This window comes from Oncorhynchus kisutch, unplaced genomic scaffold (assembly GCF_002021735.2).
Source record: "Oncorhynchus kisutch isolate 150728-3 unplaced genomic scaffold, Okis_V2 scaffold4050, whole genome shotgun sequence".
Classification (NCBI taxonomy): Eukaryota; Metazoa; Chordata; class Actinopteri; order Salmoniformes; family Salmonidae; genus Oncorhynchus; species Oncorhynchus kisutch.
The window spans coordinates 1-66,005 of NW_022265995.1; the positions used below are offsets into that span (position 1 = coordinate 1).

Genomic DNA, 66,005 nt, shown 5'->3' on the forward strand with positions numbered 1-66,005 from the left:
GGAGAACAACTATTTGATAACTGCAAAATCAGCAGTGTTTCCCACTTACAAAGCATGTAGAGGTCTAATTTTTATCATAGGTACACTTCAACTGTGAGAGATGGAATCTAAAACAAAAATCCAGAAAATCACATTGTATGATTTTTTAAGTAATTAATTTGCATTTTATTGCATGACATAAGTATTTGATACATCAGAAAATCAGAACTTGTTTCCTGTAGTTTTTGACCAGGTTTGCACACACTGGCAGCAGGGATTTTGGCCCACTCCTCCATACAGACCTTCTCCAGATCCTTCAAGTTTCAGGGCTGTCCGCCGGGCAATACGGACTTTCAACTCCCTCCAAAGATTTCTATTTGGTTCAGGACTGGAGACTGGCTAGGCCACTCCAGACCTTGAGATGCTTCTTACGGGGCTACTCCTTAGTTGCCCTGGCTGTGTGTTCCGGGTCATTGTCATGCTTGAAGACCCAGCCACGACCCATCTTCAATGCTCTTACTGAGGGAAGGAGGTTGTTGGCCAAGACCCAAACTGTTGCATATACCCTGACTCTGCGTGCAATGAATGCAAGAGAAATGACACAATTTCACCTAGTTAATATTGCCTGTTAACCTGGATTTCTTTAGCTAAATATGCAGGTTTAAAAATATATACTTCTGTGTATTGATTTTTAAAAAGGCATTGATGTTTATGGTTAGGTAGTCGTCCAACGATTGTGCTTTTTTCGCAAATGCGCTTTTGCTAAATCATCCCATGTGTAGTTAACTAGTGATTAGATTAGATATTACTAGATAATATGTTTGTCGTTATATCTAGTGATTATGATTGATAGTTTTTTTTATAAGATAAGTTTAATGCTAGCTAGCAACTTACCTTGGCTTCTACTGCATTCGCGTAACAGGCAGTCTCCTTGTGGAGTGCAATGTAATCTGGTGGTTAGAACTGGACTAGTTGGTGGTTGGTGGTGGTTGGACTAGTTAACTTTAAGGTTGCAAGATTGGCTCCCCCAAGCTGACAAGGTGAAAATCTGTCGTTCTGCCCCTGAACAAGGCAGTTAACCCACCATTTCTAGGCCGTCATTGAAAAAGATAATGTGTTCTTAACTGACTTGGTGAGTTAAATAAAGGTATACAATTATTGTTTTTAAATCGGCTCCCAAAAAATATCTATTTCCGATTGTTATGAAAACTTGAAATCGGCCCTAATTAATCGGCCATTCCGATTAATCGGTCGACATCTACTACTGACACTTGTATGGTTTGACACCAGTATTGCCAGCATTTGTTTTATTAACTGGGCTGCTTGGAGTGATCAGAGAGGAGACTAAAGAAGTGAAGTAGACAAACTGCCAGTGTTTTAAAGTTCTATGAAATTAGTCTGTAGTTACCAACCCTTGTGATAGTGAGAGGATGATATAGCTCATCATTTTCTTGACTTATGAGATACTTTTTAGAATAGTTTTATTCCCATTTTGTATTGCACAGCCTACTGATATGAATACGTACAGGTAGCCTAATGGTTAGAGCATTGGGCCAGTTACCGAAAGGTTGTTGGATCGAATCCCTGAGCTGACAAGGTAAAAAATAAATAATAATAATTCTGCCCCAGAGCATAGCAGTTAACAGACTGATCCTCGGGCGCCAGAGACGTGGATGTCGATTATGGCAGCGCCCCGCACCTCTCTGATTCAGAAGTTGGGTTAAATGTGGAAGACATGTTTCAGTTGAATGCATTTATTTGTACAACTGACTAGGTATCCCCTCTCCCATTCAGGAAGTATTTAGACCGTTACAGCCTTATTCTAATGTATTAAATAAAAAATGTTCCTCCTCAATCTACACACAATACCCCATAATGACAAAACAAACAGGTTTTGGAAATGTTTTCACATTTTATTATAATAAAAAAAACAGAAATACCTTATTTACATAAGTATTCAGACCCTTTGCAATGAGACTCAACATTGAGCTCAGGTGTATCCTGTTTCCATTGGTCATCCTTGAGATGTTTCTACAACTTGATTGTTGTCAACCTGTGGTAAATTTAATTGATTGGACATGACTTGGAAAGCACACACTTGTGTAGATAAGGTCACAGATTTGATAGTGCATGTCAGAGCAAAAACCAAGCCATGAGGTCGACGGGATTGTCTGTAGATCTCCATGAAAGGAAAAAATTCTCAAGCTGGTAAAATGGCTGCGCCCACTCGGTCTGTGTCAACAGACTACAGTGCAGGCAATGTGGATGCATCAGAGGGAGACCATTTGTACGGTTGCACTACTGATTGGAAGCTAAATGTTATGATTATCGGTTTTCTACATGTGTAATAATATTCAGACACAATTGTCCGTAGAACTCCATGAAAGGATTATGTTGAGGCACAGATCTGGGGGAGGGTACCAAAACACTTCTGCAGTGTTTATTTAATTTAACTGGGCAAGTCGGTTAAGAACAATTTTTTTTTTTTTACAATGACTGGGAAGGCCCCAGCCAAACCCTAACCTGAATACGCTTTGGCCAATTGTGCGCAGCCCTATGGGACTCCCAATCACGTCTGGTTGTGATATAGCCTGGAATCGAACCAGAGTCTGTAGTGACGTATCTAGCATTGATGCAGTGCCTTAGGCCGTTGCGCCACTCGGGAGCCCCTTGAAGTGTTGAAGATCCCCAAGAACACAGTGGCCTCCATCAATCATTCTTTTTATATATTTTTTATTTATTTATTTATTAGTTCCAAGTAGAACAATTACAGAAACACAATTTATTTTCTTTTTTTCACCCCCCCCCCCCCCCCAACACGAGGATTGACAAACATAACAACCAAACAAATAAATAAAAAGTATAATATACAGTTGTAGATGATGTAGATTACGCTTCGACTAGAGCCAATATTCACATACATTCTTTTGAATATACAGATTTGCAGTTCCAATGCTTCTACAATATCACCAGTTTGCAAAAAACTAACAAAACGGATCCCAAATATATAACTCTGGGGCTTTCTTTTTCACTATATAAGTACATTTTTCAAGAACCAGGCTTGATGTTAATTATTTTAATCAATGACCAAGTGAGGGGGAACTGCCATACTTCCAGTGGAGCGCAATTGAACGTCTAGCTTGTAATAGACAGGTAAAAAAAAAAAAATCTCTCCTATGTAAAGAAGTATTCTCTGGGTAAAGATTTTGGAGGCATAGTTTAGGGATTAGTGGTATTGGGGTAAAGGCCATTTCAGAGATATAGCGCAGTACTGAGCTCCAAAACGTTTGTAAATCAAATTGATTTATAAAGCCCTTCTTACATCAGCTGATATCTCAAAGTGCTGTACAGAAACCCAGCCTAAAACCCCAAACAGCAAGCAATGCAGGTGTAGAAGCACAGTGGCTAGAAAAAACTCGCAAAAAGGACAGACCCTAGGAAGAAACCTTGAGAGGAACCAGGCTATGAGGGGTGGCCAGTCCTCTTCTGGCTGTGCCTGGTGGAGATTATAACAGAACATGGCCAAGATGTTCAAATGTTCATAGATGACCAGCAGGGTCAAATAATAATAATCACAGTGGTTGTCGAGGGTGCAACATGTCAGCACCTTAGGAGTAAATGTCAGTTGGCTTTTCATAGCCGATCATTGAGAGTATCTCTACCGCTCCTGCTGTCTCTAGAGAGTTGATATCAGCAGGTCTGGGACTGGTAGCCTGTCCGGTGAACAGGTCAGGGTTCCATAGCTGCAGGCAGAACAGTTGAAACTGGAGCAGCAGCATGGCCAGGTGGACTGGGGACAGCAAGGAATCATCAGGCCAAGTAGTCCTGAGGCATGGTCCTAGGGCTCAGTTCCTCTGAGAAAGAAAGAGAGAGAGCATATTTAAATTCACACAGGACACCAGACAAGACGGGAGAAGTACTCCAGATATAACAGACTTACCCTAGCCCCCGACACATACACTACTGCAGCATAAATACTGGAGGCTGAGACAGGAGTGGTCGGGAGACACTGTGGCCCCACCCGACGATACCCCCCCGACAGGGCCAAACAGGCAGGATATAACCCCATCCACTTTGCCAAAGCACAGCCCCCACACCACTAGAGGGATATCTTCAACCACCAACTTACCATTCTGAGACAAGGCTGAGTATAGCCCACAAAGGTCTCCGCCACAGCACAACCCAAAGGGGGGCACCAACCCAGACAGGAAGATCATGTCAGTGACACACCCCTCCTAGGGACGGCATGGAAGAGCACCAGAAAGGCAGAGAATCCCAGTGGAGAGAGGGGAACCGGCCAGGCAGAGACCGCAAGGGCGGTTCATTGCTCCAGAGCCATTCCGTTCACCTTCACACTCCTGGGCCAGACTACACTCAATCATAGGACCTACTGAAGAGATGAGTCTTCAATAAAGACTTAAAAGTTGAGACCGAGTCTGCGTCTCTCACATGGGTAGGCAGACCATTCCATAAAAATGGAGCTCTATAGGAGAAAGCCCTGCCTCCAGCTGTTTGCTTAGAAATTCTAGGGGCAGTAAGGAGGCCTGCGTCTTGTGACCGTAGCGTACATGTAGGTATGTACGGCAGGACCAAATCAGAAAGATGGGTAGGAGCAAGCCCATGTAATGCTTTGTAGGTTTGCAGTAAAACCTTGAAATCAGCCCTTGCCTTAACAGGAAGCCAGTGTATCTCAGCACATTCCCACAGGCAATGATACAAGGTGCCTAAATGTGTGTTACATGTAACAAACAGGTCTGGGGTATTAGGGTCAAATTTGTGGAGCTTAACAAGGGTGATATACGCTCTCATTACCCAATTGTATTGCAACAATCCCAGGCGGGTGTTTATTGTCTGTATCTGAGCTCTACAGCATATCATACCACCATACACTACGTATCCAGAAGTGGACCTAGAAGTTTGTCCTTAAATATCTTCTAAATATCTATTGGGAGCCCATCTGGACCTCTTTACCTCCCTTCCTACTGAAAATAGCATCAGATTTCTACAGGATCCATTGATAATTGTCCTTGTTAATTATGAATTGCATTAATGGCTCGGTCTGAATTTAACCTCTTAATGCGCCAGGCCAGCAATTTATCCGGTTTTTCACCATGATCATAGGACTGTCATGGATCAGGACTGTACAGCAAATCTCCTATGTGGACGAGGTGAAGAGAGTTATAGAGACAAGAGGCCACTGTTCTATAGAAGATATGGTGGTGGATGCACCTCCAACTAGTTGCAAATGTTGTACATCAATCAAGTGATCTGGATACACTTATTGTGAAGGTGGATGTTCTTAGTATTTATAGCCACAGTTATTAATTGTACTGCACATGAAGTCCAAAAAGCTGGACATCATTATATCTGCAGCGGAGAAGTTTTTGGGCCTCCAAGACTACAAGGACTACTGTCACCAGATAATGTTCTGCTCTTACAGGATCCTTCTCAGCCTGTGTAGGGACCTGGTTAGAACAGAATAGCAGGCTGATTTAGTTTAATAAAAATGGTGTTATTGACAGTTTGTATCATCCCGTTAACGGGATCGATATGACAACAGCTAGTGAAAGTGCAGGGTGCCAAATTCAAACAACAAAAATCTCATAATTAAAATTCCTCAAGCATACAAGTATTTTACACCATTTTAAAGATAAAATTCTTGTTAGTCCAGCCACAGTGTCTGATTTCAAAAAGGCTTTACAGCGAAAGCACCACAAACGATTATGTTAGGTCACCACCAAGCCACAGAAAAACACAGCCATTTTTTTCCAGCCAAAGATAGGACTCACAAAAAGCACAAATAGATAAAATGAATCACTAACCTTTGATGATCTTCATCAGATGACACTCATGGGACTTCATGTTACACAATACATGTATGTTTTGTTTGAAAAAGTTCATATTTATATTTTTTTAAATCTACATTTACATTGGCGCGTTACTACGTTCAGTAGTTCCAAAAACATCCAGTGATTTTGCATAGCCACATCAATTTACAGAAATACTCATCATTAAATGTTGATGAAAATACAAGTGTTAAGCATGGAATTATAGATATACTTCTCCTTAATGCAACCGCTGTGTATCAGATTTTAAAAAAGCTTTACGGAAAAAGCAAACCATGCTATAATCTGAGAATGGCGCTCAGAAAACAAATAAATATATCAGCCATGTTGGAGTCAACAGAAATCAGAAATAACATTATAAATATTCACTTACCTTTGATGATCTTCATCAGAATGCACTCCCAGGAATCCTAGTTCCACAATAAATGTTTGATTTGTTCGATAATGTTCATCATTTATGTCCAAATAGCTACTTTTGTTAGGTCGTTTATTACACAAATCTAAACGCGCGTGCAGGTCCAGCCGAACGTCGGACAAAAAGTTCAAAAAGTTATATTACAGGTCTTAGAAACATTTCAAACTAAGTATCGAATCAATCTTTAGGATGTTTTTATCATAAATCTTCAATAACGTTACAACCGGAGAATTCCTATGTCTGTAGAAAAGCAATGGAACGCAGGTCGCTCTCATGTGAAATGCGCGTGGCTCTCTGCCAGATCACTGACTCATTCCCCTCTCTTTCGGCCTCACTTCACAGTAGAAGCCTGAAACAAGTTTCTAAAGACGGTTGACATCTAGTGGAAGCCTTAGGAAGTTGACCGATAGGGGCTGAGTTGAAAATCACCCAACCTCAGATTTCCCACTTCCTGTTTGGATTTTTTCTCAGGTTTTTGCCTGCCATATGAGTTATGTTATACTCACAGACATCATTCAAACAGTTTTAGAAACTTCAGAGTGTTTTCTATCCAAATGTACATATATTAGCAACTGGGACTGAGGAGCTGGCCGTTCACTCTGGGCACATCTGGGCACCTTATTCATCCAAGCTACTCAATACTGCCCCCAGCCTAAGAAGTTAAACAGCATGATCATCATTATTACACAGGTCCACCTTGTGCTGGGGACAAGAGTAGCTGAATACGTACCTTGGCAGCAGCTAATGGGGATCCCTGATGTCAACGTTGTGAACAGAGTTCCCCTTGGTGGCGATGGGGTTATGGTATGGGCAGGCATAAGCTACAGACAAGTGAAATTTATTGATGGCAATTTGAATGCACAGAGATACCATGACACGATCCTGAGGCCCATTGTCCTGTCATTCATCCGAGGCCATCACCTCATGTTTCAGCATGACAATGCGCAGCCCCATGTCGCAAGATTCTGTACACAATTGAAAATGCTGAAAATGTCCCAATTCCGTGGCCTGCAATACTCAGACATGTCACCCTTTGAGCATGTTCGAGATGGTCTGGTACGACGTGTACGACAGCTTGTTCCAGTTCCCTCTTATATCCAGGAATTTCGCACAGACATTGAAGAGTGGGTCAACATTCCAGATGCCACAATCAACAGCCTGATGAACTCTATGTAAAGGAGACGTGTCCCAGAGGAGGCAGTAGCAGCTACCCACCTCTCCAGTGCTTAATGTGTAAATTGGGAGGTGCTGGAACCAAAACTGAGCCCGAGAGCATTGATCTGGGGGTCTCTGAGGTACCAGAACACATTAAATAAAATACCTTTATAATATTGCATGCATTATCATGGCTTTTGCGAACTGGCATATTATAATTTTTTTATTTAATTTAACTAGGCAAGTCAGTTAAGAACCAATTCTTATTTACAGTGACGGCCTACCCGTACCAAACTCGGACAATGCTGGACCAATTGTGCGCCGCCCTATTGGAATGCCAATCACGGCCAGATGTGATACAGACAAGCTCTCTCTTGCTTTACTTTGTAAAACTGTGCTGTTTGCTCAATAGGCCTATTTGGAAGTTGATAACTTGGTAACACACAAACAGACTAGTATTTTATTTTCAGCAGGATCCATTTGCTTTACAACCTGTGTTTTCCAGTGATTGTATTAGAAATATTGCTAAAGGCCTGTTTTGCCTACATGCTGTTCACTAACAGATTTGCCACATGTTCCTGACTGTAGAAATGCCTTGTGATTTGGCTACACACAATCCACGGCTGGGCTATTTTAAATTAGCTATTGATCCTCTGTAGCTAAATACTCCTGGTGTTGTATTGGGAATGATTTAATTTCTTTCTGAACAGACTGCAGAGTCCTGCAGCACCTCAACACACTTCCCACAGCTATTATTCTATTAGGAAATAAATGAAGAAGTGCAATGCTGGAGAGATGAGTTTCCTGCTCATGTCTATAACAGCACAGAGAGGGAGAGAGATCATAGAAAGTGAATCTCATTTTAGTTTTAGCTCATTTAGCTCTGATTGCTTTTATCAGGATTTTTACATTGCAAACAGGATCAATTATTTTTCACGCCACAAGAGGTAGGCTACCTGATCCTGCCAAATGGGTTCCCGGAACGAAAGACTACAAAACTGAGAGGTGCCGGAAGATCTGGCTCAAATTAAGCGCCGCCCTTCTCGTATAATGGGGTAGGGATATCCCAAGAATCCATGAGTGCATGGATGGTTGCACCGAATATGTTTTTTATAATTAAACCAAGATAGACCACAGCCTGGTGAGTCATAGTGGGCAGAGCCAAGCACGAGCTAGCAAGATCCTATTGGCCCGTCTAGCACACAATTTCTGGTAGGGAATGCCTCCTCTGTGAAGCGCTCGTGTGCAATAACTCAATTCGCCTTTGCGTAATTTTTTTAAATATATATTTTTTAAACATTTGCAAAGGGTAAAGTCTACAAATCTTAGTCTACTCTGTTCATAACAGATTTTAGTTTTGGGAACAGAACTGGGATCAGATGTTTCATTGATTAGAACATTTGCAGAATGTCGGCCAATATCCATCTCGTTCCATCTTCTCCCACTGCCTGCCAGTGAGCTTCCTCTCACTATACATCCTGTGAAATATCTGTCTCATTGTTCTATATGTGGCTGCACTGTGGTAGTGGGGGAACAGGAAGTTCCGGGCAGGCACGCACCATTCTTCAGTATAAAGAAAACGCCAGAACGGTTATGTGAAGAAGATAATCTTTGTGTCGGTTTCTATGTAATACCAAAGGTATGTAATAGCAGGTTTAAACGTCCTATTATCGGAAGAACATATCATACCATGCTAGGTAACATCCGTTAAGGTATTAACACGTTTGATTTGTTATTTTTGTGTCAAACCAAGTGAACGTGAAACTATTTTTAAGTCACACAGGTAGAAACTTTGGGTTTGTCTGAATGGATGTACATGATTGCTTCATGGTAATTTAATAAAAAATATATTTATTTTACATTTCTGAGTTTGTTTAGCATGTTATTGGTTTTGTATAAAATTCACGAGTTGGTAAAATGGCGGTGCCCACTCGGTCTGTGTTAACAGACTTCAGTGCAGGTACAGAGACACAATTTCACAGTTGCGCTACTGTTTTGAAGCTAAATGTAATGATTCTCAGTTTTCTACATGTGTACTAATATTCAGACACATTCAGTTGTTTCAATCTTATCTATAAATGTTACTATGGTGTGAACGGAAACACTATTTGATTTTTATGTAAAATAATACAGTGAAGACAAGGTTATTCAGGAAAATAGTACATAGTGCTGCCTGAAACATACTGCAACCTTGTACTGAATGTATTTGTCATTTCAGCATTTATGTGAATTTGGGAAATTTACTATAGATCAAGTTCACTTACATTGTGTAGACTAATTTTAAAGCGTGTACTTTTTAATTAATTAATGTTTTGCTATCAATGCTTAGCTACCAGATCTATTGAAATAAGATCAGTGCTTGACTTGGACAGGAGCTCACCAGAGCTGAGTACCAGCACCTCAAATTTCTACTGGTTGAGCTCATGTTCCTCTTATAGAATATTAGCTCAACAGTATTGTGGAGCTCCTGCACCTAAATATAAACCATATTTTTAGAGAATAAAGAAAGAAAGTGCCAGAACTGTCAAGACAATAACTTTTGAAAAAACAGTACCGGCACCTATTTCAGTCCAAGTCAAGCACTGAATTAGATAATTGAACAAGAAGAAAAATATTTAATAGAGAGTAAAGAAAGTGCCGGAACTGTCAAGACAACTTTGTGTATGTTTGTCATTGTTACTACAGGACGACTAGATTTATGTCTGAGGCCGGTAACATCAACAGTGACGACAAACCCAGCCTGCCTCTCTCATTCCACACTGAGTCCAAACCTACAGTCACTGGGTCCTGATTGTGACAGTGGAGCCCAGTTTGCACTGCAGGATCCAGAGATGGCATCAGTGAAGCTGGAAGACTGCAGTCAAACACTGGAGCTGAATGTCAACATTAAAGATGAAGAAGAGGAGGAGAAGATTGGGAAATCTGTTAATCATGGTAAGAGCAGGTTCTATCTTACTAAGTTTGTTGTTCGTTCCAACTTCCCACTGTGCATGAAAGGTTGCAGTAGAACTGTTTCAATGAAAAGGTAGCTGTTATTTCATGCTAATGACACTTGCATGATTTGACACCAGTATTGTCAGCATTTGTTTTATTCACTGGGTTATCAGGAGTGTTCAGTGTAGAATAAAGAAGTGAAGTTGACAAACTGCCAGTGTTTTAAAGTTCTATGAAATGAGTGTGTGTAGTTACTAACCCTTGTGATAGTGATTGGAGGATGATATGAAATGAGTGTGTAGTTACTAACTCTTGTGATAGTGAGTGGAGGATGATATGAAATGAGTGTGTGTAGTTACTAACCCTTGTGATAGTGAGTGGAGGATGACAAGTTCCTTTTTAGCTTTCATCTCTTACCCACTTTTAGAATAGTTTTATTCCCCTTTTGTGTTGTACAGCCTACTGATATGAATACATATGTCACCCGGTACAGACAGAAGAGGACTGGCCACCCCTTTGGGCCTGGTTCCTCTCTAACTTTCTTCCAAGGTTCCTGCTTTCTGGGGAGTTTTTCCTGGCCGCTGCTTCTACATCTGCATTGCTTGCTCTTTTGGGATTTTTGGCTGGGTTTCTGTGAAGTACTTTCTGACAACTGCAGATGTAAAAAGGGCTTCATAATATATACTTTTGATTGACATGTATATCACACCAACTGACTGGTTCCTCTGATGTTGTTCACACAGGAGACCATGTTGAGACATTCTCTACATCCAGAGAGCAACAGCAGGAAGATCCCAGAGCTAAGAGGTCTCATCACTGCCCACATTGTGAGGAGATTTTCCCAATTCTATCAAAGCTAAAAATACACTTGAAAATACACACAGGAGTGAAGCCTTACTCCTGCTCTGACTGTGGAGAATGCTTCACAACGTCAAATGAGCTAAAAGTTCATCAGAGAACACACACGGGAGAAAAGCCTTACTCCTGCACTGACTGTGGAGAATGCTTCACAACGTCAAATGAGCTAAAAGTTCATCAGAGAACACACACGGGAGAAAAGCCTTACTCCTGCTCTGATTGTGGGGTGAATTTCTCTCGACTGGGCCACTTAAAAAGACATGAACATATACATACAGGAGAGAAGCCTTGCTTCTGCTCTGACTGTGGGAAGAGTTTTTCTCGACTGGACCTCTTAAAAAAGCATGAACTTATACATACAGGAGAGAAGCTTTACTCCTGCCCCGACTGTGGAAGGAGTTTTTCTCGACTGAGCCACTTAAAAAAACATGAACTTATACATACAGTAGTGAAGCCTTACCCCTGCTCTGACTGTGTAAAATGCTTCACAACATCAGCTCAGCTAAAAGTTCATCAGAGAACACACACAGGAGAGAAGCCTTACTCCTGCTCTGACTGTGGAAAGATTTTCTCTCAACTGGGCCACTTAAAAAGACATGAACATATACACACAGGAGTGAATACTTATGCCTGCTCTAACTGTGTGAAATGCTTCATTACATCAACTGATCTAAAAGTTCATCAGAGAACACACACAGGAGAGAAGCCTTACTCCTGCTCTGACTGTGGAAAGAGTTTCTCTCTACTGGGCAACTTAAAAAGACATGAACGTATACATACCGGAGTGAAGCCTTACTCCTGCTCTGATTGTGGAAAGAGTTTCTCGCAAATGGGCCAGTTGAAAAGACACCAAGCTAAACATAAAGGAGAGAAGACTTACCACTTGTAATGTGGCAAGAGTAACTCAAGTGAAAGTCACCAAGTAAAATACTACTTGTGTAAAAAGCTGAAATTATTTGGTTGTAAATATATTTATGTATCAAAAGTAGAAGTATGAATCATTTCAAATTCCTTAAATTAACCTCTGGGTGTCCCTAAACCGGGACGGTTGTTGCTAACGTGCGCTAATGTGACTAGAATGACGTTGAATCCAACAGCCAACTTTCCGGGACATAGACATGTCTTATATGGGCAGAAAGCTTAAATTCTTGTTAATCTAACTGCGGTCACCAATTTAACAGTAGCTGTTACAGTGAAAAAAATACCATGCTATTGTTTGAGGAGAGTGCACGACAATAAAATAACATATCACGGCAACTGGTTTGATATATTCACCTCTGAAGGTAAATAATGTACTTACATTCAGTAATCTTGCTCTGATACAGTGCCTTGCGAAAGTATTCGGCCCCCTTGAACTTTGCGACCTTTTGCCACATTTCAGGCTTCAAACATAAAGATATAAAACAGTATTTTTTTGTGAAGAATCAACAACAAGTGGGACACAATCATGAAGTGGAACGACATTTATTGGATATTTCTAACTTTTTTAACAAATCAAAAACTGAAAAATTGGGCGCGCCAAATTTTTCAGCCCCCTTAAGTTAATACTTTGTAGCGCCACCTTTTGCTGCGATTACAGCTGTAAGTCGCTTGGGGTATGTCTCTAATCAGTTTTGCACATCGAGAGACTGACATTTTTTAGATCCACTCCCAGCCAACTTGACACAATTGTGGGACGCATTGGAGTCAACATGGGTCAGCGTCCCTGTGGAACACTCAACACCTTTGACAGTCCATGCCCCGACTATTGAGGCTGTTCTGAGGACAAAGGGGGGTGCAACTCAATATTAGGAAGGTGTTTCTGATGTTTTGTACTCTGTGTATATCAGAAAAGATGGTGTGATGATTAGTTTGGGTGGATTATTTTATATTACTAAATAACTTTTGTTTAATGATAAATGTAGAGCTTGTATGTATACTATGCATTTTTTGTGTTTCCTGTTTGACCCCAGGAAGAGTAGCCGCTGGGGATCCTAATAAAAATACTAAATGTATTAGATATTGATGACGTGTTGATCAGTTTTCACCATTAGTATTTTAATGAATGTTTCATTCAATGTGTTTCTATGGGATATAGTAGTAATGGCCAAATTCTGTATTTTATCAAATCATTTTTAATCATGATTATACCTAATGTCCTAAAATACAAAATAAATGATCTAAACAATCCATGGTACGACCTTCTTAAAACCATCTCATATGTCAGCATAGTATTGTAATGCATTATTAGTCTTTTTATGGTGCTAAAGTCCAGGGACAGCATTACCACCACAATCCAATAATGACCCAGTTACTATTGGGGGAATGGAACCAGAGAGGAAGCTCGTGTTACCTTTCTCACATCACTACAGTATTCATTTCAACAGACCTTTTCCATGACCCATTGTTAGAGCTCAATATATACCCAGGACTATATTGAGGGTCAGACTGTTGTAATGCCCAGTTGATTATGTAAATAGTATTGGAGAACTCTGGTATTGATGGTCCATTTGAGGGTGAGTCATTGATATGAATGTTTAGAGTGAAAGAGCTGTGACCTCACGTGTGATGGTCCACATCTACCAGAACCTTTCCTATTGGGTTAGTAAGCACCACCGCATTTTAGGAAGCCATTGTTCAAAATGTGATCATACACACAGTAACAATGGGAGGGGGTGTGGCCTGCATAAGGGAGGAGGTTGATCTCAGACAGAGTTGACAGGTTAACAGTGAGGACAAACCCAGCCTGCCTCTCTCCTTTCACACTGCCTTCCAAACAGATTCTAAACCTACAGTCACTGGGTCCTGATTGACAGTGGAGACTTGTTGCGCTGCAGGATCTAGAGATGGCATCACTGGACAGGTCTCCATTGGGCCAAGTCTACAACAAAAACATTTAGCAAAACAATCATTGCAACGTGATGGAAACGACAGATACAGGAGACATTTTTCTAAAGATCCACAAATGTTTTATCCGTTCGAACAGCAGCAGGAAAACATTGAAGAACCACAGTGCAATGCTGCGAAGGTGTAAGAATGGCGCTGCCAAAATCAGAGATTAATCTCCTGAGTAAACACCACAAATCTTGAGCACACACTTGAATACATACCTCATCCCCTGAATACAAACCAAGTCATTTTACATACAGGACTTCAAACTGTAAAATAGATATAATATTTTGAATCATCACACTTTTTGCTGTGTACTGCAGTGTTTCCCAATCCTGGTCCAGGGGACACAAAGGGGAATGCTTTTTTGTTTTTGCCCCTAACACTCACACACTGGATTCAACTAAACAACTCAAGCCTTTGAATTGAATAAGGTATGTGAGTGTGAGGGCAAAAACACACATGTACACCCCTTTGGGACCAGGATTGGGGAACACTGCTGTACTGAAAGTCCTCCATCTACAGAACTTCACTGCTGAAGTGCACATTATTTGGATTGTTTACAGGGTGATGAAACCAAGGTGGACATTTGTAATTTGATTGAACTATTCCTTTAATTAGAGTTCCTTTGGAGCTACATTTAGTTAGAGACGCCTCTCCACTTCCCACCATTAGTTATTTAACAAGCTGATAACACATCTCTCCCGATAGACACAAGCAAAAACTCTTGCATAAATGTAGCAGTCTATACACCTAATCATTAGTGATCTGACATGCTGTATTACATGGAAACTGTAGGCTACTAACAACAGCAGTTACACAGTCTAGTTTACTATGGCCCTGTCCCTCTGACCAGGGTAAACAAAGTGGTAATGTTGTGTATTGTATATACAGTATGTCACTTCAGTTTATTTCATTTAATTATATACATGAGAAAAAAAGTGGCTGCCCAGCATGAATTCATGTACAAACATTATTTTTCATTGCATTCTTGTCATTTAGCAGATGTTTTTATACAGAGAGACTTACAGGACAAATAATAGTTAAATGGCTTGCTCAAGGGTACAATGCCAGATTTTTCACCTAGTCGGCTCGGGATTCAAACCAGCAACCTTTCAGTTACTGGCCCAACACTCTTAACCGCTGGCTACCTGCCACCAGATCAATCGACTTCAATACAGTTATTCAAATACATTCATCATCAATGACTAAAATAAATCTAATATTAAAATACAATTTAATAAACACAAGTAGTTGATTCATAGCCTGTTTATCATTAAACAAAAGTTGTTTAGTAATATAAAATAATCCACCCGAACTAAAGCTGAAAACTGATCATCAGACCATCTTTATCTGATATACACAGTGTGTACAAAACATTAGGAACACCTTCCTAATAGAGTTGCACCCCCTTTATCCTCAGAACATCCTAAAATCGTCAGGGCATAGACTGTCCAAGGTGTTGTGTGCAGTTCACAGGGAAGCTGGTCCATGTTGACTCTAATGCTTCCTACAATTGTGTCAAGTTGGCTGGGAGTGGATCTACTCTGAATAGCTCGTTCCATCTCCTCCCACAGATGCACAATTACAGTGAATTCAGTGTAATGTTATTGGAACCATTCCTGGACAAGTCTTGTGGCATAATCCTGCTGAAGAAAACAACTTGCAGATGGATACACTGCTGCCATGAAGGGAGGCACCTGATTGGCAGTAATTCTTTAGATATCCTGTGGCATTCAAACATTGCTCAGCTTTTATCAAGAGGCCCAATGTGTGCCCTGAAAACACACCCCAACCATCACACCACCAGCCTGCAATGCTGACACACAGCATGGAGGCATGAAGGGGTGTAAAGTACTTTTGGGGGGGTATCTATACTTGACTATTAATATTTTGTGCAACTTTTACTTTTATTTTGCAAAATCCTAAAGTAAATCATGTACTTTTTACTCCAAACATTTTCCCTGACACCCAAAAGTACTCATTACATTTTTTGAAATGATTAGCATGACAGAAAATGGTCCAATTCACACACTTATCAAGATAACATCCCTGGTCCTCCCCACTGCCTCTGATCTGGCGGACTCACTAAACACAAATGCTTTGTTTGTAAATGGTGTTGGTGTTGGAGTGCACCCCTGGCTATCTGTAATATAGTAATATAAAAAAAACCACAATTGTGCTAGTTAGCTTAAAAACCTCAAGGAAGAAGTAAGGTTCAGTTCTTTGTGTGTTCTCTACAGTCAGATCAGTGGCAAGGCTTCTCTACTTTGTTTACCTTGGTGGCTTTTTAAGATGCCCAGTAGAGAGAACCTCTTTCCATAGTCTGAGCAGGAGTAAGGCTTCACTCCTGTATGTATACGTCCATGTCTTTTTAAGTGGCTCAGTCGAGAGAAACGCTTTCCACAGTCAGAGCAGGAGTAAGGCTTCTCTCCTGTGTGTGTTCTCTGATGAACTTTTAGCTCAGCTGATGTTGTGAAGCATTTTACACAGTCAGAGCAGCAGTAAGGCTTTACTCCAATATGTCTACGTTCATGTCTTTTTAAGTGGCTCAGTCTAGAGAAACTCTTTCCACAGTCAGAGCAGGAGTAAGGCTTCTCTCCTGTGTGTGTTCTCTGATGAACTTTTAGCTCAGCTGATGTTGTGAAGAATTTTACACAGTCAGAGCAGGAGTAAGGCTTCACTCCTGTATGTATACGTTCATGTGTTTTTAAGGTGCCTGGTAGAGAGAAACTCTTTCCACAGTCAGAGCAGGAGTAAGGCTTCTCTCCTGTATGTATACGTTCATGTCTTTTTAAGTTTCCCATTTGATAGAAACTCTTTCCACAGTCAGAGCAGGAGTAAAGCTTCAATCCTGTATGTAGACGTTCATGTGTTTTTAAGTGGGAAAGTTGAGAGAAACTATTTCCACAGTCAGAGCAGAAGAAAGGCTTCTCTCCTGTGTGTGTTCTCTGATGATCTTTTAGCTCAGCTGATGTTGTGAAGCATTTTACACAGTCAGAGCAGCAGTAAGGCTTCACTCCAATATGTCTACGTTCATGTCTTTTTAAGTGGCCCATTTGAGAGAAACTCTTTCCACAGTCAGAGCAGGAGTAAGGCTTCAATCCTGTATGTATACGTTCATGTGTTTTTAAGTGGGAAAGTTGAGAGAAACTATTTCCACAGTCAGAGCAGAAGAAAGGCTTCTCTCCTGTGTGTGTTCTCTGATGATCTTTTAGCTGAGCTGATGTTGTGAAGCATTTTACACAGTCAGAGCAGGAGTATGGCTTCACTCCAATATGTCTACGTTCATGTGTTTTTAAGTGGCCCAGTCGAGAGAAACTCTGTCCACAGTCAGAGCAGGAGTAAGGCTTCACTCCTGTATGTATACGTTCATGTGTTTTTAAGTTGCCCAGTAGAGAGAAACTCTTTCCACAGTCAGAGCAGAAGAAAGGCTTCCCTCCAGTGTGCACTCTCTGATGAACTGCCAAAGCTCCTGGTGTTGTGAATCTCTTCCCACAGTCAGTACAGGAATAGGGATTCTCTCCAGCGTGTATTTGTAGGTGTGTTTTTAGCTTTGATAGAAATGGGAAAATCTCCTCACAATGTTGGCAGTGGTGAGACCTCTTAGCTCTGTGATCTTCCTGCTGTTGCTCTCTAGATGTAGAGAATGTCTCAACATGGTCTCCTGTGTGAACAACATCAGAACAACCAGTCAGTTGGTGTGATATACATGTCAATCAAAAGTATATATTATGAAGCCCTTTTTACATCAGCAGTTGTCAGAAAGTGCTTCACAGAAACCCAGCCCAAAATCCCCAAAGAGCAAGCAATGCAGATGTAGAAGCACAGTAGCCAGGAAAAACTCCCTAGAAAGCAGGAACCTTGGAAGAAATGTAGAGAGGAACCAGGCCCAAAGGGGTGGCCAGTCCTCTTCTGTCTGTACCGGGTGACATATGTATTCATATCAGTAGGCTGTACAACACAGGGGAATAAAACTATTCTAAAAGTGGGCAAGAGTTGAAAGTTAAAAAGGGGCGTGTCATCCTCTACTCACTATAACAAGGGTTAGTAACGACACACACTCATTTCATAAAACTTTAAAACACTGGCAGCTTGTCAACCTCCCTTATTTAGTCTCCTCTCTGATCACTCCAGTTAGCCAAGTGAATAAAACAAATGCTGGAAATACTGGTGTCAAACCACCAAGTCTCAGTAGCATGACATAACATCTACCTTCTCATTGAAACAGTTCTACTGCAACTTTTCATACACAGTGGAAAGTTGGAACCAACAACAAACTTAGTTAGATAGAACCTGCTCTTACCATGAGAAACAGATTTCCCAATCTTCTCCTCCTCTTCTTCATCTTTAATGTTGACATTCAGCTCCAGTGTTTGACTGCAGTCTTCCAGCTTCACTGATGCCATCTCTGGATCCTGCAGTGCAAACTGGGCTCCACTGTCACAATCAGGACTCAGTGACTGTAGGTTTGGACTCAGTGTGGAAGGAGAGAGGCAGGCTGGGTTTGTCCTCACTATTGATGTTACCGGCCTCAGACTTAATTCTAGTCGTCCTGTATGTAGTAACAATGAGAAACAGAAAAAAAAGATAAGAAAAAAAGTTCGTCTTGACAGTTCTGGCACTTGCTTATTTAAAAAAATATATATATAAAAATATAATATTTATTTTTGTTCAATTATCTAATTCAGTGCTTGGACTGAAATAGGTGCCGATACTCAGCTCCGGTGAGCTGAGGACTGATCTCAGTTCAATAGATCTGGTAGCTAAGCATTGACAACAAAACATTAATTAACTCACATTAGACAAAGTACACGCTATAAATTAGGCTACGCAACGTAAGTGAATCTATAGTAGATTTCCCACATTTAGTACTAGCTCATGCTTGGCTCTGCCCACTATGACTCATCTGTTCCCATTGGAAACAACTGGTTGTGGTCTATCTTGGTTTGGTGCAACCGTTGTTGCATTCAGGGATCCTTGGGATGGCCCTACCTCATTATATGAGAACGGTGGTGCTTAATTTGAGCCAGATCTTCCGGCACCTCTCAGTTTTGTAGTCTTTCGTTCCGGAATCCATTTGCCAGGATCAGGTAGCCTACCTCTTGTGACATGAAAAAGTATTTCATCACGCAAAAATCTGCATAAAAGCAATCAAGAGTAATTACATTTGGATTCCTCTGTAATTATCATGCCCCATAAAAAACGTGCCTGATGTTATAAGAATGTATTAATGTTGGGCCGAACCAGGTTTATGGTTTCTGCAACATTGTAGCCTATTTAGACCAAGGCGTGGCCATTCCTGTGGTGAGAGAGAAGCACGCCTGTATCTCTCATAGAACTAAAATGAGATTCACTTTCTATGATCTCTCTCCCTCTCTGTGCTGTTATAGACATGAGCCGACAACTCATCTCTCCAGCATTGCACTTCTTCATTTATTTCCTGATAGAATAATAGCTGTGGGAAGTGTGTTGAGGTGCTGCAGGACTCTGCAGTCTGTGCAGAAAGAAATGAAATCATTCCCAATACAACACCAGGAGTATTTAGTTACAGAGGATCAATAGCTAATTTAAAATAGCCCAGCTGTGGATTGTGGGTAGCCAAAATCACAAGGCATGTCTACCGTCAGGAACATGTGGCAAATCTGTCAGTGAACAACATGCAGCCAAAACAGGCCTTTAGCAATATTTCTAATCCAATCGCTGGAAAACACAGGTTGTAAAGCAAATGGACCCTGCTGAAAAGAAAATACTAATCTGTCTGTATGTTACCAAGTTATCAACTTCCAAATAGGCCTATTGATCAAACAGCATTGTTTTTACAAGGTAAAGCAAGAGAGATGAGCTTTTGGCCGGTGAGTGAGCTGCACATCATTGGGTGAGTCAGTGAAACTGGAAAGCTTGTTTAGGACTATAACTTCCTCCTACATATTGTATAATGTGTTTCTCCTCACACCTGGCCTAGACTATTGATGGATTAGAGACACGGTCGTTTATATTGACCTCAGATTCTCAGTTTGTCAAAGTAGCCTGTCATTTTGGTCATCAGTTCTACTGCAACTTTTCATACACAGTGGGAAGTTGGAATGAACAACAAACTTAGTCAGATAGAACCTGCTCTTACCATGACTAACAGATGTCCCAATATTCTCCTCCTCTTCTTCATCTTTAATGTTGACATTCAGCTCCATTGTTTGACTGCAGTCTTCCAGCTTCACTGATGCCATCTCTGGATCCTGCAGTGAAAACTGGGCTCCACTGTCACAATCAGGACCCAGTGACTGTAGGTTTGGACTCAGTGTGGAAGGAGAGAGGCAGGCTGGGTTTGTCCTCACTGTTGATGTTACCAACCTCATACCTGAGTCTGCAAATAGTAGAAGAGAAACAGACACAAAAGTTATTTTCTTGACAGTTTTGGCACCTTCTTTATTAAATATGTTACATTTGTTCTTGTTCAATTATCTAATTCAGTGCTCGACTTGGACTGAAATAGTTGTCGATACTCATTTTGTGTGCTGGTACTGTTTATATTTAGGTGCAGGAGCTTCATAATACATTTGAGCTAAAACTTAACCTGTAGTAGAAAAATGCATAAATTACTCAAAAACCATTTAGTACAAGGTTACAGTTTGTTTTAGGCAGCACCATGTGCTATTTTCCTTAATAACCTTGTATTCACGGTTTTACTTCAAAAAACAATTGTATTTCCTGTTCACACCATAGTAATGTTTATAGATAAAGACAAACTGAATGTGTCAATATTATTTCACATGTAGTAAACCGATAATCATTACATTAAACTTCAAAAACAGTAGTGCAACCGTAAAATTGTCTCTCTGCTGCATCCACACTGCCTGCACTGAAGTCTGTTGACACTGACCGAGTGGGGGCCGCCATTTTACCACCTCGTGAATTTTTCCTTTCATGGAGTTCTACGGACAATTCCTTCGACCAAGTGATTGGTTTTTGCTCTGACATGCACTGTGAAATATGGGACCTTATATAGACAGGTGTGTGCCTTTCCAAATCATGTCCAATCAATTGAATTTACCACAGGTTGACAACAATCAAGTTGTAGAGATATCTCAAGGATGATCAATGGAAACAAGATGCACCTGAGCTCAATGTTAAGTCGCATAGCCAAGGGTCTGAATACTTATGTAAATAAGGTATCCGTTTTTATTTTTTTTATAAATGTTTAAACATTTCTAAAAACCTGCGTTTGCTTTGTCATTATGGGGTATTGTGGGTAGATTGATGAGGGATTTTTTTCATTTAATCAATTTTCAAATAAGGCTGTAACGTAACAAAATGTGGTAAAAAATCAAGGGGTCTGAATACTTTCCGAATGCACTGTACGTATTCATATCAGTAGTCTGGCACTGTACGTATTCATATCAGTAGTCTGGTACTGTACGTATTCATATCAGTAGTCTGGCACTGTACGTATTCATATCAGTAGTCTGGCACTGTACGTATTCATATCAGTAGTCTGGTACTGTACGTATTCATATCAGTAGTCTGGCATTGTACGTATTCATATCAGTATTCTTGCACTGTATTTATTCATATCAGTAGTCTGGTACTGTACATATTCATATCAGTAGTCTGGTACTGTACGTATTCATATCAGTAGTCTGGCACTGTACGTATTCATATCAGTAGTCTGGCACTGTACGTATTCATATCAGTAGTCTGGCACTGTACGTATTCATATCAGTAGTCTGGCACTGTACGTATTCATATCAGTAGTCTGGCAGTGTACGTACTCATATCAGTAGTCTGGCAGTGTACGTATTCATATCAGTAGTCTGGCAGTGTACGTATTCATATCAGTAGTCTGGCAGTGTACGTATTCATATCAGTAGTCTGGCAGTGTACGTATTCATATCAGTAGTCTGGCAGTGTACGTATTCATATCAGTAGTCTGGTACTGTACGTATTCATATCAGTAGTCTGGTACTGTACGTATTCATATCAGTAGGCTGTACAATACAAAAGGGGAATAAAACTATTCTCAAAGTACCTCATAAGTTATGAAAATGATGAGCTATATCATCCTCCACTCACTATCACAAGGGTTAGAAACTACACAGACTCACTGCATAGAACTTTAAACACTGGCAGTTTGTCTACTTCACTTCTTCAGTCTCCTCTCTGAACACTCCAGATAGACCAGTGAATAAAACAAATGCTGGCAATACTGGTGTCAAACCATGCAAGTGTAAGTAGCATGAAATAACATCTACCTTCTCATTGAAACAGTTCATTGTGAAATCCTGCCCTGCCTTTCTAAAGTCTTCGAAAACCAAGTTAACAAACAGATCACCGACCATTTAGAATCCCACCGTACCTTCTCCACAATCTGGTTTCCGAGTTTGTCATGGGTGCACCTCAGCCACGCTCAGGGTCCTAAACAATATCATAACCGTCATCGATAAAAGACAGTACTGTGCAGCCGTCTTCATCTACCTGGCCAAGGCTTTCGACTCTGTCAATCACCGCATTCTTATCGGCAGACTCAACAGCCGTGGTTTCTCAAATGACTGCCTTGCCTGGTTCACCAACTACTTCTCCAATAGAGTTCAGTGTGTCAAATCGGAGGGCCTGTTGTCCGGGCCTCTGGCAGGCTCTATGGGGGTGCCACAGGGTTCAATTCTCGGGCCGACTCTGTTCTCTGTATATATCAATGATGTCGCTCTTGCTGCTGGTGATTCTCTGATCCACCTCTACGTAGACACCATTCTATAAATGTCTTCCCCTTCTTTGGACACTGTGTTAACTAACCTCCAGGCAAGCTTCAATGCAACACAACTCTCCTTCCGTGGCCTCCAACTGCTCTTAAATGCAAGTAAAACTAAATGTATGCTCTTCAACAGATCACTGCCCACACCTGCCCGTCCGTCCAGAATCACCACTCTGGACGATGTGGACAACTACAAATACCTAGGTGCCTGGTTAGACTGTAAACTCACATTAAGCATCTCCAAACCAAAATTAAATCTAGAATCGGCTTCCTATTTCACAACAAAGCCTACTTCACTCATGCTGCATAACATACCCCCGTAAAACTGACTATCCTACCCATCCTTGACTTCGGCAATGTCATTTACAAAATAGCCTCCAACGCTCTACTCAGCAAATTGGATGTAGTCTATCACAGTGTCATCTGTTTTGTCACCAAAGCCCCATATACTACCCACCACTGCGCCCTGTATGCTCTCTTTGGCTGGTCCTCGCTTCATATTGGTCCCCGAACCCACTGGCTTCAGGTCATCTATAAGTCTTTGCTAGGTAAAGCCCCACCTTATCTCTGCTCACTGGTCACCATAGCAACACCCACCCATAGCACACGGTCCAGCAGGCATATTTCACTGGTCATCCCCAAAGCCAACTCCTCATTAGGCCGTCTGTCCTTCCAGGTCTCTGCTGCCAATGACTGGAACGAATTGCAAAAATCACTGAGGCTGGAGACATATCTCCCTCACTAACTTTAAGCATCAGCTGTCAGAGCAGCTTACCAATCACAGCCCATCTGTATATAGCCCACCCAACTACCCCATCACCATATTTTTATTTATTTTTCCTATTTTGCACCCCAGTATCTCTACTTGCACATCTATCATTCCAGTGTTAATGCTAAGTTGTAATTATTTCGCCACTACGGCCTATTTATTGCCTTACCCCCCTAATCTTACTACATTTGCACACACAGCATATAGACTGTTCTATTGTGTTATTGACGTACGTTTGTTTATCCCATGTGTATCTCTGTGTTGTTTTTGTCGAACCTGTGCTTACCATGACTAACAGATGTCCCAATATTCCCCTCCTCTTCTTCATCTTTAATGTTGACATTCAGCTCCAGTGTTTGACTGCAGTCTTCCAGCTTCACTGATGCCATCTCTGGATCCTGCAGTGCAAACTGGGCTCTACTGTCACAATCAGGACTCAGTGACTGTAGGTTTGGACACAGTGTGGAAGGAGAGTGGCAGGCTGGGTTTGTCTTCACTGTTGATGTTACCGGCCTCAGACTTAATCTGAGTCAGTCTGTAGTAATAAAGAGAAACGGACACAAAAGTTAGTCCCAGAACTGTCAAGACTTTCTTTATTATCTAAAAATATGATTTATATTTAGGTGCAGGAGCTCCACAATACTGTTGAGCTTAATATTCTATAAGAGGAACATGAGCTCAAACAGTAGAAATTTGAGGTGCCGGTACTCAGCTCTGGTGAGCTGCTGTCCAAGACAAGAACTGATCTCATTTCAATAGATCAGCTAGGTATGCATTGACAAAACATTAATTCACACTAGACAAAGTATACACTTTAAATTAGGCTACACAACTTAAATGCAATTATTCTATAGTAGATTTCCGTTCACACCATAGTAACATTTATAGATAGACAGATACAACTGAATGTCTCTGAATATTAGTACACATGTAGAAAACTGATAATCATTACATTTAACTCCAAAACAGTAGCGCAACCGTAAAATTGTGTCTCTTTTGCTGCACCCTCACTGCCTGCACTGAAGTCCGTTGATGCAGACCGAGAGGGATCCGCCATTTTACGAGCTCGTGAATTTTAACGTTACACAAAACCAAAAACGAAATGTTAAACGAACCCAGAAATCTCAAATGATTTGATCCTTAATGAGATTACCTTGAGAAAATGATAAACACCCACTCAGACTAACCCAAAGTCTATAACTATGTGACTTGTAAAAAAAAAAGTGATCACGTTCACTCACGCGGTTTGACACAAAAATACCACATAAAACCTTCATCAAACGTGATAATACCTTGACGTATTTGTTACCTAGCATGTTATAACATGTTTTTTCGATATTATAACGTGCTATTACATACCAGTAGTAATATATTTGAAACGGACACAAAAGTTGTCGTCTCGACTGCACAATTCTGCCGTGTCCTTTATTGTGAAGAACAATGCGCGCCTGCGCGGAACTTCCTGTTCCCCCACTACCAGTTTCTCAACCCAGAGACGTAACAACGCGAGACTTCAGATAACGCTTGTGAAGCAGACCAAGACTGGGTTTGACAAGTCAATGAGAGAAGTGAACAATTCGGATACTTTTGCAGCGTTTAATGGGGATCCTAATAAATACCAAAAATATTCCGTCGGCACACACATGATACATGGCCATTATTTTATCAATGTCATAACTGCAGTGGTTTATTCACAATAGCTCTCACTGCGTATCATACATATCCCAGCATCACATCAGTAGGTATTGGAAATCTTCCAGTACATATGTGTCCATTACACATTTTGTAGTCGTCAGCTGGATGAGTGCACTATATATATGTGTGTCTGGGTCATTATACCCCATTAGACATGCACCTGTCTGGGGAGTGACCATGACTGTTTATTTTTTAATCATTGCTATGGCTCTAATGTTTCCATGTCCTAATATGAAACCAAAACTAAAATTAGTGCAAGGCAAAAAGATAATGGTGGCTAAATGCCAAAGGGGATAATCATTAACATAAAGAGGAGTTTCTATGTGTGTGACGTAAAGATGAAACCTGTATAAAGAGTGTGTGCCAAGGCTGGAAAGTTAGTTGTTTTCATGAACCAGCAAGGCTGATATTACTCTGTAATACAAGTCTATTTGAACCCACAGGGGAGAAATGTGTATGTGAGAAATATTATTGACTGAATATTTTCACCACATAGGCAGACACTCTTCACTCTTCCAGCGAAACTCCAGATATAACACCCTTTTATCGGTACCCTGCTCCAAAAAACAATGCTCTCTCCTTCTGCTCTTCTGAGACACATGAAATCAAACCAAAACCACTACTGGTCACTCTGACTGACTCTACCTTCCGTAATGCCTCCTTTACCATCTTCCTGACCTCAAATGATCTCCCAAAAATACATAATTGTTGACGAATCGCACTCCAAAAACAAAACGATGTTCGTTTACAACTTGTTGTATTTTTGTTCCATTTTCTTGTCACCGTTTTCCATTCATTCTTACCAACTTTACTCAACCGCAAGCCATCAGAATCTAACAGCACTTCCGCCTCGCCATATTTCCCTCCCCAAAACCAGACACACCCCGCTACAGACTAACTCCTGCATGTGGAATCCTGCATTGAAGAAATGTAACAACTACAGTTTAAAGGGGAATTTCACCCTGGCTCTACCGTGGCATATAGTCATTAGTATATGAACAACATTACGTTTTTTGTAATAAACATCAAAATGATCCTACCCACTGTAGAGAAATGCTATTTCTTATGTAGGTGACCAAACTATTGTTAAGGGGGGGCTACAACTCAGAGTTGAGCCTGTGGGGTCCCCTACAGGATAGCTCCCGCATTACACTAATGGCCAAAACCAGCGCACACACACATGATCTCCGTTGTAGCTGAACGTTGAATGCCCGAAGAGGATTCTACGATGACGGACAAACAACTGAGCCAATGGCGGAAGACTACAGACTACACCCCAGCTGAACCAATCCAAAGATCCGATCTTCCAGAATCAACCTACTTTCTTTTCTATATATTGGTGGTGTACTGATTGTAACGGTCTCTTCTTCGTCTGCGCTTCCGTACGAACCAGCGGGAGAGCCGTAATTACGCTGTTCTAGATATCTTCACTCTGAATAAACTGTAGCTTGTCATACAATTTACCACCTTGTCTGAATCGATCCTTGACCGACTCGTCCGTCTACATATCCAAATTCTAACACCACAAGCTAGAACTAGCACATAGAACTAGCACATTTTCATTTCACTGGTAGAATCGAGAAGTGTCTACTTCCTGTATATTCATCTGCTCATAGTGAACCACCAAGTCCCGCATTCGGGAGTTGAACAGGTGTTATCAAGTAGAGAGAGGGGGAGGGAGTTTGAGGCACCAATCTTGAATGTCATTGAGTGACCAGAAAAACAGTCTGGGGGTGAGTTATTGGCAGATGTAATCAACAAAGTCCGAAAAATCACAAATTAAATCAATCAATATTACTGTCTGTTGAGCTGTATTTGAACAGCCAATCACGTGTTTTGCTTTGCCTCAGGTAAGGTGACATCATCTCACCTACTCATTAAAATTTGTCCACCGTGGATGACAGACCAACTGGATAGCTGTAGATTAATCAACTCTCCACTAGGAGGTGCTGGCCAGCCTATTGTCTTTTCTGATAGTGGATATAAGGTTGAAGATCTAACATTGTTTCAAAGGTACAAATTCAACATATATTCAACCTATTTATACAAGGTTTCACTATGTTGAAAATTGGTTAACATGATGCCATAATCCTGTGGTTGAACCTCAAAACAACAGCTTTTGCAAATCCAATGTACAGTATTCTACACATACATTCCACGTCACAATACGTTGATAAATTATGTTGAAACACCGTTGATTCAACCATTTTGTGCCCAGTTGGCACCTTGTCAATTGTGCTGTGTTTTGTTAGCTTCTATTGAAAATATATTAACTTGGATTTGCCCTTAAGGTTGAACTCACAATGAAACAATTTGTGGTGAGAACCAATATAGATAATTACATATGATATTGATTTTGTTTGATATAGATATGAGCAAGGCATATTGTGATATCGGTTTATCCTTGCTGTTAACCTACACTTTTATGTATAGTAGAACAGCCTTCGCTCAAAACCTTCTCAATGTAGCAACAACCACTTGACCACGGGCATTCAATTGATTCCTATTGTGTTCAAACTGTTGAGGTATGTTAGACACCCAGAACAATCACACTTGGCCCAACCAGCATTCAGCATCAGTTTTCTGGACTTCACAAAGCCATGGAAGTGAAGTGTAGACAGTTGCATTGTTATTCATTGAAATAGATATGATCTCAGTGGAGGCTGCTGAGAGGAGGACGGTTCATAATAATGGCTGGAACGGAGCGAATGGAACGGCATCAAACACCTGGAAACCATGGAAACCATGTGTTTGATGTATTTGATACCATTCCAACCATTACCATCAGCCTGGCCTCCCCAATTAAGGTGTTGGTAGACACAACATGTGTCAGATAGAGATGTTGTGATGATCAGTTTTCACCATCAGTTTGGGATCATTTTTTACTACTAAATTATTATTTCTTTAATGATAAACAGGCTATGAAATGACTGACTACATGTGTTTATTAAATTGTTTTTTCAAAACTAGATTTGTTATTTTAGTCATTGATAATAAATGTTTTGGAAAACCACATTCAAGCCAACTAAATTGATCTGCCAATGAAACATAAAGTTTGTATATGGATTTGTACTGGTCAAACTCTTCTCTTTTGTCTAATGAATTACAAAAAACGATGTTTCAAGTGACATATCTACTGTTTTTCTGAAGCTGAACAAGACAGCCAGTTGAAATTAAAGTTAAGTTCCTGGGCCGATACATCACAGACAAACTGAAATGGTCCACCCACACAGACAGTGTGGTGAAGAAGGCGCAACAGCGCCTCTTCAACTTCAGGAGGCTGAAGAAATTTGGCTTGTCACCCAAGACCCTGACAAACTTTCACAGATGCACAATCGAGCATCCTGTCGGGCTGTATCACAGCCTGCTACGGCAACTGCACCGCCATCAACCGCAAGGCTCTCCAGAGAATGGTGAGGTTTGCACAACGCAACACCGGGGGCAAACTACCTGCCCTCCATGACACCTACAGCGCCCAATGTCACAGGAAGGCCAAAAAGATAATCAAGGACAACAACCACCCGAGCAACTGCCTGTTCACACCGCGATCATCCAGAAGGTGAGGTCAGTACATGTGCATCATAGCAGGGACCGAGAGACTGAAAAACAGCTTCTATCTCAAGGTCATCAGTCAGCTAAACAGCAATTACTAACTTAGTGAGGCTGCTGCCTACATTGAGCCCCAATCACTGTACACTTTAATAAATGGATCACTAGTCACTTTAAACAATGCCACTTTAATCGTGTTAACATATCTTACATTACTCATACCTCATGTATATACTGTATTTTATACCATCTATTGCACCTTGCCTATGTTGCTCGGCCATTGCTCAACCATATACTTATATGTACATATTCTCATTCACCCCTTTAGATTTGTGTGTATTAGGTAGTTGTTGGGGAATTGTTAGATTACACTGCACTGTCGGAACTAGAAGCACAAGCATTTCACTACACTCACATTAAAATCTGCTAACCATGAGTATGTGACCAATAAAATTTGATTTGATTTGAGCATCACAAAGCTAAATCTGAACTATTCTCTAAAATGTTTTGTCAGCATAAGCAGCTGTGAGACCTGCTAGAGTACTGCAACTTTATTGATCTCCTGAATCATTGTAGTTATCGGGGGTTATCTTTACAGTAAATATAATGCTTTTGTTTAATTCGTGGAATTCAAAAGAATACATGTTTATTGATCTACTCAATACATGTCACGACACCAGTACACATTGGGACAAGCCAAGTTGCTAGTCACCAATTTTCTCTAAATCAAATCAGTGATGACAATTGAACAGTCTTAAGGCCAGGAGATAGAAGCAGTTTCATTCTCTCTGTCCCAGCTTTGATGCACCTGTACTGTCTCAGCCTTCAAGATGGTGGCAGGGTGAACAGGCCGTGTCTCGGGTGGCTGAGGTTCTTGATGATCTTCTTGGCCTTCCACAGAGATCATCTACGATGAATATGTTATGGGTTGAAAAACTTAGACACTAAAACAGACATCCCTTTCGTTTTTTAAAAACCAAGGATTACTTGTGTAGCTAATCAAGTTCACTTTTATATTTTACATGCTTTAGCAGAAGTTAGTCCATCAGTCCAATAGATGTCACTGTTGCACTGTGGGGGGGACAGGAAGTTCCGGTTTGGCGCTCACCATTCTTCATAATAAAGAAAACGCCCGAACTGTGCTTTCCCTTTCTCGTTATTTCTACAGGTATGTAATAGCACGTTTAAACTGCCTAATTATCGAAATGACGTCATAACTTGTTAGATAACACATCCGTCAAGCTGTTGGGGCGGCAGGTAAGCCTAGTGGTTAGAGCGTTGGGACAGTAAATATATAAAATAGGTTTCTGGATCGAATCCTAGAGCCGACTAGGTAAAAATGTGGCCTTCTGCTCCTGAACAAGGCTGTAAGAATTTTTCTTAACTGACTTGCCTAGTTAAATAAAGATAAAATAATGTTTGGGAAAGGTTTTGTCTTATTTTTCTGTCCACCGGAGTGAGCGAAGAACGTGATAAAAAAATATTTTACAAGCACATGGCGAGGTGTCCACCACACGTTTAAAATTGTGAGGATTTCCAGGTTCATACTCAGTGGGTTTCGCCTGGGGATGTTCTGTACAAAAAAAGTTGTGGAAAGTTGCAGATAAAAATGTTTGAATAGAACTGACATGATTCCTAAGAATCAGAGGCATGTTTGTTCTACATGATACATTTCTATCTGAATGTGGCCAACGTCTCCGTCCTCCACCTATGTGAAGCTAGCTACAATAACGATTAGCCTCAAACGTATAATTTTCGGTTCACCCTGATTTGAAAGTAATGCAAACTGATACAAATTAATGGAATCAAGTCATATTTGGACTAGATAACGCCAAACATGGTTGCAATGTTACTTAATAAAAAATGAATTACAATAATTATTTAGTTTGAAAATAAACGACAAATCTGTTATAATCCCACTGTGGATGTTTTAGACCATATAATTGCATTGGGGACGTTTTTATATATACTTATAGAACGGGTTGGTTTGTGCACCCAGGAAACGGGTGACACCCACAGAATACAATTACCAATAGTTAACACACAGGTCCGGTCACACGCATTTCCTAGTTAGCAAAAGTCCAGATGGATATTGTCATTTATTGCCATGGTAACAAATCCCTAACTTGCAACCCATATGACCCCAAACTGTTCACGCCCCACTGTACATATACATATGAGATGAGTAATGTAGGGTATGTAAACATTATATTAAGTAGCATTGTTTAAAGTGGCTAGTGATATATTTTTACATACATTTCCATCAATTCCCATTATTAAAGTGGCTGGAGTTGAGTCAGTGTGTTGGCAGCAGCCACTCAATGTTAGTGGTGGTTGTTTAACAGTCTGATGGCCTTGAAATAGAAGCTGTTTTTCAGTCTCTCAGTCCCTGCTTTGATGCACCTTAACTGACCTCGCCTTCTGGATGATAGCGGGGTGAACAGGCAGTGGCTCGGGTGGTTGTTGTCCTTGATGATCTTTATGGCCTTCCTGTGACATCGGGTGGTGTAGGTGTCCTAGGTGCCCCCGGTGATGTGTTGTGCAGACCTCACTACCCTCTGGAGAGCCTTATGGTTGTGGGCTGAGCAGTTGCCGTACCAGGCGGTGATACAGCCCGACAGGATGCTCTCGATTGTGCATCTGTCGAAGTTTGTGAGTGCTTTTGGTGACAAGCTGAATTTCTTCAGCTTCCTGAGGTTGAAGAGGCGCTGCTGCGCCTTCACGACGCTGTCTGTGTGGGTGGACCAATTCAGTTTGTCCGTGATGTGTACGCTGAGGAACTTAAAACTTACTACCCTCTCCACTACTGTCCCATCGATGTGGATAGGGGGGTGCTCTCTCTGCTGTTTCCTGAAGTCCACAATCATCTCCTTTGTTTTGTTGATGTTGAGTGTGAGGTTATTTTCCTGACACCACACTCCGAGGGCCCTCACCTCCTCCCTGTAGGCCGTCTCGTTGTTGTTGGTAATCAAGCCTACCACTGTAGTGTCGTCCGCAAACTTGATGATTGAGTTGGAGGTGTGCATGGCCACGCAGTCGTGGGTGAACAGGGAGTACAGGAGAGGGCTCAGAACGCACCCTTGAGGGGCCCCAGTGTTGAGGATCAGCGGGGTGGAGATGTTGTTACCTACCCTCACCACCTGGGGGCGGCCCATCAGGAAGTCCAGTACCCAGTTGCACAGGGCGGGGTCGAGACCCAGGGTCTCGAGCTTGATGACGAGTTTGGAGGGTACTATGGTGTTAAATGCTGAGCTGAAGTCAATGAACAGCATTCTCACGTAGGTATTCCTCTTGTCCAGATGGGTTAGGGCCTATTTGGACCTATTTGGGCGGTAAGCAAATTGGAGTGGATCTAGGGTGCCAGGTAGGTTGGAGGTGATATGGTCCTTGACTAGTCTCTCAAAGCACTTCATGATGACGGAAGTGAGTGCTACGGGGCGATAGTCGTTTAGCTCAGTTACCTTAGCTTTCTTGGGAACCGGGACAATGGTGACCCTCTTGAAGCATGTGGCAACAGCAGACTGGGATAAGGATGGATTGAATATGTCCGTAAACACACCAGCCAGCTGGTCTGCGCATGCTCTGAGGACGCGGCTGGGGATGCCGTCTGGGCCTGCAGCCTTGCGAGGGTTAACACGTTTAAATGTTTTACTCACATCGGCTGCAGTGAAGGAGTGTCAGCAGGTTTTGGTTGCGGGCCGTGTCAGTGGCACTGTATTGTCCTCAAAGCGGGCAAAAAAGTGATTTAGTCTGTCGGGGAGCAAGACATCCTGGTCCGTGACAGGGCTGGTTTTCTTTTTGTAATCCGTGATTGACTGTAGACCCTGCCACATACCTCTTGTGTCTGAGCCGCTGAATTGTGACTCTACTTTGTCTCTATACTGACGCTTAGCTTGTTTGATTGCCTTGCGGAGGGAATAGCTACACTGTTTGTATTCGGTCATGTTTCCGGTCACCTTGCCCTGGTTAAAAGCAGTGGTTTGTGCTTTCAGTTTCACGCGGATGCTGCCATCAATCCACGGTTTCTGGTTTGGGAATGTTTTAACCGTTGCTATGGGAACGACATCGTCAATGCACTTTCTAATATACTCGCTCACAGAATCAGCGTATTCGGCAATGTTGTTGTAGGAAGCAATGCGGAACATATCCCAGTCCACGTGATCGAAGCAGTCTTGAAGCGTGGAATCAGATTGGTCGGACCAGCGTTGAACAGACCTGAGCGCGGGAGCTTCTTGTTTTAGTTTCTGTCTGTAGGCAGGGAGCAACAAAATGGAGTCGTGGTCAGTTTTTCCCGAAAGGAGGGCAGGGGAGGGCCTTATATGCGTCGCGGAAGTTAGAATAGCAATGATCCCAGGTTTTTACCAGCCCTGGTTGCGCAATCGATATGCTGATACAATTTAGGGAGTCTTGTTTTCAGATTAGCCTTGTTAAAATCCCCAGCTACAATGAATGCAGCCTCAGGATATGTGGTTTCAAGTTTGCAAAGAGTCAAATAAAGTTTGTTCAGGACCATCGATGTGTCTGCTTGGGGGGGAATATATACGGCTGTGATTATAATCGAAGAGAATTCCCTTGGTAGATAATGCGGTCGACATTTGATTGTGAGGAATTCTCATTTTATTTTTAAATTTTTTTATTTCACCTTTATTTAACCAGGTAGGCTAGTTGAGAACAAGTTCTCATTTACAACTGCGACCTGGCCAAGATAAAGCATAGCAGTGTGAACAGACAGCAACAGAGTTAATAACACAGTAGAAAAAAGAGTCTATATACATTGTGTGCAAAAGGCATGAGGAGGTAGGCGAATAATTACAATTTTGCAGATTAACACTGGAGTGAAAAATGATCAGATGGTCATGTGCAGGTAGAGATACTGGTGTGCAAAAAAGTAAATAAATAAAAACAATATGGGGATGAGGTAGGTAAATTGGGTGGGCTATTTACCGATGGACTATGAACAGCTGCAGCGATTAGTCAGGTGAACAGAAGGACTTGAGTACCTGTATGTTGTTGTGATCACACCACGTCTCGTTAATCATAAGGCATACGCCCCCGCCCCTCTTCTTACCAGAAAGATGTTTGTTTCTGTCGGCGCGATGCGTGAAGAAACCAGCTGGCTGCACCGATTCTGTTAGCGTCTCTGGAGTGAGCCATGTTTCCGCGTAGCAAAAAACGTTACAGTCTCTGATGTCTCTCTGGAATGCTACCCGTGCTCAGATTTCAACCTTGTTGTCAAGAGACTGGACATTAGCGAGTAGTATACTAGGGAGTGGTGTGCGATGTACCCGTCTCAGGAGCCTGACCAGAATACCGCTTCGTTTGCCTCTTTTACGACGTCGTTGTTTTGGGTCGCAGGCTGGGATCCATTCCGCTGTTGTCATATCGATCCCGTTAACTTTTTACGGTTGTAATCCCGTTAAGGTATTATCACGTTTGGTAAAGGTTTGAGGTTTTATTTTTGTGTGGAACCGAGTGATTGTGATCAACTATTTTACAAGTCACACAGCTAGAAGCTTTTGGTTTGTCTGAATAAATGTACATAATTTCCTCAATGTAGTTTTAATAAAGAATACAAGTATTTGAGCTTTCTGAGTTTGTTTAGCATGTTATTCATTTTGTGTCAAATTCACGAGCTGGTAAAATGGAGCTGTCCACTCTGTCTGCTCCAACGGACTTCAGTGCTGGTTCAGAGAGACAATTTCACGGTCACACTCCAGTTTTGAAGCTGAATGTATAATGATCATCAGTTTTCTACATGTGTACTAATATTGAGACACCTTCAGTTGTTTCTATCTATAAATGTTACTGGTGTGAACAGAAAATACAATTGTTTTTTGATTAAAATACAGTGAAGACCAGGTTAAAACTAAACTTGTACTAAATGTTTTTTTTGCCATTTATGTGAATTGGGGAAATCTACTTTAGTTTAAGTGCACTTACTTTGAGTAGACTAATTTTAAAGTGTGTACTTTGTGTGATATGAATGTTTTGTTGTCAATGCTTAGCTACCTGATCCATTGAAATGAGATCAGTGCTTGACTTGGACAGGAGCTCACTGGAGCAGAGAACCGGCACCTGAAATGTCTACTGTTTGAGCTCATGTTCCTGTCAAGGCTTTGGGTAACTGGTGAAAAGGAGTCAGACGCAGGAGAGTTGAGATGCGTGGACAAGGTATTTAATACACGAAAAAACACTGGTATAGAAAAAATACAACGGTCCGTGAAATATACCGGTACCACGAATAAACTGGCATTCATACAAAGCCCGGCAACAAAATACCAGCCGTCAGATACGTATGTATGTGGAAAACAGAGGGTTAAATACTGAATCTGTAATGGGGGAATTGAAACCAGGTGTGAAAAAACCAAAGACAAAACAAATGGAAAATGAAAAGTGGATCGGCGATGGCTAGAATACCAGTGACGTCGAGCGCCGCCCAAACAAGGAGAGGGACCGACTTCGGAAGAAGTCGTGACAGTAACCCTCCTTGAGCCGCGCGCCGACACCGGCCTTGGGGACGACCCGGATGGAGACAGGGGAACTCCTGCAGCATCGACAGGTCCAATACGTCCTCTACCGGCACCCAGCATCTCTCCTCCGGACCGTACCCCTCCCACTCCATGAGGTACTGAAGGCCCCTCGCTAGACTCCTCGAGTCCAGTATGGCTCGAACTGCATACGCCGGGGCCCCCTCGATGTCCAAAGGGGGCGGAGGAACCTCCCGCACCTCAGACTCCTGGAGTGGACCAGCCACCACCGGCCTGAGGAGAGACGCATGGAACAAGGGGTTAATATGGTAATCGGGGGGAAGCTGTAACCTGTAACAAACCTTGTTCAGTCTCCTCAGGACTTTGAATGGCCCCACAAACCGCGGGCCCAGCTTCCGGCAGGGCAGGTAGAGGGTCGAGAGTCACCGCTACGGTCTGCGCCAGTCTTCTGAAGCCTCCCGGCCCACTGAAGGTGCACATGAGCGGCGTCCCATGTCTCCTACGAGCGCCTAAACCAGTCGTCCACCGCAGGAACCTCGATCTGGCTCTGATGCCTAGGTGCCAGAACCGGCTGGTACCCCAGTACGCACTGGAAGGGTGAGAGGTTAGTGGATTAGTGGCTGATGTGGAAATGCGATACCCTAGGAAGGAGACGGCCTGTTGGAAGAACAGGCATTTCTCAGCCTTGAAGTACAGGTCATGCTCCAACAGTCATCTAAGTACCCTGCGCACCAAGGACACATACTCGGTGCGTGTAGTGGAGTATATCAGAATGTCATCGATATACACCACTACACCCTGCCCGTGCAGGTTCCTTCTCTGTTTAATCTTTGGTTTCCTGTCCGCTTTCTGTTTGTGGTCTAATGTATACCTATCTTTGCTCAATAGTGTCATATCTGTCTCTATATGTAACAAAAACTACAACAGCCCCAAGTGACTTTTCCCTAGAGGAGATAGGAAAATGCAACTGCCAACAGTATAGTCCAAAAGAAAACATTCTAATGACAAGTATAAAGTAAATAGAACATCTATGTTACCTAACTAATTCTGATTCAGCTACGAAAATATACAATACACAACATTGCCGCTTTGTTTATCCTGGCCAGAGGGACATGACCCTAGTAGGCTAGAGCAACTACAGTGCCTTGCGAAAGTATTTGACCCCCTTGAACTTTGCGACCTTTTGCCACAGTATCTCGGACCTGCCTGGTGTGTTCCTTGTTCTTCATGATGCTCTCTGCGCTTTTAACGGACCTCTGAGACTATCACAGTGCAGGTGCATTTATACGGAGACTTGATTACACACAGGTGGATTGTATTTATCATCATTAGTCATTTAGGTCAACATTGGATCATTCAGAGATCCTCACTGAACTTCTGGAGAGAGTTTGCTGCACTGAAAGTAAAGGGGCTGAATAATTTTTCGCGCCCAATTTTTCAGTTTTTGATTTGTTAAAAAAGTTTGAAATATCCAATAAATGTCGTTCCACTTCATGATTGTGTCCCACTTGTTGTTGATTCTTCACAAAAAAAATACAGTTTTTATCTTTATGTTTGAAGCCTGAAATGTGGCAAAAGGTCGCAAAGTTCAAGGGGGCCGAATACTTTCGCAAGGCACTGTAAGTTAGTGTTCATGTTAGCTAGCAGGCATGTATCCAGGCAGAGTTTCTTATGTTAACCTAGAGAAATAATAGTTTGCGACATTAATGGAAACGGATCATTAATATAGCAACCTTATCAAATTACAAACGTTTTTAAAAATGTTGATGCTTACAATTATCCGCGTGTCGTTGTGTTACGGTCTTGAGGAACAAATGGCGGGTCAATGACTTGCTTCTTTCTCCCAGTTTTGAGGCATGACGGTTATACATTGTAATACATTCCGTTGTGATATTGTAAACGAACATCGGTTTCTTTTGGAGCGCGATTCATCAACAATTCTGTATTTTGGGGGGATAATTTGAGGCCAGGAAGATGGTGAAGGAGCCATTAGGAAAGGTAGTCAGTCAGTGACCAGTAGTAGTTTTGTATTGATTTCATGCATCTCAGAAGAGCAGAAGGAGAAAGCATTGTGTTTTTCGGAGCAGAGCAGCGATTAAAGGGTGTTTATATCTGGGGTTTTGTTATATATTGAGGTTCATCGTCTTGAGCAGAAGATTCCAGGAGTGGTTGGAGCACTAAACCGTGTAGTAGATGGATAGAAGGAAGAAAGTCAATCAGTTTTACTGTTGTTTGAAGAAGATAATCTGCCTACTCCCGAGGTAAAGTTGGTTTTGTATTCACACATTCGGACATTAAGTAGACATTAAGCAGACAATCAGCAGACATTTGCAAAAAGCCCTTAATAATTGTGTTTTAGGTCAGTTAGGATCACCACTTTATTTTAAGAATGAAATGTCTGAATAATAGTAGAGTGCTTTATTTCAGCTTTAATTTCTTTCATCACATTCCCAGTGGGTCAGAGGTTTGCATACACTCAATTAGTATTTGGTAGCATTGCTTTTAAATTGTTTAACTTGGGTCAAACGTGTCGGGTAGCCTTCCACAAGCTTCCCACAATAAGTTGGGTGAATTTTGGCCCATTCCTCCTGACAGAGCTGGTGTAACTGAGTCAGGTTTGAAGGCCTCCTTGCTCACACACTTTTTTTCATTTCTGCCCACAAATGTTCTATAGGTTTGAGGTCAGGGCTTTGTGATGGCCACCCCAATACCTTGACTTTGTTGTCTTTAAGCCATTTCGCCACAACTTTGGAAGTATGCTTGGCATCATTGTCCACATCATTTTCTATTTTGTGAAGTGCACCAGTCCCTCCTGCAGCCAAGCACCCCCACAACATGATGCTGCCACCCCTGTGCTTCACGGTTGGGATATTTTTCTTCGGGTTGCCTCCCCCTTTTTCCTCCAAACATAACGATGGTCATTATGGCCAAACAGTTCTGTTTTTGTTTCATCAGACAAAAGGGTACTTTTTTGAGAAATATCATCTTTGTCCCCATGTGCAGTTGCAAACCGTAGTCTGGCTTTTTTATGGTGGTTTTGGAGCAGTGGCTTCTTCCTTGCTGAGCAGCCTTTAAGGTTATGTCGATATAGGACTCATTTTACTGTGGATATAGATACTTTTGTACCTGTTTCCTCCAGCATCTTCACGAGGTACTTTGTAGTTGTTTTGGGATTGATTTACACTTTTTGCACCAAAGTACGTTTATCTCTAGATGACAGAACGCATCTCCTTCCTGAGCGGTATGACGGCTGCGTGGTCCCATGGTGTTTATAATCGCATGCTATTGTTTGTACAGATGACGGTGGTACCTTCAGGCATTTGGAAATTGCTCCCAAGGATGAACCAGACTTGCGGAGGTCTACATTTTTTTGTCTGAGGTCTTGGCTGATTTCTTTTGATTTTCCATGATATCAAGCAAAGAGGCACTGAGTTTGAAGGTATAATCTGTCTGTAAACAATTGTTGGAAAAATGACTTGTGTCATGCACGAAGTAGATGTCCTAACCGACTTGCCAAAACTAAAGTTTGTTAACAAGAAATTTGGAGTGGTTGAAAAACTAGTTTTAATGACTCCAACCTAAGTGTATGTAAACTTCCGACTTCAACTGTATATATATAAATATCCGTGCCCGCGGACTACTGATGTCCTGTTCAGTTTGAGAACCTGAGGATGAGGAAAACTAGTGCTACGTCTGTAATTGATTTGAATGATAACAAGGTTTCATTGCACATAGTTATTGACCTCACAATAAGCCATATTCAAGTAATTTAAACAATTTACATTACTATGAAGCGGTAGCCGTGGAGATGAACAACACATGGGTGCTGAAAGTAGGCTAATTGGAGAAGGTCTAATTCATTTAAACAGTCTTCAAATTAAACTGACTTTAGGCTACTAACAGGAACGCTTTGTGTTGGAGTATATTCCTTCCTATTGAAGGAATCAGAGGTAGGTCTATATGTAACGGATGTGAAACGGCTAGCTAGTTAGCGGGGGTTCGCGCTGAATAGCGTTTCAATCGGTGACGTCACTTGCTCTGAGACCTTGAAGTAGTAGTTCCCCTTGTTCCCCGCGGCTTTTGTGGAGCAATGGGTAACGATGCTTCGTGGGTGACTGTTGTTGATGTGTGCAGAGGGTCCCTGGTTCGCGCCCGGGTATGGGCGAGGGGACGGTCTGAAGTTACACTGTTACATATACCTGTTTGACAGACTAAATTCTAGGCTATTATCCATAGATTTTGTCAGCCAATTCCTTCAGTCACCATTAGAGTTGAATATTTTCCCGGGATTTGACAAATGTGCCATCCTGAGTGGGGCAGCGGTCTAAGACACTGCATCTCAGTGCTAGAGGCATCACTACAGACCCTGGTTTGATTCCAGGCTGTATCACAACCGGCTGTGATTGGGAGTCCAATAGGGCAGAGCACAATTGGCCAAGTGTCGTTCGGATTAGGGTTTGCCCAGGGTAGGCCGTCATTGTAAATAAGAATTTGATCTTAACCCAGAGATCTTTGCCTTGATTCGGCAGTCTGGTCCAGATCATCATGGCACTTGTAGTTCTTTATGGTAGTCACATTAGCAGCTAATTAGCATTTCATTTTTGAGCAGGTTGAGAGCCTCAAGTTCCTTGGTGTCCACATCACCAATAAACTAACATGGTCCAAGCACACCAAGACAGTCGTGAAGCAGGCATGACAATGCAATCAGGTTAGGTACAGGTTTGATGTGTTATTTTTGTGTCAAACCGAGTGGAGAACGTGGTGACAAACTATTTTACAAGTCACGTAACTAGAGACGTTGGTGTTAGTGTTAGTGGATGTACATATTCTGCTCAGGTTCAATTTCATAAAGAATCCCATTTATTTGAGATTTCAGAACTGAATATTATCGGTTTTGTGTAAAATTCACACGCTGTGAAAATGGCGGCGCCGACTCGGACTGGGTCAACGGACTAAAGTGCAGACAATGTTACGGTTGCGCTACTGTTTTGAAGCTGAACGTAATGATTGTTGCTTTTCTACATGTGTACTAATATTCAGACACATGCAGTTGTTTCTATCTTTCTCTATACATTTGAGTATGGTGTGAACGGAAATACTGCTGGTTTTTGATTGAAACAACGAAGACGCGCGGTTCTTCAGGAAAATAATACATAGTGCTGCCTGAAACTAACTAACCCTGTTCTTCATGGTTTTGGAGTCATTTTATGTGAATTTAGGAAATCTATATATTAAGTGTCTTACGTTGTGTGTCCTTTGTGTCTAATATTAATGCATCAGTGTTTTCTTGTCAATGCTTACCTACCTGATCTATTGAAATGAAATCAGTTCTTGACATGGACAAGAGTTCACCTCCAAATGTCTACTGTTTGAGCACATGTTCCTCTTATAGAATATTAGCTTAACAGTGTTGTGGAGCTCCTGCACCTAAATATAAACAGTACCGGTATCTATTCCAGTCCAAGTCAAGCACTGAATTAGATAACAAGAAATATAATACATTTTTAGAGAATAAAGTAGGTGTCAGAACTGGCAAGACAATAATGTTTATCTGTTTCTCTTATACTACTATGAGGCTAGTAACATCAACAGTGAGGACAAACCCAGCCCTCCTCTCTCCTTCTGCACTGAGTCCAAACCTACAGTCACTGGGTCCTGATTGTGACAGTGGAGCCCAGTTTGCACTGCAGGGTCCAGAGATGGCATCAGTGAAGTTGGAGGACTGCAGTCAAACACTGGAGCTGAATGTCAACATTAAAGATGAAGAAGAGGAGGAGAAGATTGGGACATCTGTTTCTCATGGTAAGAGCAGGTTCTAAGTTTGTTTCATTCCAACTTCCCACTGTGCAGGAACAGTTGCAGTAGAACTGTTTCATGATGAACTGTTTCAATGAGAAGGTTGAAGTGCCCATTATTTATATTCTAACTATAGAATTAGAATAATAATTATCCATTTCAGCTTCAAAACAGTAGTGTGACCTTAAATGTAATGATTATCAGTTTCTACATGTGTAGAATATTGACACATTCAGTTTGTCTATGTATTTCTATATGGAAATACAATTGTTTTTTGATTGGAATAATACCGTGAAGAAGGTTAAGGAAAATAGTACACAGTGCTGCCAAAAACAAACTGTAACCTTGTACTAAATGGTTTTTGAGTCTTGTATGCATTTATCTACAACAGGTTAAGTTTTAGCTCAAATGTATTATGAAGCTCCTGCACCTAAATATAAACAGTACCGGCACACAAAATGAGTATCGGTAACTATTTCAGTCCAAGTCAAGGACTGAATTAGATAATTGACCAAGAAAAAATCAAATATATTTAATAGTGAATAAAGAAAGTGCCAGGACTTTGAAGACACTACTTTTGTGTCCGTTTCTCCTCTAGTACTTGCCGACTCTGGTATGAGGCCGGTAACATCAACAGTGAGGACAAACGCAGGCCTCCTCTCTCCTTCCACACTGACTCTAAACCTACAGTCACTGGGTCCTGATTGTGACAGTGGAGCCCAGTTTGCACTGCAGGATCCAGAGATGGCATCAGTGAAGCTGGAAGACTGCAGTCAAACACTGGAGCTGAATGTCAACATGAAAGATGAAGAAGAGGAGGAGAAGATTGGGACATCTGTTTCTCATGGTAAGAGCAGGTTCTAACTAACTAAGTTTGTGTTTTTCATTCCAACTTCCCACTGTGTATGAACAGTTGCAGTAGAGCTGTTTCATGATGAACTGTTTCAATGAGAAGGTAGATGTTATTTCATGCTACTGAGACTTGCATGGTTTGACACCAGCACCAGAGAGGAGACTAAAGAGGTGAAGTAGACAAACTGCCAGTGTTTTAAAGTTCTATGAAACAAAACCTGAGATACTTTTAGAATAGTTGTATTCCCCTTTTGCATTGCACAGCCTATTTATATGAATACTTACAGGTAGCCTAGTGGTTAGAGCGTTGGGGCCAGTAACCGAAAGTTTGCTGGATCGAATCCCTGAGCTGACAAAGTAAAAATCAGTCTTTTTTTCCCCTGAGCGAGGCATCCACAGTTCCCCGGGTGCCAAAGACGTGGATGTCCATTATGGCAGCCCCTCGCACCTCTCTGATTCAGAGGGGCTGAATTACTTGCTGTTTGGGGGTTTTAGGCTGGGTTTCTGTACAGCACTGTGAGATGTAAGAAGGGCTTTATGAATATATTTGATTTTATTTGGGTTAAATGCGGAAGACACTTTTCAGTTGAATGCATTCAGTTGTACAACTTACCAGGTATCCCCTCCCCCATTCAGAAAGTATTTAGACCCCTTGACTTTTCCCACATTTCTAAAATGGATTAAATAAACAAAACATCAATCTACACACAATACCCCATAATGACAAAGGAAAAATAGGTTTTTAGATTTTTTTGTGAGATGCAGTGCTTCCAGCCCCTTGAAGCGTTGAAGGTCCCCAAGAACACAGTGCCCTCATCATTCTTTTCCCCCCACATATACTTATTAGTTCCATGTAGAACAATTACAAAAATACAATTGTATTTTCTCTTTTCACCCCCCCAACACAAAGAGAGATGAAAACATAACAACCAAACATAAAGAAATCCAAGAATATAAATAAATAAAGTATAATATACAGTTGTAGATAATGCAGATTACGCTTCGACTAGAGCCAATATTCACATAAAATATAGAGAATATACAGATTTACAGTTCCAATGCTTCTACAATATCATCAGTTTGCAAAAACTCACCAAAAGGATCCCAAATATTATGAAACTCTGGGGCTTTCTTTTTCACTATATAAGTACATTTTTCAAGAGCCAGGCTTGATGTTAATTATTTTAACCAATGACCAAGTGAGGGGGAACTGACTTACTTCCAGTGGAGAGCAATTGAACGTCTAGCTTGTAATAGACAGAGGTCAAACATTTTTTATTTTCTCTCCTATGTAAAGAGATATTCTCTGGGTAAAGATTTAGGAGGCATAGCTTATGGATTAGTGGTATTGGGGTAGAGGTCATCTCAGAGATATAGCTCAGTACTGAGCTCCAAAACATTTGCATCTCAGCACATTCCTCCAGGCAATGATACAAGGTGCCTTGAACATACAGGTCTGGGTTATTAGGGTCAAATCTCAAAATATTTTAGCAAATAAATTCATTAAAAATCCTACAGTGTGATTTTCTGGATTTTTTTTCTTCTCATTTTGTCTGTCATAGTTGAAGTGTACCTATGATGAAAATTACAGGCCTCTTTTTAAGTGGGAGAACTTGCACAATTGGTGGCTGACTAAATACTTTTTTGCCCCAATGTACATATACATATGAGATGAGTAATGTAGGGTATGTAAACATTATATTAAGAAGCATTGTTTAAAGTGGCTAGTGATATATTTTACATCAATTCCCATTATTAATGTGGCTGGAGTTGAGTCGGTGTGTTGGCAGCAGCCACTCAATGTTAGTGGTGGCTGTTTAACAGTCTGATGGCCTTGAGATAGAAGCTGTTTTTCAGTCTCTCGGTCACTGCTTTGATGCACCGGAACTGACCTCGCCTTCTGGATGATAGCGGGGTGAACAGGCAGTGGCTCGGGTGGTTGTTGTCCTTGATGATCTTTATGGCCTTCCTGTGACATCGGGTGGTGTAGGTGTCCTAGGTGCCCCCGGTGATGTGTTGTGCAGACCTCACTACCCTCTGGAGAGCCTTATGGTTGTGGGCGGAGCAGTTGCCGTGGAGAAGTTGTTACCTACCCTCACCACCTGGGGGCGGCCCATCAGGAAGTCCAGTACCCAGTTGCACAGGGCGGGGTCGAGACCCAGGGTCTCGAGCTTGATGACGAGTTTGGAGGGTACTATGATGTTAAATGCTGAGCTGAAGTCGATGAACAGCATTCTCACATAGGTATTCCTCTTGTCCAGATGGGTTAGGGCCTATTTGGACGGTAAGCAAATTGGAGTGGGTCTAGGGTGTCAGGTAGGGTGGAGGTGATATGGTCCTTGACTAGTCTCTCAAAGCACTTCATGATGATGGATGTGAGTGCTACGGGGCGATAGTCGTTTAGCTCAGTTACCTTAGCTTTCTTGGGAACCGGGACAATGGTGACCCTCTTGAAGCATGTGGGAACAGCAGACTGGGATAAGGATTGATTGAATATGTCCGTAAACACACCAGTCAGCTGGTCTGCGCATGCTCTGAGGACACGGCTGGGGATGCCGTCTGGGGCCTGCAGCCTTGCGAGGGTTAACATGTTTAAATGTTTTACTCACATTGGCTGCAGTGAAGGAGAGTCTGCAGGTTTTGGTTGTGGGCCGTGTCAGTGGCACTGTATTGTCCTCAAAGCGGGCAAAGAATTATTTAGTCTGTCTGGGAGCAAGACATCCTGGTCCGTGACGGGGCTGGTTTTCTTTTTGTAATCCGTGATTGACTGTAGACCCTGCCACATACCTCTTGTGTCGTTGAATTGTGACTCTACTTTGTCTCTATACTGACGCTTAGCTTGTTTGATTGCCTTGCGGAGGGAATAGCTACACTGTTTGTATTCGGTCATGTGTCCTGTCACCTTGCCCTGATTAAAAGCAGTGGTTCGCCCTTTCAGTTTCACGCGAAAGCTGCCGTTAATCCACGGTTTCTGGTTTGGGAATGTTTCAACCGTTGCTATGGGAACAACATTGTCAATGCACTTTCTAATGAACCTGCTCACCGAATCAGCGTATTCGTCAATGTTGTTGTTGGAAGCAATGCGGAACATATCCCAGTCCACGTGATCGAAGCAGTCTTGAAGCGTGGAATCAGATTGGTCGGACCAGCGTTGAACAGACCTGAGCGCGGGAGCTCCTTGTTTTAGTTTCTGTCTGTAGGCAGGGAGCAACAAAATGGAGTCGTCAGCTTTTCCCGAAAGGAGGGCGGGGGAGGGCCTTATATGCGTCGCGGAAGTTAGAATAGCAATGATCCCAGGTTTTACCAGCCCTGGTTGCGCAATCGATATGCTGATACAATTTAGGGAGTCTTGTTTTCAGATTAGCCTTGTTAAAATCCCCAGCTACAATGAATGCAGCCTCAGGATATGTGGTTTCCAGTTTGCAAAGAGTCAAATAAAGTTTGTTCAGGGCCATCGATGTGTCTGCTTGGGGGGGAATATATACAGCTGTGATTATAATCGAAGAGAACTCCCTTGGTAGATAATGCGGTCGACATTTGATTGTGAGGAATTCCATTTTTATTTTATTTTTATTGAACCTTTATTTAACCAGGTAGGCTAGTTGAGAACACCTTTATTTAACCAGGTAGGCTAGTTGAGAACAAGTTCTCATATACAACTGCGACCTGGCCAAGATAAAGCATAGCAGTGTGAACAGACAGCAACAGAGTTACACATGGAGTAAACAATTAACAAGTCAATAACACAGTAGGGAAAAAAAGAGTCTATATACATTGTGTGCAAAAGGCATGAGGAGGTAGGTGAATAATTACAATTTTGCAGATTAACACTGGAGTGATAAATGATCAGATGGTCATGTGCAGGTAGAGATATATTGGTGTGCAAAAGAGCAAAAAAGTAAATAAATAAAAACGGTATGGGGATGAGGTAGGTAAATTGGGTGGGCTATTTACCGATGGACTATGAACAGCTGCAGCGATTAGTCAGGTGAACAGAAGGACTTGAGTTCCTGTATGTTGTTGTGATCACACCACGTCTCGTTAATCATAAGGCATACGCCCCTGCCCCTCTTCTTACCAGAAAGATGTTTGTTTCTGGTATTTATTACACAAAAAAACACGGGTATAGAAACAATACAACGGTCCGTGAAATATACCGGTACCACGAATAAACAGGTGTAGATACAAAGCCCGGCAACAAAATACCAGCCGTCAGATACAGTCTTCAACATAGAACAAACACGCACACATACATGTGTGAAACAGAGGGTTAAATACTGAATCTGTAATGGGGGAATTGAAACCAGGTGTGAAAAAAACAAATGGAAAATTAAAAGTGAATCGGCGATGGCTTGAATACCGGTGACACCGAGCGCCGCCCAAGGAGAAAGACTGACTTCGGAGGAAGTCGTGACAGTAACCCCCCCTTGAGCCGCGCGCCGACACCGGCCTCGGGGACGACCCGGAGGACGAGGCGTAGGGTGACCCAGATGGAGACAGGGGAACTCCTGCAGCATCAACAGATCCAATAAGTCCTCCACCGGCACCCAGCATCTCTCCTCCGGACCGTACCCCTCCCACTCCATGACGTACTGAAGGCCCCTCGCTAGACTCCTGGGGTCCAGTATGGCTCGAACTGCATACGCCGGGGCCCCCTTGATGTCCAAAGGGGGCGGAGGAACCTCCCGCACCTCAGACTCCTGGAGTGGACCAGCCACCACCGGCCTGAGGAGAGACGCATGGAACAAGGGGTTAATATGGTAATCGGGGGGAAGCTGTAACCTGTAACAAACCTCGTTCAGTCTCCTCAGGACTTTGAATGGCCCCACAAACCGCGGGCCCAGCTTCCGGCAGGGCAGGTGGAGGGTCGAGAGTCACCTGCGCCAGTCTTCTGACGCCTCCCGGCCCACTGAAGGTGCACATGAGCGGCGTCCCATGTCTCCTACGAGCGCCTAAACCAGTTGTCCACCACAGGAACCTCAATCTGGCTCTGATGCCTAGGTGCCAGAACCGGCTGGTACCCCAGTACGCACTGGAAGGGGGAGAGGTTAGTGGCTGATGTGGAAATGCGATACCCTAGGAAGGAGACGGCCTGTTGGAAGAACAGGCATTTCTCAGCCTTGACGTACAGGTCATGCTCCAACAGTCGTACAAGTACCCTGCGCACCAAGGACACATACTTGGCGCGTGTAGAGGAGTAAATCAGAATGTCATCGATATACACCTCTACACCCTGCCCGTGCAGGTTCCTGAAAATCTTGTCTACAAAGGATTGGAAGACTGATGGAGCATTCATCAACCCGTATGGCATGACAAGGTACTCATAATGGCCTGATGTGGTACTAAACACCGTCTTCCACTCTTCTCCCTCCCGGATACGCACCAGGTTGTAAGCGCTCCTGAGATCCAATTTTGTGAAGAAGTGTTCCCTGTGCATTGACTCGATCGCACTGGTTATGAGAGGCAGCGGGTAACTACCTCACAGTGATTTGGTTAATGCCTCGATAGTCAATACATGGGCGCAGACATCTATCCTTCTTCTTCATGACAATAAACTCAAGGAGGCAGGTGAAGTGGAGGGCTGAATGTACCCCTGCCCCAGAGATTCGGAAACATATGTTTCCATTTCCTCCCTGTCTCCTCTTGCGACAGGGGATGGATACACGTGACTCCTGGGAAGTGCTGTGTCTACCAGGAGATTTATCGCACAATCCCCCCCGTCGATGGGGTGGTAATTGAATCGCCTTCTTCTTACAGAAGGCGAGAGCCAAATTGGTATATTCAGAGGGGATGCGCACGGTAGAGACCTGGTCTAGGCTTTCCACTATAGTAGCACCGATGGAAACCCCTAAACACCTCCCCGAGCACTTTCGTGACCACCCCATGAGAGAGATCTGTTGCCACGAAATAGTGGGTTCATGACAGGCCAACCGGGGTAGGCCCAGCACCACGGGAAATGCAGGAGAATCAATAAGGAAGAGACTGATTCTCTCCTTGTGACCCTCCTGCGTAACCATGCCCAGAGGAGCGGTGGCCTCCATAGTTAGCCCTGACCCTAATGGTCGACTTTCTAGGGCGTGCACAGGGAAGGGCATATCTAAACTATGGCCAAATGATCTGTCAATAAAATTCCCAGCTGCACCTGAATCTATGAGCGCCTTATGCTGGGAATTCGGTGAAAACTCAAGAAAATTTATAAACAAAACCATGTGAGCAACCAGTGGCTCTGGGTGAGCCTGGTGCCGACTCACCTGGGGTGACACGAGAGTGCCCTGCCTGCTGCCTCGACTCCCAGAGGAACCTTCCCAGCACCGACCGGCAGTGTGCCCTCTGCGGCCACAGATGGTGCATGGAATGGCCCCGCTTCCGGTTGCCCTAAGTGCAGCACCTCCCAGCTCCATGGGCGTCGGAGTGGTGGTGCTGGGGGATGGAATCGACAGACCCCGATCTGGATGTTCGCGGGTAGCCAGCACGCTATCCAGTCGGATGGACAGGTCCACCAGCTGGTTGAATATGAGAGTGGTGTCCCTGCAGGCCAACTCCCAGACGGACGTCCTCGCGCGGACTGCACATGTAGTGATCGATCAGGGCCCTGTCGTTCCATGCCGCGGCCAGGGTCCGGAAGTCCAACACGAATTCCTGTGCACTCCTCGTCCTCTGCCTCAGGTGTATGAGACGTTCACCCGCCACTCTACTCTCAGGCGGATGGTCAAAGACTGCCCGAAAGCGGCGGTTGAAATCCCAAAATGGTCCAACACGGCTTCTTCTTCCCGCCATAAGGCGTTGGCCCACTCCAGGTCCTTCCCTGAGAGGCAGGAGACGAGGGCGGCCGCGCTTTCTCGGCCTGAGGGAGCTAGGTGGACGGTTGCCAGGTAGATCTCTAGCTGGAGCAAGAACCCCTGACATCCCACCGCCGTAACCATCATACTCCCTCGGGAGGGCGAGCCGAATCCCACTGGGACCAGGTGAAGGAGGGGTGATTATAGTTGAAACTGGTGGTGCTGGTGGAGACGCTGGAGGAACTCCTCCTCTCTTCCATCGCTCCATGGTTTGCAGGACGCAGTCCATGGCGCTGCCGAGATGCTGGAGAATAGCAGCGTGTTGCTGGACTCGCTCCTCAATCCCTACTGCAGGGGCACCTGCCGTGTTTCTGTCAAGGCTTTGGGTAACTGGTGAAAAGGAGTCAGGCACAGGAGAGTTGAGATGCGTGGACGAGGTATTTAATACACGAAAAAACACCTGTATGGAAACAATATACCGGACTTTGGCGGAAGTCGTGACCGTTCCTCTTATAGAATATTAGCTCAACAGTATTGTGGAGCTCCTGTGCCTAAATATAAACAGTACCAGCACCCATTTCAGTCCAAGTCAAGCACTGAATTAGATAATTGAACATATCATATATTTTTAGAGAATAAAGAAAGTGCCAGAACTGTCAAGACAATAACATTTGTTTCTGTTTCTCATTGTTACTACAGGACTAGAATTAAGTCTGAGGCCAGTAACATCAACAGTAATGACAAACCCAGCCTGCCTCTCTCCTTCCACACTGAGTGCAAACCCACAGTCACTGGGTCCTGATTGTGACAGTGGGGCCCAGTTTGCACTGCAGGATCCAGAGATGGCATCAGTGAAGCTGGAAGACTGCAGTCAAACACTGGAGCTGAATGTCAACATTAAAGATGAAGAAGAAGAGGAGGAGAAGATTGGGAAATGTGTTAATCATGGTAAGAGCTGGTTCTAACTAACTAAGTTTGTTGTTCATTCCAACTTCCCACTGTGTATGAAAAGTTGCAGTAGAACTGTTTCATGATGAACTGTTTCAATGAGACGGTAGGTGTTATTTTATGCTACTGAGACGTGCATGGTTTAACACCAGTATTGCCAGCATTTGTTTTATTAACTGGGCTATCTGGAGTGATCAGAGAGTAGACTAAAGAAGTGAAGTAGACAAACTGCCAGTGTTTTAAAGTTCTATGAAATGAGTCTGTGTAGTTACTAACTCTTGTGATAGTGAGTGGAGGATGATATGAAATTAGTCTGTGTAGTTACTAACCTTTGATAGTAAGTGGAGGATGACACTCCCCTTTTTAGCTTTCATCTCTTACCCACTTTTAGAATAGTTATATTCCCCTGTATTGTACAGCCTACTGATATAAATACATACGTCACATATGTCACCCGGTACAGACAGAAGAGGACTGGCCACCCATTTGAGCCTGCTTCCTCTCATTTCTTCCAAAGTTCCTGCTTTCTAGGGAGTTTATCCTGGCTACTGTGCTTCTACATCTGCATTGCTTGCTCTTTTGGGATTTCGGGTTGGTTTCTGTAAAGGACTTTGTTACAACTTATGTAAAAAGAGCTTCATAAATACATTTGATTGACATGTATATCACACCAATTGACTGGTTGTTCTGATATTGTTCACACAGGAGACCATGTTGAGACATTCTCTACATCCAGAGAGCATCAGCAGGAAGATCACAGAGCAAAGATGTCTCACCACTGCCCACATTGTGAGGAGATTTTCCCAATTCTATCAAAGCTAAAAATACACCTAAAAATACACACAGGAGAGAAGCCTTACTCATGTTCTGAATGTGGAAAATGCTTCAAAACATCAACTGAACTAAAAGTTCATCAGAGAACACACACAGGAGAGAAGCCTTACTCCTGCTCTGAATGTGGAAAATGCTTCAAAACATCAACTGAACTAAAAGTTCATCAGAGAACACACACAGGAGAGAAGCCTTACTCCTGCTCTGAATGTGGAAAATGCTTCAAAAGATCAACTGCACTAAAAATTCATCTGACAAAACACACAGGAGAGAAGCCTTACTCCTGCTCTGACTGTGGAAAGAGATTCTCTCACCTGGGAAACTTAAAACAACATGAACGTATACACAAAGGAGAGAAGCCTTACTCCTGCTCTGACTGTGGAAAGAGATTCTCTTACCTGGGATACTTAAAACAACATGAACGTATACACAAAGGAGAGAAGCCTTACTCCTGCTCTGACTGTGGAAAGAGATTCTCTTACCTGGGATACTTAAAACAACATGAACGTATACACAAAGGAGAGAAGCCTTACTCCTGCTCTGACTGTGGAAAGAGTTTCTCTCGACCGTGCACCTTAAAAAGACATGAACGTATACACACAGAGAAGCCTTACTCCTGCTCTGAATGTGGAAAATGCTTCAAAAGATCAACTGCACTAAAAATTCATCAGACAAAACACACAGGAGAGAAGCCTTACTCCTGCTCTGAATGTGCAAAATGCTTCAAAACATCAACATCACAAAAAATTCATCAGAGAACACACACAGGAGAGAAGCCTTACTCCTGCTCTGAATGTGCAAAATGCTTCAAAACATCAAAATCACTAAAAATTCACCAGAGAACACACACAGGAGAGAAGCCTTACTCCTGCTCTGACTGTGGAAATAGGTTCTCTCTAATGGGTACCTTAAAACAACATGAACGTATACACACAGGAGAGAAGCCTTACTCCTGCTCTGAATGTGGAAAATGCTTCAAAACATCAACATCACTAAAACGTCACCAGAGAACACACACAGGAGAGAAGCCTTACTCCTGCTCTGACTGTGGAAAATGCTTCAAAACATCAACATCACTAAAAATTCATCAGAGAACACACACAGGAGAGAAGCCTTACTCCTGTTCTGAATGTGGAAAATGCTTCAAAACATCAACATCACAAAAAATTCATCAGAGAACACACACAGGAGAGAAGCCTTACTCCTGCTCTGAATGTGGGGCGAGTTTCTCTTCACTGGTCCACTTAAAAAAACATGAACATATACACAAAGGAGAGAAGCCTTACTCCTGCTCTGAATGTGGGGCGAGTTTCTCTTCACTGGTCCACTTAAAAAAACATGAACGTATACACACAGAGAAGCCTTACTCCTGCTCTGAATGTGGAAAATGCTTCAAAAGATCAACTGCGCTAAAAATTCATCAGAGAACACACACAGGAGAGAAGCCTTACTCCTGCTCTGAATGTGCAAAATGCTTCAAAGCATCAACATCACTAAAAATTCATCAGAGAACACACACAGGAGAGAAGCCTTACTCCTGCTCTGACTGTGGAAAGAGATTCTCTTACCTGGGATACTTAAAACAACATGAACGTATACACAAAGGAGAGAAGCCTTACTCCTGCTCTGACTGTGGAAAGAGTTTCTCTCGACCGTGCACCTTAAAAAGACATGAACGTATACACACAGAGAAGCCTTACTCCTGCTCTGAATGTGGAAAATGCTTCAAAAGATCAACTGCACTAAAAATTCATCAGACAAAACACACAGGAGAGAAGCCTTACTCCTGCTCTGAATGTGAAAAATGCTTCAAAACATCAACATCACTAAAAATTCATCTGAGAACACACACAGGAGAGAAGCCTTACTCCTGCTCTGAATGTGGAAAAAGCTTCAAAAGATCAACATCACTAAAACGTCACCAGAGAACACACACAGGAGAGAAGCCTTACTCCTGCTCTGACTGTGGAAATAGGTTCTCTCTAATGGGTACCTTAAAACAACATGAACGTATACACACAGGAGAGAAGCCTTACTCATGTTCTGAATGTGGAAAATGCTTCAAAACATAAACATCACTAAAAATTCATCAGAGAACACACACAGGAGAGAAGCCTTACTACTGCTCTGAATGTGGGGCGAGTTTCTCTACACTGGGCCACTTAAAAAAACATGGACATATACACAAACGAGAGAAGCCTTACCCCTGCTCTGACTGTGGAAAGAGATTCTCTCACCTGGGATACTTAATAAGCCATGAATGTATACACAAAAGAAAGAAGCCTTACTCCTTTTCTGACTGTGGGGCAAGATTCTCTCGTCCGGACACCTTAAAATGACCTGAACATGTACACACAGGAGAGAAGCGTTACTCCTGCTCTGTGTTTCTCTTGAATGTGCCATTTCAAAAGACACCAAGGGAAACATGAGTGGAGCCTTACCACTGATCTGACTGTAGGAAATGTTAAAACACCAGCTGAGCTTAAAGGTCATTAGAGAAAAGACAAAGGAGAGAAGCCTTACTTCTGCTCTCAATGTGGCAAGAGTTTTTCCCAATTGGGAAAACACACCAACGGCTACACACTTGAGAGAAGCCTTATCACTGCACTGACTGTGGGAAGAGATTCTACAGATTGGGCCAATTAAAAAGACACCAATGTACACATAAAGGAGAGAAACCTCATCAGTTTTCTCAGACCAGCTAAGAATAGACACTCCACTTAATTATCATGTCATTAAATAATTGGCAACGTTGAATTGGATCAAATGAAGAAAGTGTAGAACACTATTGTAATCCTATAGTTTCTCACTGTGAGAGAACAATGCAGAGGAAAGGGAGTGTTATAGAATGTTAGCCTCTCTTTACTGATCAGTGTGCACCTTGTCAGTTTTGTTGTGTTTTGTTAGCTTCTACTGTAAAGATATTGAGATTACCTTGAATTTGCTTTTAGGGTTGAATATCCTCTGTGAGACATCTCACAATGGAGTCTGATGGGTGACTGGGTGGTACTGCTTCCCTCTGCAGGTTTCTGTGGGAATGAGCTAGTAGACACAACACACTGATTTTGCAAAACATTAAGGACACCTGCTCTTTTCATGACATAGATTGACCAGGTGAACCCAGGTGAAAACTATAATCCTTAATGATATACAGTGGGGCAAAAAAAGTATTTAGTCAGCCACCAATTGTGCAAGTTCTCCCACTTAAAAATATGAGAGAGGCCTGTAATGTTCATCATAGGTACACTTCAACTATGACAGACAAAATTAAAGAAAAAAAATCCAGAAAATCACATTGTAGGATTTTTTTGGGGAATTTATTTGCAGATTATGGTGGAAAATAAGTATTTGGTCACCTCCTACAAACAAACAAGATTTCTGGCTCTCACAGACCTGTAACTTCTTCTTTAAGAGGCTCCTCTGTCTTCCACTCGTTACCTGTATTAATGGCACCTGTTTGAACTTGTTATCAGTATAAAAGACACCTGTCCACAACCTCAAACAGTCACACTCCAAACTCCACTATGGCCAGGACCAAAGAGCTGTCAAAGGACACCAGAAACAAAATTGTAGACCTGCACCAGGCTGTGAAGACAATCTGCAATAGGTTAAGCAGCTTGGTTTGAAGAAATCAACTGGGAGCAATTATTAGGAAATGGAAGACATACAAGACCACTGATAATCTCCCTCGATCTGGGGCTCCATGCAAGATCTCACCCCGTGGGGTAAAAATGATCACAAGAACGGTGAGCAAAAATCCCAGAACCACACGGGGGGACCTAGTGAATGACCTGCAGAGAGCTGGGACCAAAGTAACAAAGCCTACCATCAGCAAGGGCATTGAAGATTAAACGTGGCTGGGTCTTTCAGCATGACAATGATCCCAAACACACCGCCCGGGCAACGAAAGAGTGGCTTCGTAAGAAGCATTTCGAGGTCCCGGAGTGGCCTAGCCAGTCTCCAGATCTCAACCCCATAGAAAATCTTTGGAGGGAGTTGAAAGTCTGTGTTGCCCAGCAACAGCCCCAAAACATCACTGCTCTAGAGGAGATCTGCATGGAGGAATGGGCCAAAATACCAGCAACAGTGTGTGAAAACCTCGTGAAGACTTACAGAAAACATTTGACCTCTGTCATTGCCAACAAAGGGTATATAACAAAGTATTGAGATAAACTTTTGTTATTGACCAAATACTTATTTTCCACCATAATATGCAAATAAATTCATAAAAAATCCTACAATGTGATTTTCTGGTTTTTAAAAAATCATTTTGTCTATCATAGTTTAAGTGTACCTATGATGAACATTACAGGCCTCTCATCTTTTTAAGTGGGAGAACTTGCACAATTGGTGGCTGACTAAATACTTTTTTGCCCCACTGTAGTTGTTGTTGTTGTATTTATTTTGGATCCCCATTAGCTTTCAGTAGAAAACAAGATACTGCAGTTGCAGTGGGCTAAGGAATGAAAACACTGGAGAATTTTAAAAACATTGCCTGGTCTGATGAATCCCTGTTCCTGCTGTTTCACGCTGATGGGAGGAAACCACGAGTACAACATTGCAGGCTGGTGGTGGTGGTATGATGGTGTGTTTTCATGCCACATATTGGGCCCCTTGATAAAAGTGGAGCAACGTTTGTGTAAAAATCATTGCCAATCAGGTGCATCCCTTCATGGTGGCCAGGAATGATTCCAAGAACATGACAGGGAATTCAGCTTACTGCAGTGGCCTGCTGAGTCACCAGATCTCAATCCAATTGTGCATCTGTGGGAGGACATGGGAGGAAACCACGAGTACAACATTGCAGGCTGGTGGTGGTGGTATGATGGTGTGTTTTCATGCCACATATTGGGCCCCTTGATAAAAGTGGAGCAACGTTTGTGTAAAAATCATTGCCAATCAGGTGCATCCCTTCATGGTGGCCAGGAATGATTCCAAGAACATGACAGGGAATTCAGCTTACTGCAGTGGCCTGCTGAGTCACCAGATCTCAATCCAATTGTGCATCTGTGGGAGGACATGGAAGGAGCTATTCAGAGTAGATCCACTCCCAGCCAACTTGACACAATTGTGGGAAGCATTGGAGTCAACATGGGCCAGCATCCCTGTGGAACGTTCTCAACACCTTGGAGAGTCCATACCCCGACTATTGAGGCTGTTCTGAGGACAAACGGAGGTATAACTCAATATTAGGAAGCCATTCCTAATGTTTTGTGTATATCAGATAAAGATGTTGTGGTGATAAGTTTTCAGCATTAGTTTGGGTGGATTCTTTTATATTACTAAACAACTTTTGTTTAATGATAAACAGGCTATGAATCGAATACTTGTGTTTTTATTAATTTGTCTTTTAATACTAGATTCATTATTTTAGTCATTGATGATGAATGTATTTGAATAACTGTATTGAAGTTAATTGATCTGGCAGCAGGTAGCCTAGCGGTTAAGAGTGTTGGGCCAGTAACTGAAAGGTTGCTGGTTTGAATCCTGAGCCGACTAGGTGAAAAATCTGTCATTGTGCCCTTGAGCAAGTCAATTAACTCTTATTTGTCCTGTAAGTCTCTCTGGATAAAAACATCTGCTAAATGACAAGAATGCAATGAAAAATGTTTGTACATGAATTCATGCTGGGCAGCCACTTTTTTCTGATGTGTATAATTAAATGAAATAAACCTTTTAGTTAAATATTGTATTTTGTCGTGGTAATTTCCTGTATTACTAAATGATGAGTTTACAAACCACACACAGGTCAGAGTTATATTTTAAACATCTTTAATTATATGAGCTTCACCATAGCCCTTTGACTCTCAGATCAATTCAGTGTCTATAAATGAATTCTCTTAGAGTGCTTACAAAAGAATACTTAGTATCTTTTATAGCCAAGATACACCCCTCTCATCTCACATGGCGAACCACAGATCTCAGGAACTTCACAAAGACCTTTTACTTGAAAGAGGATTATCCCATAGCCAGATAGCATTAGCTATAAATTATCGTTCAGTTTGGTGTCTTGGATGAGGTTCTACTTCTCGTTCTTGGTACTTCATATTACCAAAACATTACCTCATCCAATGGCATATATCAATTGTCTACTTTAGATGCTCCCATCTCAAATACACCCCACCCATGGACAAGCTCCCTGAGGGGAGTGAGCCTCTAGGTCATATACTATCTCAAAATTCAGACATTGTGGAGCCCTTCACATGGTTTCACAGATAAATTCATGATGAAGACAATGTTCAAACCTGAATTCTCCCTTTCGGATATTCTGCCTATTACCAGACATGTAAAAGACAAGCCTGACATCTCCCCTCTCTGGGCCCCAAGTGACTTTTCCCTAGAGGAGATAGGAAAATGCAACTGCCAACAGTATAGTCCAAAAGAAAACATTCTAATGACAAGTATAAAGTAAATAGAACATCTATGTTACCTAACTAATTCTGATTCAGCTACGAAAATATACAATACACAACATTGCCGCTTTGTTTATCCTGGCCAGAGGGACATGACCCTAGTAGGCTGTTGATGCTCACAATTATCCGCGTGTCGTTGTGTTACGGACTTGAGGAACAAATGGCGGGTGTATGACTTGCTTCTTTCTCCCAGTTTTGAGGCATGACGGTTATACATTGTAATACATTCCGGTGTGATATTGTAAACAAACATCGGTTTCTTTTGGAGCGCAATTCATCAACAATTCTGTATTTTGGGGAGATCATTTGAGGCCAGGAAGATGGTGAAGGAGCCATTAGGAAAGGTAGTCAGTCAGAGTGACCAGTAGTGGTTGTGTATTGATTTCATGCATCTCAGAAGAGCAGAAGGAGAAAGCATTGTGTTTTTCGGAGCAGGGCAGTGATTAAAGGGTGTTATATCTGGGGTTTTGTTATATATTGAGGTTCATCGTCTTGAGCAGAAGATTCCAGGAGTGGTTGGAGCACTAAACCGTGTAGTAGATGGATAGAAGGAAGAAAGTCAATCAGTTTTACTGTTGTTTGAAGAAGATAATCTGCCTACTCCCGAGGTAAAGTTGCTTTTATATTCACACATTCGGACATTAAGTAGACATTAAGCAGACATTTGCAAAAAGCCCTTAATAATTGTACAAATCTGTAACTAATTCATTGATTGTCACAGAAATATAAAAATAGATATGGTTTATTCTTTAAATGTCTAGGATACTTTTACAACCTTCGTTTTGAATAAAAAAATCCAGTTTTGATTTAATAGAAATATATAAATCTTAAATGCAATGTAAAGCTGTTTAAATCAATAACTAATTCAACCTTTGTCACATAATCATCAAACTAGATATGATTTATTCTATAAATGTCTAGCATATTTTTACAACCTTTGTTTTTAATATAAATTCCAGTTTTGATTTGATAGAAATATTTCAAATCTATAAGATGCCATTATTGTAATGTTTTATACGTTTTTTGCAAATGTGTGCCTTTTCTACTATAAGATTTATATTGGCTGAATACTCAACTATGATGAACATCTCAGTTAAGTGTGCTTCTATCAGGGTTCTGGTCAAATGCATGTCATTTAAAGTCAATTTAGCAATTGAACAAAAATTCATTTCAATTTGAAATGGTTCCTAATTGCAAAAACATGTAACAGAATTTGGGTATTCCAGAACTGTTGTTTACATGTAAATCAACATAACCCAGTTTTATGTTTTTAATACTGCAGATAGAACGCTCTGTGTGCCAGAGATGGTTTCATTTAGCTTGTCTGGGGATGACAATGAAGGACTTCAACAAAGCCAAAATAGAACATTATTGTAAGGGGCCTATTTTTCTGTTAAATTAGAGACGTATAAATAAATGACTGTTGTTCCTTGTAACTACTTTAAAATGTGGACCTGTTGCACTAAAAATGCAAACATTGATTTGGCATACGATTTAAGATTGTAAACATTGTACAACTTTATGAGAGGCATGTGGCAGGGTCTACAGTCAATCACGGACTACAGGAAGAAATCCAGCCCAGTCACGGACCAGGATGTCTTGCTCCCAGGCAGACTAAATAACTTTTTTGCCCGCTTTGAGGACAATACTGTGCCACTGACACGGCCTGCAACGAAAACATGCGGTCTCTCCTTCACTGCAGCCGAGGTGAGTAAGACATTTAACTGCAGCCGAGGTGAGTAAGACATTTAAACGTGTTAACCCTCGCAAGGCTGCAGGCCCAGACGGCATCTCCAGCCGCGCCCTCAGAGCATGCGCAGACCAGCTGGCCGGTGTGTTTACGGACATATTCAATCAATCCCTATACCAGTCTGCTGTTCCCACATGCTTCAAGAGGGCCACCATTGTTCCTGTTCCCAAGAAAGCTAAGGTAACTGAGCTAAACGACTACCGCCCCGTAGCACTCACATCCGTCATCATGAAGTGCTTTGAGAGACTAGTCAAGGACCATATCACCTCCACCCTACCTGACACCCTAGACCCACTCCAATTTGCTTACCGCCCAAATAGGTCCACAGACGATGCAATCTCAACCACACTGCACACTGCCCTAACCCATCTGGACAAGAGGAATACCTATGTGAGAATGCTGTTCATCGACTACAGCTCGGCATTCAACACCATAGTACCCTCCAAGCTCGTCATCAAGCTCGAGACCCTGGGTCTCGACCCCGCCCTGTGCAACTGGGTACTGGACTTCCTGACGGGCCGCCCCCAGGTGGTGAGGGTAGGCAACAACATCTCCACCCCTCTGATCCTCAACACTGGGGCCCCACAAGGGTGCGTTCTGAGCCCTCTCCTGTACTCCCTGTTTACCCACGACTGCGTGGCCACGCACGCCTCCAACTCAATCATCAAGTTTGCGGACGACACAACAGTGGTAGGCTTGATTACCAACAACGACGAGACGGCCTACAGGGAGGAGGTGAGGGCCCTCGGAGTGTGGTGTCAGGAAAATAACCTCACACTCAACGTCAACAAAACTAAGGAGATGATTGTGGACTTCAGGAAACAGCAGAGGGAACACCCCCCTATCCACATCGATGGAACAGTAGTGGAGAGGGTAGCAAGTTTTAAGTTCCTTGGCATACACATCACAGACAAACTGAATTGGTCCACTCACACAGACAGCATCAGGAGGCTGAAGAAATTCGGCTTGTCACCAAAAGCACTCACAAACTTCTACAGATGCACAATCGAGAGCATCCTGGCGGGGTGTATCACCGCCTGGTATGGCAACTGCACCGCCCTCAACCGTAAGGCTATCCAGAGGGTAGTGAGGTCTGCACAACGCATCACCGGGGGCAAACTACCTGCCCTCCAGGACACCTACACCACCCGATGCTACAGGAAGGCCATAAAGATCATCAAGGACATCAACCACCCGAGCCACTGCCTGTTCACCCCGCTGTCATCCAGAAGGCGAGGTCAGTACAGGTGCATCAAAGCTGGGACCGAGAGACTGAAAAACAGCTTCTATCTCAAGGCCATCAGACTGTTAAACAGCCACCACTAACATTGAGTGGCTGCTGCCAACACACTGTCAATGACACTGACTCAACTCTAGCCACTTTAATAATGGGAATTGATGGGAAATTATGTAAATATATCACTAGCCACTTTAAACAATGCTACCTTATATAATGTTACTTACCCTACATTATTCATCTCATATGCATATGTATATACTGTACTCTATATCATCGACTGCATCCTTATGTAATACATGTATCACTAGCCACTAACTATGCCACTTTGTTTACATACTCATCTCATATGTTATACTGTACTCGATATCATCTACTGTATCTTGCCTATGCTGCTTTGTACCATCACTCATTCATATATCCTTATGTACATATTCCTTATCCCCTTACACTGTGTATAAGACAGTAGTTTTTTTTTGGAATTGTTAGTTAGATTACTTGTTCGTTATTACTGCATTGTCGGAACTAGAAGCACAAGCATTTCGCTACACTCGCATTAACATCTGCTAACCATGTGTATGTGACAAATAAAATTTGATTTGATTTGATTTTGTAAACATTGTCTAACTTCATATAGAACAAATTGCATGTCACGCCTTGGTCATAGCGTTTTGTGTTTTCGTTATATATTTTGGTCAGGCCAGGGTGTGACATGGGTTAGGTGTTTGGTTTCGTATTGGGGTTTTATAGGATTTGGGATTGCTATGATTAGGGGTGTGTCTAGTTAGGCTTGGCTGCCTGAGGCGGTTCTCAATCTGGAGTCAGGTGATTCTCGTTGCCTCTGATTGGGAACCGTATTTAGGTAGCCTGGGTTTCGCTTTGTATTTCGTGGGTGATTGTTCCTGTCTCTGTGTAGTGTTCACCAGATAGGCTGTAATAAGTTTCACGTTCCGTTTGTTGTTTTTGTATTTATAAGTTATTTCATGTATCGCCGTTTTCTTCATTAAAGAACATGAGTAACCACCACGCTGCATTTCGGTCCGACTCTCTTTCGACAAACGAAGAACGCCGTTACATTGCACTTGAAATTAACATTTATTTTAAGGTAATTTAAATAAATGCATATTCTCACTTTTTTCAAGAAACAATCACTGAATGAGTTGATTTCTTCATCTTTAAATGCAATATTTGAGATTTTCTGTATTTCTATCAAATCAAAACGGGGATTTCTACTCAAAGCAAAGGTTGTAAAAGTCTACTAGACATTTACAGAATGAATCATACATAGTTTGATGTTTCTGTGAATTGGGTATTTAAATGTTTAAATGATATTTGATAGATTTTATGCTAGACTTTTATATCTATTTTCGTTTCTGTGACAATCAATCAAAATAGTATTAATTACATGGCTTTGAATCGGTCTGGCTTCTCATGCGATTTTTTAAAAATGACCTCAATGACGGCCTACTAAGGAACAGTGGGTTACCTGCATTGTGCAGGGGCAGAACGACAGATTTTAGCCTTGTCAGCTCGTGGATTCGATCCAGCAACTTTTCAGCTACTAGCCCAACGCTCTAACCACTAGTGATGCTAGGATACATATGATATGCAGTGTGAGCTATAGTGAATAAGCCACTGCAGTTATGAAATTGATAAAATAATGGCCATGTATCAACTGTGTGACGACAGAATCTTTTTGGTATTTATTAGGATCCCCATTAGCCGCAGCAAAAGTATCAAAATTGTACACTTCTCTCATTGACTTCTCAAACCCCGGCTTGGTCTGCTTCGCAAGCCTTCTCTGAAGTCTCGCGTTTTTACGTCTCTTGGTTTAGAAACTGGTAGTGGGGGAACAGGAAGTTCCGCGCAGGCGCGCATCATTCTTCAGAATAAAGGATACGTCAGAATTGTGCAGCCGAGACGATAACTTCTGTGTCCGTTTCTAATATATTACTACTGGTATGTAATAGCACGTTCTAATATCTAAAGAACATGTAATAACATGCTAGGTAACAAATACGTCAAGGTATTATCTCGTTTGGTGAAGGTTTTATGTGCTATTTTGGTGTCAAACAGCGTGAGTGAACGTGATAACTTGTTTACAAGTCACAGAGACTTTGGGTTAAAGTTAGTCTCTGAGTGTATGTAACGTTATCTCATTTTGTCAACTTAATTTCATAAAGGATACATTTATTTGAGATTTCTGGGTTCGTTTTACGTGTCGTTTTTGGTTTTGTGTAAAATTTCACGAGGTGGTAAAATGGCGGTTCCCCCTCGGTCTGCATTAACGCACATCAGTGCAGGCAGTGAGGGTGCAGCAAGAGAGACAATTTTACGGTTGCGCTACTGTTTTGGAGCTAAATGTAATGATGATCAGTTTTCTACATGTGAACTAGTATTCAGAGACATTCAGTTGTATCTGTCTATCTATACATGTTACTATGGTGTGAACGGAAATACTTTTGGTTTTTGACTGGAATAATACAGTGAAGACAAGGTTATTCAGGAAAATGGTACATAGTGCTGCCTACAACCATATCTTGTACAAAATGTTTTTTGGGTCATTTATGCGTTTATGTGTATAGGGGATATCTACTATAGATTAAGTGCGTTTAAGTTGTGTAGTCTAATTTTAAAGTATATACTTTGTCTAATGTGAATTAATTAATGTTTTGTTGTCAATGCTTAGCTACCAGATCTATTGAAATGAGATCAGTGCTTGACTTGGACAGGAGCTCACCGAAGCTGAGTACCGTCACCTCAAATTTCTACTGTTTGAACTCCTGTTCCTCTTAGAATATTAGCTCAACAGTATTGTGGCACTCCTGCGGCTAAATATAAACAATATTTTTAGATAATAAATTAATAAATTAAGTGCCAGAACTGTCAAGACAATAACTTTTGTGTCTTTCTCTTTATTACTACTGGCTGACTCAGATTAAGTCTGAGGCCGGTAACATCAACAGTGAGGACAAACCCAAGCTGCCTCTCTCCTTCCACACATTTTGTGGTTGCACAACTGTGTTGTGTTTTTGAAGTAATACAGTGAATACAAGGTTATTCAGGAAAATGAAACTAACCAACCAAAAATAGCACATCGTGCTGCCTAAAACAAACTGTAACCTTGTACTAAATAGTTTTTGAGTGATTTATGCATTTATCTACTACAGGTTAAGTTTTAGCTCAAATGTATTATGAAGCTCCTGCACCTAAATATAAACAGTACCAGCACACAATGAGTATCGGCAACTATTTCAGCACTGAATTACACAACTAAGTCCAGCACTGAATTAGGTAATTGAACAAGAAAAAATATTATATATTTAATAGAGAGTAAAGTAAGTGCCAGAACTGTCAAGACAATAACTTTTGTGTCCGTTTCTCTTCTACTACTTGCCGACTCTGGTATGAGGCCAGTAACATCAACAGTGAGGACAAACGCAGGCCTCCTCTCTCCTTCCACACTGAGTCCAAACCCACAGTCACTGGGTCCTGATTGTGACAGTAGAGCCCAGTTTTTACAGTAGGATCCAGAGATGGCATCAGTGAAGCTGGAAGACTGCAGTCAAACAATGGAGCTGAATGTCAACATTAAAGATGAAGAAGAGGAGAAGATTGGGGAATCTGTTAATCATGGTAAGAGCAGGTTCTATCGAACTAAGTTTGTTGTTCATTCCAACTTCCCACTGTATATGAAAAGTTGCAGTAGAACTGTTTCAATCAGAAGGTAGATGTTATTTCATGCTACTGAGACTTGCATGGTTTGACACCAGCACCAGAGAGGAGACTAAAGAGGTGAAGTAGACAAACTGCCAGTGTTTTAAAGTTCTATGAAACGAACCTTGAGATACTTTTAGAATAGTTCTATATAATATACAGTTGTAGATAATGCAGATTACGCTTCGACTAGAGCCAATATTCACATAAAATATAGAGAATATACAGATTTACAGTTCCAATGCTTCTACAATATCATCAGTTTGCAAAAACTCATTAAACAGATCCCAAATATAATGAAACTCTGGGGCTTTCTTCTTCACTATATAAGTACATTTTTCAAAAACCAGGCTTGACGTGAATTATTTTAACCAATGACCAAGTGAGGGGGAACTGACATACTTCCAGTGGAGAGCAATTGAACGTCTAGCTTGTAATAGACAGAGGTCAACCATTTTTATTTTCTCTCCTATGTAAAGAGATATTCTCTGGGTAAAGATTTAGGAGGCATAGTTTATGGATTAATGGTATTGGGGTAGAGGTCATCTCAGAGATATAGCGCAGTACTGAGCTCCAAAACATTTGTATCTCAGCACATTCCTCCAGGCAATGATACAAGGTGCCTTGAACATACAGGTCTGGGTTATTAGGGTCAAATTTCAAAATCATTTGCAAATAAATTCATTAAAAATCTTACAATGTGATTTTTTTTCTTCTCATTTTGTCTGTCATAGTTGAAGTGTAACTAGGATAAATTACAGGCCTCATCTTTTTAAGTGGGAGAACTTGCACAATTGGTGGCTGACTAAATACTTTTTTGCCCCACTGTACATATACATATGAGATGAGTAATGTAGGGTATGTAAACATTATATTAAGAAGCATTGTTTAAAGTGGCTAGTGATATATTTTACATACATTTCCATCAATTCCCATTATTAAAGTGGCTGGAGTTGAGTCAGTGTGTTGGCAGCAGCCACTCGATGTTAGTGGTGGTTGTTTAACAGTCTGATGGCCTTGAAATAGAAGCTGTTTTTCAGTCTCTCAGTCCCTGCTTTGATGCACCTGAACTGACCTCGCCTTCTGGATGATAGCGGGGTGAACAGGCAGTGGCTCGGGTGGTTGTTGTCCTTGATGATCTTTATGGCCTCCCTGTGACATCGGGTGGTGTAGGTGTCCTGGAGGGCTGGTAGTTTGCCCCAGGTGATGCGTTGTGCAGACCTCACGACCCTCTGGAGAGCCTTATGGTTGTGGGCTGAGCAGTTGCCGTACCAGGCGGTGATACAGCCCGACAGGATGCTCTCGATTGTGCATCTGTCGAAGTTTGTGAGTGCTTTTGGTGACAAGCCGAATTTCTTCAGCTTCCTGAGGTTGAAGAGGCGCTGCTGCGCCTTCTTCACGACGCTGTCTGTGTGGGTGGACCAATTCAGTTTGTCTGTGATGTGTACGCTGAGGATCTTAACTTACTACCCTCTCCACTACTGTCCCATCGATGTGGATAGGAGGGTGCTCCCTCTGCTGTTTCCTGAAGTCCACAATCATCTCCTTTGTTTTGTTGATGTTTAGTGTGAGGTTATTTTCCTGACACCACACTCCGAGGGCCCTCACCTCCTCCCTGTAGGCCGTCTCGTTGTTGTTGGTAATCAAGCCTACCACTGTAGTGTCGTCCGCAAACTTGATGATTGAGTTGGAGGCGTGCATGGCCACGCAGTCGTGGGTGAACAGGGAGTACAGGAGAGGGCTCAGAACGCACCCTTGAGGGGCCCAAGTGTTGAGGATCAGCGGGGTGGAGATGTTGTTACCTACCCTCACCACCTGGGGGCGGCCCATCAGGAAGTCCAGTACCCAGTTGCACAGGGCGGGGTCGAGACCCAGGGTCTCGAGCTTGATGGTGAGTTTGGAGGGTACTATGGTGTTAAATGCTGAGCTGAAGTCGATGAACAGCATTCTCACATAGGTATTCCTCTTGTCCAGATGGGTTAGGGCCTATTTGGACCTATTTGGGCGGTAAGCAAATTGGAGTGGATCTAGGGTGTCAGGTAGGGTGGAGGTGATATGGTCCTTGACTAGTCTCTCAAAGCACTTCATGATGACGGAAGTGAGTGCTACGGGGCGATAGTCGTTTAGCTCAGTTACCTTAGCTTTCTTGGGAACCGGGACAATGGTGACCCTCTTGAAGCATGTGGGAACAGCAGACTGGGATAAGGATGGATTGAATATGTCCGTAAACACACCAGCCAGCTGGTCTGCGCATGCTCTGAGGACGCGGCTGGGGATGCCGTCTGGGCCTGCAGCCTTGCGAGGGTTAACACGTTTAAATGTTTTACTCACATCGGCTGCAGTGAAGGAGTGTCCGCAGGTTTTGGTTGCGGGCCGTGTC

At 42.3% G+C, this 66,005-nt stretch overlaps 2 protein-coding genes, 1 long non-coding RNA gene and 1 pseudogene across 4 annotated transcripts in view; 3 read left to right on the forward strand and 1 right to left on the reverse strand.

Annotated features, from left to right (window-relative positions):
* Positions 1 to 11,149: 11,149 nt before the first annotated feature.
* On the forward strand, positions 11,150 to 12,279 carry LOC116373437 (gastrula zinc finger protein XlCGF17.1-like; the record flags this gene model as incomplete). The annotated part of the gene is made up of 1 exon (XM_031822044.1): positions 11,150 to 12,279. A coding segment is annotated over one exon (927 nt), but the record flags the coding sequence as incomplete, so codon positions are not given.
* A 1,006-nt stretch (positions 12,280 to 13,285) lies between these two features.
* Positions 13,286 to 23,982, reverse strand: LOC116373435 (zinc finger protein OZF-like). 2 transcript variants are annotated; one of them, XM_031822039.1, is made up of 3 exons: positions 23,857 to 23,982; positions 18,362 to 18,610; positions 13,286 to 17,722 (listed from the first exon to the last, which is right to left on the reverse strand). In XM_031822039.1, the coding sequence occupies exons 1-3, from the start codon at positions 23,957 to 23,959 to the stop codon at positions 16,299 to 16,301; spliced, it is 1,776 nt and encodes a 591-aa protein (XP_031677899.1). In that variant the 5' UTR covers positions 23,960 to 23,982; the 3' UTR covers positions 13,286 to 16,298. The 2 variants fall into 2 exon arrangements, with proteins under 2 accessions (XP_031677899.1, XP_031677900.1); XM_031822040.1 differs by lacking the exon at positions 18,362 to 18,610.
* A 25,653-nt stretch (positions 23,983 to 49,635) lies between these two features.
* On the forward strand, positions 49,636 to 53,036 carry LOC116373432 (zinc finger protein 91-like; annotated as a pseudogene).
* Positions 53,037 to 61,712: 8,676 nt separating this feature from the next.
* Positions 61,713 to 66,005, forward strand: part of LOC116373438 (uncharacterized) — a 15,126-nt gene continuing 10,833 nt past the window's right edge. Inside the window, exon 1 of the long non-coding RNA XR_004209578.1 lies at positions 61,713 to 63,544. This is a non-coding gene — a long non-coding RNA (uncharacterized LOC116373438). The remainder of the gene's footprint in view (positions 63,545 to 66,005) is intronic.

What these genes read in the sequence shown, in the direction of transcription:
- LOC116373435 (XM_031822039.1), bottom strand. Translation starts at nt 23,959, where the DNA reads ATGGCATCAGTGAAGCTGGAAGACTGCAGTCAAACACTGGAGCTGAAT. An exon ending in TGGGACATCTGTTAGTCATG is followed by an intron (nt 18,611 to 23,856) that starts GTAAGCACAGGT and finishes TACTACATACAG; the next exon opens with GACGACTAGAATTAAGTCTG. An exon ending in TGGGAAATCTGTTTCTCATG is followed by an intron (nt 17,723 to 18,361) that starts GTAAGAGCAGGT and finishes TTGTTCACACAG; the next exon opens with GAGACCATGTTGAGACATTC.